Source organism: Helianthus annuus, chromosome 16 (assembly GCF_002127325.2).
Source record: "Helianthus annuus cultivar XRQ/B chromosome 16, HanXRQr2.0-SUNRISE, whole genome shotgun sequence".
In the NCBI taxonomy this organism is placed as follows: domain Eukaryota; kingdom Viridiplantae; phylum Streptophyta; class Magnoliopsida; order Asterales; family Asteraceae; genus Helianthus; species Helianthus annuus.
In genome coordinates, this window is record NC_035448.2 from 91,240,299 (window position 1) to 91,312,387 (window position 72,089).

Genomic DNA, 72,089 nt, shown 5'->3' on the forward strand with positions numbered 1-72,089 from the left:
AAATTCGCTACCATCCTGGTAAAGCGAATGTCGTGGCTGACGCATTAAGTCGTAAGGAATGTACTATGCTTCATTGTATTCATGATCAAACTGCTATCCAAGCTCGATCAGATATTCAAGCCCGCATTTCTCAGGCTCAGCATGTTTGTGTTTCACAAGACTTGATGGGTAAGGAATTACCCTATCACATTAAGCCTGATCTTGTTTTGAAGGAAGATGGGTCGTATTATTTCATGGACCGTTTGTGGGTCCCAAGCCAAGATGATCTTCGTACTTTGCTTATGGATGAGGCCCATAAATCTCGTTATTCTATCCATCCTGGCTCAGACAAAATGTATAAGGATCTTCGTACTCAGTATTGGTGGCCTGGTATGAAGAAAGACATTGCCTTATACGTTTCAAAATGCCTTACTTGTCTTAAGGTTAAGGCCGAACACCAGCATCCTTATGGTCTTTTGGAGCAACCAGAGATTCCAGTTTGGAAATGGGAAAACATCGCTATGGATCTCATTACTAAACTTCCGCGCACTAAGAAAGGTCACGATGCCATCTGGGTAATTGTGGACCGTCTTACTAAATCAGCGCATTTCTTGCCAATCCGTGAGGATTTTTCTGCTGATGATTTGGCTAAAATCTACGTGGATGAAATTGTATCTCGACATGGTGTTCCTTTGAACATTATTTCGGACAGGGATGCTCGTTTCTCTTCTCGATTTTGGAGAACCATGCAATCTGCTATGGGGACCCAACTCAATCTGAGCACAGCCTATCATCCACAAACTGATGGCCAAACTGAAAGAACAATCCAGACTTTGGAGGATATGCTTAGAGCTTGTGTGATCGACTTCGGTGGTAGTTGGGATTCACATCTTCCATTGATTGAATTCTCCTACAACAACAGTTATCACTCCAGCATCAACATGGCTCCTTTCGAGGCTCTCTATGGTCGAAAATGTCATTCACCAGTCTGCTGGAATGAGATAGGTGAGGCTCAGATTACTGGACCTGACCTCATTCTGGAGACAACTGACAAGGAAAAGAAAGTTCGTGATAACTTACAGGCAGCTCGAAGCCGTCAAAAGAGTTACGCGGACCTAAAACGCAAGCCCTTGGATTTTCAAGTCGGTGATCGAGTATTACTTAAGGTCTCACCTTGGAAAGGTGTGATCAGATTTGGAAAGAAAGGAAAACTTGCACCTAGATACGTTGGACCATTCCAGATCGTTGAAAGAATCGGTAAGGTAGCCTATAGACTTCAATTGCCTCCTGAACTTGGAAATGTTCATCCAACCTTTCACGTATCCAACCTCAAAAGGTGTTTAGCTGATGAGAACCTCCACATACCACTTGACGAAATTCGTGTTGATAAAACACTACATTTTGTTGAGAAACCTGTGGAAATTATGGATCGTGAAGTCAAATGGCTTAAACGCAAGCGCATTCCGTTGGTTAAAGTTCGCTGGGAATCTAAACGTGGACCTGAGTTTACTTGGGAACGTGAAGATCAAATGAAGGCGAAGTATCCACATCTATTCCCACGAGTTTCCTCTAAACGAATTTCGGGACGAAATTCCCACAAGTAGGGGAGACTGTGACATTTGTGCTTGTAATCATTGTAAACAGTTCGGTTATCAATGAAATAAAGTTATTTGATCCCAATGTTTGTTTATTCATGTTTGATGTTTTTCATGTTTTGGCTTTATTCGATTTCAAACTCTATATCGCTTTCTGGAGAATTTTACGCAAACTGGTACGAAAACGTAATCAGTTATATGCAACAAATACTCCGGAACATCATTTTATGATTAACATACCTTAAATAACCTTTACATAACTTAGAAATAAGTTTCGAAGGCTTTGGTATGGCAAAATTCAGTTAATTCGCTTACAGGGACTAAAATTGACAAACTGCGAAAGTATGCCGATTTGAACTGTAACGAACATTCCGGAACATGATCATAAGTTAAACACACCTTAAATATCCTTTACATAGCTTAGAAATAGGCTTTGAGGGGTTCGGTGTGCTAAAATAAACTTTATGCTCATTCAGGGACTAAAAGTGTCAAAAAGTGCATAAGTTTGCACTTTCGCGCATATCTTACGTTCTGGTTACTTTCGGACATCCAAAAATTTATGTAAGCATTAAAATATTATGTTTTAATGTTTGGCATGAGAAAAATCCATTCGTCGCGCAATTTGGATAATTTTTCGCGCTTATGCGCATTCCGTCGTAATTAAGCGAACATCGCGATCGTACGACCAAACGAACCGACATCCGAGATATTTTTGAGCATCTTTTGAGTCCCCTATACTTTAACTTCATTTTAGAGCCTTGAAATGAGGTTAACGGGGCTTAAACGTGTCAAAAATGGGCCGAAACGCATGTTTCTAAGCTGCAGGGACCAAAACTGACAAATCTGTCAAACTTTGCCCAGGCGGCCCGCGTGAACATTCATGCAATCCTTAGGCGGGCCGCGTCAGGTCCCCAGAACTGCAAAAACAGTTTTAACAGCTGCTAACAGCTGTTATGCACTCAAAAACCCATTGCAAATGGTATTTTCGAATCAGGGGACTGAAATAATGGGCTCAAATGGTTTTTAAAAACTATGGGTACACATGGATGGCCAAGATCGAAGCACGCTTTGCGAGGAACGATCTTAACGGTTCACCAAATCCTATATATACCCCTCCATGTCTTGCCCATTTCCCTCACACTTGAATTCAGAGGTTGCTCTCTAAGTTGGGGTGCTTTGACACTTCATACCTGAGAGTACTCGGAATTCAATCTTGCGGGGACCCGTTGTAAGTATTCTTTCGTTCTTTTATTGCTTTTCGAGTCCGAAAGTCAAACTTTGTTTGACTTTCTGCATTGACCAGTTTATAGTCAATGCGAAGTTCGTTTGAACTTCATAACGTGAGCGTAATCACGTTGGTTATAGTCCCTAGCGACTATACCTACTGATTACCACGTTATCTAGGCTTAGTGACGAGCCGTAGTTTCGGTCAAAATGCGTTTTCTTGCGCATTTTGTAACCAAACTACTTTAGGGTATTAAAACCGTTTGTTTTAATACCAAAACCTGTTTTCTAAACATGTTCTAGCATGTTTAGCTCGTCGCTTTTAGTTTTGTGCTTGTTTAGGGTCGTAAGGGTAAGCGATCTAATCAATCGCTTATACTTACGAACCCGACCCATTTGGTCGATCATTAGGATCCGACCAAACACATTAGGTGACCATAGTGTATAGGGAATAACCTTTCAAGGTTATACCTTATGGTCACGCCATTTGAGTAGTTGTATGACAAGTGGTTCTTATGCTTTAGGTAAATTACCAAAATGCCCTTTTTACACTAAAATTCATTTTAAACTTATGTAACATAAATTTTGACACCTAAACTGATTTAGCAACAATATTAAGTGTGTTAAGGCATATCTTGCTTGTCATAGGGCTAGTTAGGCGTTTCAAGCGCGTTTTACGCAAACGACGCGTTAAAGTAGCATAAGCTACCTAAGCGGGTCGTAACGGGTCAAAAGCACTTAGGATAAGTTTCGTTTTAGTATGTAGGCTTTGTCAAACCATATTACATAAGTTCCCACACTTATTTGGTTTGCGAACCCTCGTACTACCCGATCCTCCGATAGGTCCGTTTATTAATGTAGGTGCCTTTATAGGTGCTGTTTGATTCCGTGATCTTCTAGCATTGCTTGGTGGTTGTTCTACGACTTCTAAGCAATCTCAAGTGAGTACATAGTCCCCTCTTTTACTGTTTTCCAAACATTTTGGGGTGAAACACATGTGCCTACTTGTTACTTTCATTCTTTTCATGCTTTCATATCATATACTTGCTATGTTCATTAATACATTTGTTTTACATGACATTTTCACGCTATGTATGTTCATTATACTTAGTACATTTGTTTTTACATGACATTTTCACGCTATGTATGTTCATCATACTTAGTGCATTTGTTTTACATGACATTTTCATGCTTACATTTTGGGTATGACATTTGGTTTGTTTAAGTGGGACAATATACATTCATTAACATTGATCACGCCGCTCGTTAGTAGGTAATGGTACCATAGGAATTGACAACTCCCATTCCTGAAATCCTGGGTATGTTTGGATTGGAAGGAATGACCGAATTCGATTAAAACATTTAGACAGATAGACCTTTAATTTGTTTAAAGGTTTATCACCACAGTTGCAAGGCTTGAATGTATGCATTTTCACAATACCGCATAAATGTTTGTATTCATTATAGCGTGCATTTTCCACAAAACATAGCGTTGATTTAAACCATGTTTTACTTCAATACACTGTTTTGTGCATTTTTCCTATGGTTTAGTTGATACATATTTCACTAACCATACATTGACATTTTGATTACACATTACATGATTGATATTTGACATAGACAATGTTGATATTGATATATATACATTTTGACATGGTTTTCACAATAACATTGGGCAAATGGTTTAGACATGGGCAACTTTCATTGGGTGGTTTATTTAAGTCATTCAACTTGGACTTAATCATTTTTCTTACAAATAACACATTTTTCATAAGACATTGTTTTACAACACTGTTCGATAAATATATATACAAACTCATTTTACTTAGTTATTCATTTAACCTTACATTACTTTTTCACATATCATCTACTTTATCATCGCTTTTCAAATGATTTATAAAACAAAACATGTTACAAGGATCATGACTGACTTTGTTAAACAACCCTTTTCTAAAACCTAAGTCATGAATCCTATTTTCACAAAACCTATGTTACTCACTGGCATTTTTATGCTAACGTACTTTATTTTCACATGTGTTTCAGGAGCAAATGCGTAGGATGATCGTGACACGCTAGGGTGGACTTGGGCCTTAGTGACATAAAACAAAACTAGACGTAGTTTAATTTCGTCATGTGCTCTTTATTTCTGTAGTTTTAAGACAATGTGGCTTGTTGGTTCTTGTTTGAACAATGAATTCCACCCTCGGGTGATGAATAAGATAATACTTTAAATGCCATGGTTGTGAAACAATAATTCTGTTACAACACTCCCCGACGTTTCCGCCACGATTTGATGTTTTACGTGGTCGGGGTGTGACATCTGCTTACCCAAGTCAATTCCCTGGAACGTTTTGCAAAGAATGTTAGTCAACAAATTTCTGAAAGAGCAGCTGAAACTCTGAAGAAAGACTACATTAAAAGCATCATGTTTTACAAGAAATACAAAGGAGAGCGACACATGTACAAAGAGTGGACTATCCCAGAGCTTGAAGCTGAATCAGCCAGAATTCAAGTTATGATAAAAAGGAAAGTCACTCACACTCCTCTTGATTGGGCAAAGTTCAAAAAGAATGTACCTGAAAAGCAGTTGGAACTGAAAAGAATGAAAGAAGAATTGGTTGTTGCTGAATTTGGCACCAAAAGACAAGTAGCTAGATGGAAGGAAGATTTGGTCAGGTCAACCTACAGAAGGTTGGAGGAATTAAGGAAGAAAGATCCTAAAATTCCTCAAAAACCTGACTACCCTGAAGCAGCGGTTTCAAAAGGACCATCAAAGCTGCAAATCAGGAGATCCACTGCTCCAGCTGGTACTGCCTTTTACAAAAGAAGGAGTCAAAGCCAGCTAGGTGCTGAAACAGTTCAAGATATTCTTACTGGCAATGCTGTTGTAAAAGAAGGCCTGTTAAGAACGTTGAAAGAAGAACTTGAACAAGAAAATTCTGCTCCCACTGCTCAGCCAGTGATGAACCGGCCAGCCTCTCCAAATACTTCTACAAATAAGCATCTCCCAAGAAACCCACCAGGCTCAAAAATACAAAAGTGGGCAACTGACAAACAGACCCGCGTATTGACTTTGCTCAGGTCTGGTGGAGAAGTGAAGATAATATCAAGGGAACAAGCTCTTGGCCTGAGTCTTGAAGATTTGCAGGATCTCCTTGATCTTCCACTTAGCAGGGATGATGAAGATACAGATGCCCTTAGCTTTGAATTGCAATTTAAAGGCTAGATAAGGGAGCTGTTGATGAGGCAATAAAATATCCACAATAATGAAGAGTTTTAGCATTATCTATTCCAGGGGGAGATTGTTGGGATTGAACCCTATCAGAGGAACAGATAATGTAAAGCCAAAACTGGGTCAGCTCAGTGGATTCAAAATAAGCAGATGCTGATATGCATATCTCTCCCCTTGAAAGTGATTACAACAACTGATGACCTCCTATCTGCTGATCTTACTAACTGCTGACCAATAACTGCTGCTCAATTAAAGATCTGATGAAGACTCAAGTCCTACTGATTCAATCTGCTGCCTTGAGTCAAGCACTGCTGATCCGGACAAATGCTGCTGGGTTCACAGCAGTAGAAGGTTGCAGCAGTTGTTCTACAGTCTGTTATTGTAATAGAATGTAATAGCAGTAGTTAACACAAGCAGTATCTGTTTAGATCAGAGGTTAGAGTTTGTTAGGAGGTTAGATGTCACTTTCATGGTGACGCCAGCTAAAGATGCTCAGTAGTTTGCAAGTGCTTATAAATAGTACTGTACTATGTACTGTTCTATTAGCTCTTCACATCATTCGTCTTCTTTGCACGAACAAACTACTGAGCTCGGGCTGAGGGGGAGTTTGCATTCATACATCATCATTGTAATCGTGTTTGAAATAAATTCAATCATTCGGTTCTTTGTGTAAAGATGTTTGATTAAAAGTATTACTCTCATTTGATTGTATACAAAGTTTGTGTTCATCTTAATTTCCGCTGCACACTCATTCATTTCCATCTTATTTTACAAACAAAAGTACAATCAAAAGGAAACTCAGATCCAACAATCTTCGACCGACATGTATGATGGTGAATCATAATGTAACACTCGAGGTGCAGATGGAGCTCACGCCTGAGGTGCAGATCTACGTGTCTGTGGTGCCATTTGAGCAGTTTGTGCATAAATTTGTGCATAACCAGCATTCAACGCACCCTGGGACTTAACATACCAAGAGACCGGGGTTTCCCCAGGAGGTAAAATTGAACTGACCGGAATTTCAGGTTGAACTCCTAGAGTGACAGGATCGTTCACATGATTCACGTCATTCTGAACATCGTTATCGTCAGACGCTTCTTCTATGATTCCTTCAACACGGGAAGCATGAGCAAATTTGCCCCTGTTCTCTAGTCGAGGACCTGGTGGGTAATTTGACGGACCTTCTGCCATTGAAAAGAGAGAAATGAATCGATCAAGAAGATGAAAATGAAAATATAAAATCGGTGGGCGCCAATGAAGAAACAACATATCAGAATTGGCCAGAATCAATTAGATTTGGGGGTGGAGTCTTTGCATAAAATGGTTAATCCTCTCGTCGATTGCTGGGTGGAGCTACTTCGCTAAAGAACACTGCAAAACAGAAAGCCGTTAGACTCACCACGGGGAGAATGGGGGTTCTCTCCCTGACCACCCTCCGGCGTGAGAATAAGTACAGTGATCTCAAAGGAAAAGATGAAGTAGTCGGAGTGAAAGTAGGTGAAAGTAGCTTGTGAGATCATACCTGAATTCCCATATTTATAACCAGAGTTTTGGCGCCAAAAAAGGTGACAGAGGTAATGACGGAAATTGCTTTTCGTTAACGGTTATTTCTTTTTCCGTTGATAGTAAATTCCACAACCATGCACACGGATCGTGGCTCTGATCAACGGCTGGGGAGATGCCACGTGGAAAGTGGGTTGTTGTAGATCTACCTCTAAGTTGTTGCCATCGTCGTGATTTAGATGAACGACTAGGATGCTGCCACGTCACATTCGGTTACAACCGAATGAGGCTATGCACGATGAGCATTTAGAGCCTTCTAGAAGATCTACAGTTGTAAACAATTGCACCTTTGCCACGTGTCCATTCTGTTATAACAGAAAAGATCCTTTTGTTCTTGTCCTGATTTCATGCACGCGGAAATGTTTAGGACTTCATCTTCAAGCTTAACTGTTCCCTTGCGCAAGCCCGCACAAGGGTGTTAGTTGAATATTTGTCTTTCCTTTCTCCGGCGCATGGTCATCGACGACTGGTCTTTCCAAATCTTGTTCAAAACCGCTACGCGGCCGCGCAGGGTCTTATTCAAGATGTCTTCTGAAATGAAGTTATGGTATGGTCCTATGCGCTTGTGCGAGGTTTTTGGGACCATACCCCTTCACCAACTCTCTTTTTAACCACACATTCAACCCGTGAATCACCTAACCTGATCCTAAAGTGATTGAAACATAAAAAATGGTCCTCATAAAAAATGGTCCTTATTCATTCGCCATCTCCAACTTTCACTTCATCTTCTCCAACTTTCTCTCAAGAACCCTAACCTTCATCTTCTCATAACTTCTTCCATCCTTGATCAAATCAATCAATTCTTGAGCCTATTGTGTTTAAATTTTCGAGAGCTACAAAAGCCCCAACTTTGTTTTCATCAGTCTTGCTCATTTGTGAGATTTGAGGGTTGCAAATTTCGGGTTTTCTTAGGATGTTCATCAAAGTTGTTTGCTTTACATCTCTTGCTAGTTTTCTCAGCTTTGCAACACTAAAGGTAGAAACTTTACTTATTTTAAAGCATAATTATTACATGGTTTGTTTATTTCTTCTGATATTTTAAACTTAGATGTTTGATAGTAGGTTGTTTAAGATAAACCGTTGATGTAGAAGCTTGAATTTGAGTTGAAACTTGCTTTTGGTTGGGATTGGGCATTAAACAAGTGTAGGGATGTGATTACACCCACTTGTTAGTATGATTAGGCATAGAGATGATGTTGAAAATTGTTGAAATTTTATAAACATAATGATTCAACATGAAACTTTGTTTTGGATGAGAAAATCTACTACTTGAAAGAGTTTAAAATGATTGTTATGAGTCCAAATATCAATTAAAGCTCAATATCATAGTTCGTGTCTAAGTTTTGAGTTGATTTGAAGGTTTATCGTTGTTTTGATTGTTTCGTTTGTTGTTTTGTAGTAATGGCAAGTCGAAAGAGGATCAAATCTTTGAATGAAGGAGCTTCTTCTTCATCCGGTCTTAGAGCAGTAAAATGGTAGCAACATTGTGCTATACCAGATATAGATGATCGGTTAATCAGGCAAGATTGGTAATGGACAAAGCATAAGAATGATCGGAATGGGGATGCATGGTTGGCAGATAAGAAAAAGTGATTGTCCCAATTTAGGAATAGACAGGTTGAAGTGAAGCTATGGAAGTTTAAAATGGCACAGGTGCAAAACGAGGTAACTGACATTTGTGTGTGTGTGAGACTGGTAAATGCAGAGGAATTTCGACAAATCGGAATTACTCAGAATTTTGAGAGATTGGATTGGGAGCGAGCGTTAGATTGGTGCACTGATGCAACTCAACGCGTCTATTTGAAGGCAGTAATGGAGTTGTTAGCTTCGTTACGTTTTGAGAACCAGGATGAACATGCCAACATGTGGCGTTTGGTCGGAGATACGAGAAGGGGGATGATGGTTATGAATTTTGAGACCATCAATCGGATTGCAAATTTTGATTCTCTGGGCATAAACAACTACTAGTACTATTGCACAAACTTGTTTTGGCAACAAAACATTGTCGGAGCAGACCTAGATAACCTCCTCAATTTGACTCTCCCTAACTACATGGGGGTCAATATGATAGAAAGCACTTATCCCTTGAAGGTAAAATCCTTCAAAACATCCCATTGGAAAATGTGATGGTCCGATTCAGAGACCGCATAAAGGTTCGTACATGGGATCTTCGTGTCATCCATGCGTTGCTCTACGGGGAGCCAAAAGTATCGTGGAGGCACATTGTTATGATGAACATATGGGATACAATGGAGACATTTTTAAGAAAAAATGATCCCATATGTGCGGTTGATCAGTGCTATGATCGTGCAACAAAACTGCCTTTCAGAAAATTCACTTTGGATCATCAAACCCGTTGATGATTTTGACTTGGCAAAGATGAGTAGGGGTCACATATATATGTTAAATCAACCGAGCATCATCATAATATCTCCGATAGGGATACGAGGTAAACCTTAGAGTACACTGAACAAGTAGAAGGTAGAGACAAGGGGATGGAGGAAGGTGGTGAGGAGGATGAGTCTGAGGATGAGGGACAAACGTTCGCACGACGACACCACAAAGTTTCGAATAATGTAGCTCAGTTTGTGATTGGCCGACGTCGCCCAACCTTTAGTTCATATAACCGTGGACAACATAATGTGTATAACAATGTGTCCGCGGTAATGTCCGAGGTGAGAGAGCGGGAAAAGCAAAGACTCAAGGCTGAGGAAGAATGGGGAGCCTAGCAAACCAAGTATTGGTCGGCTCAGCAGAGTTTTTGGATTGAGCGGGAGGCTCATCGAGTTGCAGAGTTGGCCCATAGGAGGGCGTGGGAGGACGAGCAAGACACCTCCGAATCGAGCAAAACACCTTGGAAGATAGGCGTTGGAGAATGGTGGGCACACAACAACAACTGGCAATTAATAATGTCCACCTTTTACATGACCAAGAATGGCATAAACGTGACCTTGAGGCGGGGCGTGATTATCAACAGTTCGTCCCTTGGACTAACTACGACCCCATTCAGCAGCAACCCCAGTCCGTCCAAAGGGATGTTCATTGGCCTTAAGGTGTGGCATCTAGTTTTATCCCGTTCACGATGCCGTCGCCGGCCGAAGGGGGCCCGCTCGAAAAATTTAGTGAAATGATGTCGGCCCTCACCGGTTACCCGTATCAACTATACCCGTCGGTAGACCCTAACGAGTGTTATCAGCGATAGGGTGAGGTGTGTTCTATGTTGTTGTATATTATTTCTAGTTTTTTTATTTTTCTTTTATTTTTAATTTTAGTTTTCCTTTTGTATTTTCTTTTCTTTTGCATCTTAATTTATTAGTTAAATGAACGTTGTGGGTGTGTTCCCTATATAACCCTCACGAGACCTACTCGTCCTCCTAAGCTATTGGGGGGTTTAAAGGGCTTGTGTGCATGTGCTAAATGCCGTCATGATTACTACGAAAGTGAGTTGGGATTGTTATTGTTGTAAATTATTTTCCACAAATCAAAGTTGAATAACGAATGGCTTGGTAAATTTATTTTCATAAAAATGGTAAAAATAGAGTATCTAATGGCTTTTGATTTCTGTGAGAAGTTCACCTGTACACGAGTATTGAGAATTGTAGGTACAGTTATGTTCGTTTTGGTATGACCATTCGCATGGAAAGATCGAAGAGCACACGAAGAATGAGTAAAACCAGGTGCATACGTTTCCTTTTAACTTTGATTATTTAGTTAGTAGAATAAGTGGAATGGGTCTTTTACATTCTTGTTTGGGGTGAAATTTTGGGAGAAGAGTATTGTCATATCCCTTGTGTTTTGAAAAGCCCCCATCCAAAAAACTACACATTGAGGACAATGTTGAGCTCAAGTGTGGGGATAGGGAGAAAAAGTTAGGATTTTAACCCTTCATTTAAACACCACATTGAGAACAATATTTACCTCAAGTGTTGGGATGGGGAAAATTTCAAAAAAAATATCCTCTTTTGAGCAATCTAAAAAGCATAAGTAACCAAGTCAACAAGTGATTGCATGACCCATTTGGTCTTTTGTCATGGTCAAGTTCCAAATATTAGCAAGATGGGCATTCAATATGCATTTGAATAGAAAATTGCAGGTGGTTATTCGGGAATAGTCCGCCTAAAGAATTAATCATATTATGCACATCACATATCATACCCTTTACCTGTGAGATATTGAGCCACTTTTACACATTACATATATATATATATATATATGTATATATATATATGTATATATATATATGTATATATATATATATGTATATATATATATATATATATATACTAGTCACTTTCCCGCACGATGCGGCGGGAGTGGCAATTTACAATAGTATAATTGTTTACCGTTAGTTTATCCGTCGTCTCATGAAATATTGTATAGTACTTAAGTTAGTTTTCTTATTCGTGATACAATGGCACTGGTTTTTCTGTTTGTTTATCGATTATTTGGTGATCTTCTACAAGAATAGTACAAAACAAAGAAGTAGATGTAATTAAAAACAAGAAGAGTTCAAAACAGTCAAGTAGCTGGACAAAACAATAAAAACACCATGCGGGGAGTCTCTTGTATCTCTTCCTGTTTTACCAATACATCCGTTCGCTTATGACTTTCTTGTACCTTCTCCTCTACTGTACCAGATTTCGACACATAAAAAAATGTTAGACGCCTATAGGTGGTTTAAAATAGTAATTAAAAGGTAATTTCTGGAAGCAAATAAGGCACAAAATCTACTAACTTACCTTCTTTTTTATTCGGATGCGATTAATTAATCACGCAACACTTCCTGGTAGACAACATTTGATGTGTAAACTCCGCTTTGTTTGAATTCTTTGGCGAGATGTACCAACACCTTCGTACTTTGTCTTGAAATCCCTCTTGATAACGCGACATAAAGTTGTCCATGTGAAAATACAGAATCCGGAAGATAAATACCAACGTTCGGAATTGTTTGACCTTGAGCTTTATTAATCGTCATGGAAAAGCTAAGTCGAATTGGAAATTGTTTTCTTTTCAGCTTGAATGGGAACATGTCATCTTCAGAAAGGGTTAGAGGGATTCTTGGCAAAAAAACTCTTTTGCCGGCATGTTGACCGACTGCAATTTCCGCATCAATAACATTTCGCATGAAACCCTTACATATCAATCGCGTGCCATTACACAGGCCATGTGATGGATCGATATTACGTAACAATATTATTGGGCATCCAATTTTTAAACGAAGCTTATGAGGCGGCAAACCACTAACATTTAGCGAGTTTAAGAACTCGACTGGATAGAAGTTGCGCTGATCGTCTTCAGCTTCATCAAAACTGTAATAAACTTTTTCCTCCCCTTGAAAAATTTCAATCATTTGATTATTAATCTCGTCAACACTATCATTTTTAGTGGACAATATTGCTCTAGAGATTATATAATCTAAAGAATATACATTATCTTCAATTGATGGAAAGATGGATGGATCAATTCTTTTATAGCATTTTCTCTGTTGTTGCACTGAATTGTCATGTCATCGGGTATGCGGATATAGTTTCCTTCGATTGGTTCTTTAGTTCCATCGCCGACCCTTAAAAGAAATTTAGAAAACCATGGATCTTTTAGCGCTCTCATATTTATGGTCAACCGCATCTTCTTAGTCAAAGACCAAAGAGGTGACATTCGTACGCTGGAGTCTACAATCTGTGCTCGAGTGCCACGTTTAATAACAGGCAACACTTGTCTGAAGTCACCTCCCATAACCATTATCTTTCCACCAAATGGGAGACTAACACCTATAATGTCTTGGAATGTACGATCGACTGCCTCTATCGCCTGTCGTTTAGCCATCGACGCTTCATCCCATATGATTATTTTGGTAGCCCGAATCAGTTTAGCGGCCCCACTCTGTTTTTTGATATTGCACATTGATTTATTTTCAAGATTAAGAGGAATCTTGAATCTCGAGTGAGCCGTTCTACCTCCTGGCATATTATTAGCCGCTGCACCTGATGAAGCTGTTGCGAGAGCAATAAGACCACGTGACCGAATTTCAGTAAGCAAGGCAATGTACAAAAATGTTTTTCCAGTTCCACCTGGACCATCAATAAAGAACACGCCTGGAAGATCATTATCAACATGCATCATGATCTCATCAAACACGTTTTTTGGTCCGGATTAAGTGAATCTTTGGCACTCAAGTGTTCAGGTTCCAAAACAATCCCATACTCTTCTTGTAACTCACGATAACCTGCATCTTGTAAGTTAACATCATCTGTTATCTTAGGAAGGTCGAACTCATTGAAATTTTTACCCATGGATTGTACCAAGACACTAATTTCGGTAAGAACCATATTTTGAACTCGTTCTATACTGTGACAGTGTAACCGATGATCTTCAGACAGTGAATCAAAGTGGTCATTCCATAACTTTCGAATATCTCCAGGTTGGCAAAAAATCATTATGGTCGCAAATAACCTTCTAAGAGCATTGGGAAACTGAAACGTAGAGGCTTTTTCGAGACATTGTGATAGATATTCATCGTCTTCTATTAAGCCTAACTCAAGAGCTGCTTTCCGAAATGTCGCACACCGTTGACCATTAACTGTGCAAAGATGTTCAAAAGAAGTAGGCCCTCTGACATTTGACAAAAGTAGGCGTAAGTAGTACCTTTCTCCTTCGGCTGGATTAGCGGAAACGATACGTCCTCTTTGTTTTTTACCGAAACGACGACTCCAACGGCGTGTGCTTCCATTCCACGTAAAGTGTTTTGGAAAATCTTTATACAAATGTACCCTTGCTGTTTCATCGTTTCTATTTATCTCAAAAAATGTTGTTAGCATGGTTCTCTTATCCCTTTCCCTATCAACAATATTAGGCATCAAGTCATCATCTCTAAATCTAACCATCTGATTATTTGGGAGATGAAGTTGTAAGGCTAGAACAGCAGGAAAGATTTGAGAAAGAGAGAAGGAAAAAATGCGCCACATAGCCTCTGGGGGCGATATGTAGCGTGCATCTTGAAATCTTTTTATCTCATTAATAACAACCCCTGGCTCACTTTGATCGACTTGAATAACCTGTTTGTCATGTCCTTTATAAACATATTTGAAAAGATATTTCACAGATTTTATACTTGAGCAAACTTCAACATCCATGTAGCAGTTAAACATCATCAAAAGCCTTGGGTTATATGGGACCACCCATCTATTATCAAGTGTTTGTCCTCGTAGGTCCACTTCTATCCCGGTGTCTCTCCTTCGATACAACGGATACGAATCTTCTCCTTGTGTCGTCGGTTCGTTAAATTGTCTAGGATAGCGAAAACGACAAATTTTAGGATCACCCTGCATACAAGGACTGCTTGATCGTAAATTGCCACAAGGACCGTGAATCATGTGCTTGATAACCATCTCATGCAATCTGGGATGTGTTAGTTTGTTAGGAATTTCAGCACACACAACCTTATCATAATGGTCCGCGTTATTGATCTTGTGTTGCGGGTACATGATTAGGAGAAAATGTGTGTGCGGAAAACCCCGCTTTTGAAATTCAATGACATAGACGTATGCCTTAACTTCCCCGAGGATATGTTTCTTGAAGAGTTGATCCTTAAGATCTTCTAATTTAGCCCGGAACACTCTTGAAACAAGGTCTGGACGATTTGTAGCAGTTTGACCAACATGTAAGTTATCACATATCTCATGCCACTTTGGATTACATGTCATTGTAAGGAATACATCAGGCTTGCCGTCATCTTGAACTAACGTCATCGCTTCTAGAAACCGACGTCGCATGTCGCGAGGCCCCCCGATGAAAGATGCAGGCAACACAATTCTTTTCCCGACTCTGTTTGCATGAACCACACCAGTATTGACGCAATCCACAATACCTTGGTACAATTCGGCCCGAATCTTAGCCTGGTTTCTCTCACAAAATTCTAAGCGTGATGTCTTAGTTTTGATGTAAACATCAACCACAAACTGCTGTAGCAGCCTACCACCGAACAAAAGCACATTATCGGTAGATCGAATCTGGAACTTGTAACAGTAGTACTCTCGCATAGCCACGGTTGTTCTACCACTTTGTGTGTTTGCCTCTGAACGATGAAGATGTATTAAAAACAAACAGTTAATAAAAATAAAACGCATTACGCTATTTTTATGATCTTCACTTAAAAAAGGATAACAAATTGTTGGTACCTTCCATTTCTCCTTCGATGTTGTCATTGTTGCGAACCTCATTGATTGATACTCCATGACGTGGTATGTTACCATGCCAACCCGACTCACCATTAGGAAAAAATAGAGGATACGACGATGGATCGTAACAACTGAAGTACGGCTGAATAGTTTGACTATATTCAGACCTACCGTACACAACAATACTTCGTTTATACGAAGTGATATTGTCATTACCTTCAACCCAAATACCAGCAACCTATATAATTGTGAACTATAAGTAAGTAAAATAAGCAATACAATTAAATAATTGCAATTAATATAATATTATATATACCTCCGATGTCGTTGGTCGGTTGTACACCCTTTGGTCAAGTTCAACCGAAGTATTCAAAGTGACTCTATAGTTGTCCAGAGGTCCTAGTTCCGCAAGTCTTCTAAATGTATCGACATATGGGTTTGTAGAAAGAACACGTGTTAAAATCTAAGTAATGTGCCGATCAAGATTTGGCCATCAGAGTCTGTGATCTAACTCAGTATCAGGATCGTAAAAATACAACTGCAAGTACCTAGGGGTCCCATCCCTCGGAACTAATTGGTCGATTCTGTGATATATTCCTTTATGTGCACGAAAAGTATATACGCCGTCTCTCATATTGTTCAATGTATCATCCAATGTCACACCCATTGAGGCAAAAGAAAAATTGGTGTTATAAGCACGGATGTTTTGCCTAAACATATCTCCAATTTCATCTTGAGACGTGAAAAGTCGGTACAATTCCTCTGGAATTTCTAAGTTTGCTAACACAGTTTTCCCACTCATACAACAAAAGGTATCAAATTCATACTGAAATCGTTTTGCTCCACAATTGGGACATGCACCTCGTTCCTTTAAAACACGATGCTCTCCAGGTACACCATTGTAAACAAAATTATAAGGATCATCTTGCACGCTCCCATCTTGGAAGGAAGGTTGATCAATTACTTCAGCAAATTGGGGTAATAAAGTACGCGGATGAATTCGAATACCTAAAAAATTGGTGTATTAAGTAATGAAGGTTGTAAAAGATGTCGAGTTCGAAAAAAAAGAAATCATTGTTAAATAAATAGAAACCTCGTGATGTTCTATGCCTGACTACGTCAATTACAGATGGGAATGTGGTTGTCGGCGTAACATCATCTATCTGGGTTTGGTTGACTTGACTGCCATTTGAAATACGCATTCCATTATCGTTTCGTGTATTAGAACATCCTTTATTGTACTCCTTGCGTTTTATAGTAGAAACACTTGAGGCGTTCTCATTTGTTGTTTGTGTAAATTGAGTAATATTAGTTTGTAAACTTCTTAACGGCGTCCTTTCTGTTGACCTATTACTCATTAAAGATATTGATGAAGCACTTTGGGAGGCATCACCACTCCCAAATTTAGATACTTTGTTATTTCCTTTGCGTGCAGCATAGTATCTTTTGTGATACTCTTTTCGTTTTTCAGCTTTAGTAGATCCGCTCGAGCTAGAAGCATGATTACGATGGTTTGGTTGTCCATTAGTCATTGTAAATTGACAAAGTGACAAATACCTTGCAAATTAAATAAAAGAGAGTTATCATAGATGATGAAATTCTCAAATCATTACAACATTCAAACACATGATTTAGAGAAAAACAAACTGAATGATAACATTGAAATACATAATGATAACATTAAAATACATGACTTAAGCCGAATATCATGACTTAGAGAAAAAAAACACAAATCCTTAAAATATTGACATACATAATGATAATATTAAGTGAAAGCCAAACTAAATACTTGGTGAAACAATGGTCTCCACAAACACCGCACCCTTAAAACCTCGAAACCAAGTAACAGGACAAAAACATTCTAAGGGCTTCATATCCATTTCAATTGTAAACAACTTCCCTAATTTAGTCATCACAAACCAATTACCATTTGTCACATAATGTGTTATATCGCACCACAATGACAATGATATCGGGGGGATCGGAGGACATGATAAGACCTTAATCCAGTAATCCCCTTGTAGCGTCCATAGGTCAATTGTCATCTCAAACATGCCAGTGCTAGCAAACATGTGAAGCTCATTTTTTACATTCACTAAAACACCTTGAACCATTCCTGTAGAAGGAACGGGTGGAAAGCTTATCTCCTTGAACTGCTCCAAATTAACATCAAAACAAATCACCACATTCGTACCTCCAATCCAACATTCGTAAACAATGAAATATAGAGTACCACCACAAAATGTGCCAGCTGACCAATTGAAATGAGGGCTTAGGTACTCTTGTCTTGTTATGAAAGGAATATTTCTCCAGGAGTCTACTTCCCTAGAATAAACATAGATACCAAGTACACCAATCCTACGCTTTATATGCAAGACCTTGTAATCATCATCAGCGTCAACGTACAAACCAACGGCATCAAGGTTATTTATATAGAATCCATGAGAATCAGGGGTTGACAAATGCTTGAAAGCAGTAGTTGTTGGATTCCAAAGAAGCAGCTCGTATGTATGATTCAAGCAAACACACAACAATCCGTTCAAATGTGAAAGTATTGAGACATCATTATTTTGGTGATGGAATGGAAATGTAAGTATGGAGCTTGGCCCATAGTCATTGGATTGAAAGATGATCGGATGAACAGAGCATGTTAGGTCGTCAATTAGTAGAACTCTCTGGTTAGATGAAACTAATGAGCGAGAACAATGTATCCTTACGAAATCTTGTGTTGACAGTAACGCGTACCATTGCTTACATACACTCTTAGAACGGCCTACATCCTTCGCTGGCACCCTCGTTAATATCTCAAACACGATTGTATGAACAGGAAGGTCAGCCATGGTTATACCTTCGTTTAACACAGATAATGAATATTTAGTTGTCCAATCTAAGAAGATTATAGTTTGGTGAAAAATAGGTGTAACCATTACTTGTAAAGCAAGTAATATAACATACTTGTAATATCATATTATAAGATTAGACAAAGTAAAATATACTTCTACAATTACTTCAATGTGAGGGGAAAAAAAAAGCAAAACACGAAACATCAAGAGAGACTTTAATATTCAACAACTAAACATATAACAACACTAAATGTTTCTAACTTAAACACAAACTTGGATAACGATCCATAATTTAAATATCCCGTGCCTCGACCATATCTGGTTCGTACGTAATCGTACTCAACTCCATAGACTTCAAAATATTAACTGAAATAACAAATAAAATATAACTTCTATTAAATTACATGAGCCATTAAATCTAACTAATTTTTAGAATGTTCATGTGTAAAGCATAACATACTATCTGGTAGATGAACCAACTTGACACGCGATACATATATGATAGACTTTTGTTGCACGGCTCGAATGGTATGTATAACATCGGAAGGCTTCAGGGCGGACAAAAACATTTGTATTGTGTGACCACTGTATGTTACGATTTTGGATTAAAGTTCTGCTAATAATAATATTTTCTTACATATAATTTAAATATTATGTTTGTAATATGTTAATAATAAATAATAACTTACGTCTTATCTTGAAGAGAAAGTTCAAAACAACATCGATCATGTTTGCCTTCTATTATTCTCCCAACCACATCTATAACAAAATCAGCCAAATCGTATACACTATATTATACATACATATATAAACTTTTATATATTTAATAAAAAAATATAGATAGAGAATTTATATGTACCAACAATTATTTTTTGAGGTCTCCTGTCATGCTTCAATTCTATAATGGAAGGGACCAATGGATATAAAGAAGCACCCCTTGGAATCGTAAGCATAAGTGAAGAAAGCTTTGTATATTCGTTGATGACAATTTTTTTCTCGGACCAAACTAACACGTAATTCTGGTACTTTGGGTACTCATGATATTTGAGATTCTCAATTTGGAAATGATTTAAGGAAAAAAAACCACCCACCAATGCCGCGTCATTATATATGTGTATCAAATGTTGTAGTACGAACGCAACAATTTTTTGTCTCTAAAAAGAAAAGAAATTTAGTGGTGGAAAAACGCTTACTCGTATAACACAAAGTAAATTAAAATAATGTTCTTAAGTGTTGATCAAGAAAAATAACCACTAATCTCTTTTCATCGACGTCATGCCAAATAAACTCCACCTTAACAAAGATTATATTATACCATGCTCTATCATTTGTTAATGATGAAAATTCTTCAACGGAAAAATGATCAGACATATCCTATTAAGTGTTTAATGTTAGTTAACTAAAAAAATAAAAACTCCAGAAACTTAAATTTAAACTAAAACATGATTAAAATTAAACAACAACTAATTTAAATTTAAACTAATACATAATTAAAACTTACATAATTAAGATTCAAACTAATTCGAGAAAAAAAAACTACAGTCATCATCAAAGTTGTTCTAAGGTTCCCAAACCATTTCTTCATCCAATGGTGGTTCGTAAACCGCCCCAGGGTCAGTTTCGTACCCTTCAGCCCAGCTCGGTAGTTCTTGTGTTTGACTGTGGTTTTCCACATAAGGGGGGTTTGAAGGTGGAGGATGCATAGGTAGTATAGGAGTGTTTGCCACCGGACGATGATGCCCATCCTCAATTTGTAGTCCACCAAATTGTAGTTGAGCGAATGTATAGTCATACGCCCAATTCAACTCTTCATCCGTCCAACCAAATGGATCATCGTGTTCAAGGTTTGTCACCGGATGAGGGTTTGCCACCGGAGGTGGGTTTGACACCGGAGGTGGGTTTAACATCGGACGAAAAGGGTTTCTAACTTCAGGGTTTGATGTTAAAGAGTTTGAATCAGGAAGGTTTAAATGGCGACGGGATGATCGTTCATGGTTTGTTGATCCTTGTGGTTCAATGGGAATTGGATAACCACCACCCATACCTCTCAATTGATATTTGTTTGGAGTGATTTATAAACTGAAAAATACAATTTTGATTGTATATAAAGATCAATTTTAAAGGAAATAAAAATAGTTTGATTAAATATAAAAAAAGGATTGTGTAAACTTAAACATACAATTTTTATTGGATATAAAGATCAGTTTTCTTACCATGTTAAAAATTAACATCAAAGTAAACTGAACCACAAGGATTGTGTAAACTTAAAAACAAAATTTTTTATTGTAACATTTTTAACATCAAAGTTAAGTCAAATGTTTATTGGATTTATATTTTTTTTGACCAAAAGAAATGGAAGCAAGTGCTGAACACGGCCTTTTGTGCCTGAGGATAGGCCCGTATGAGGGGAAGCCCATATATTAAATTACATGATTATTCGATAAAACGTGTGCCCTTTTTAACATCTTCTAGTAATAATCATTTTGTTTTTATTGATAATATTAAATTTAAAATTTATAGAATAGATTTTAATGCTAAAGACAAAGATAACCGATAATAATATATTAATTGTTATAATCATATATTAATTATTAAAATCTAAAAACATATATTAGCGTTTTAAATATTTAAAAAGATAAAGATTTTGTAAGTCTATATAGTAAAAGTACATCAATTTAAATGGTTACGATGAATAATATTAACACTAATTTGAGTGAATATTTGCATACTAAATTTAATGTTAACATCGGAATCAAATGTTTGTCCTACATGAAAACATAATATTGAACCCAGGCAGTAAAACAAAGTTGTGTATTTGTAAATATAGCATATAATATAAGTTATTGTAAAAAAATTACGACATAATTTTTTTAGTTTAATAGTCCAAAAATACATTTAATTAAAAATAAAGAAATAAAATTTTAATTTATTGGTATCAAATAGTTGAAAAAGTTCCTGTTATATTAATGAACGGAAATGTTTGTACAATTCTTTTTTTATGTTTTTTATTTCACTTTTAAATATATTTGAGATGATTCGTTCGTCTACCTACCATTAGTTTGTTATCGTATTGGATATTCATTTTTTAATAAAAAAAATTGTACAATTTTAATCAAACGCGATGTTTGACAATAGTTAAATTATAAAATATCAAAATATTAGAATCTAAAAGAAAATACTATAATATTATATTGATGAATAAAAAAATAAGGAAAGAGTTATAAAAAAAAGTAGTATAGATTAATAATGAAATACAGTGTTGGACATTAATAATGAAATTGCTAAAGTACTTTTTTATTGAATTAACGGTCTAGCTCCGCCACTAAAAAATTATTTAACTAAATGGGTACTTTAAAAAATATTTACCAAAATAGGTGTTGGGTGAAGATCATTTCAGAACCCTATATTTTTTTAGAACTTGCAGAACTTATCTGAATCATTAGATCATTTGATCAAGTGCTAATATAGAAGGTGGCATTTTAGTAATAATCTAGATCTTTTAAGGATAATATATTAAATAGAAAAGGGTAATTTATGGATATCAGAGAAAAAAAAATCAAAACACCAAATGTTTCCTATTAATATGGTTATTAGTTATCATTTTCTTTTATCTCTATTATTATATTTCTCTCTAGTCTACTTTTGTTATTTACGGAATTGAAAGATCTAATGTTACGCATGTAAAATTAACTCTAAATGATAGAATATGGAATTGCATATGAAAGCTCTCTTTGGTCTGCTATGTTGAGGTAACTTTGAGATATCTCAATAGCTCTAATCGATAGAACATGTGAAAATATATTTTCTTCTTTGTGGTGGTTATTGCATTTTTACTTAAATAAATGATATTTTGATTGATTATTTTGAATCGATATATGACTAAGTTTTTGGTAAATTACGGTAAATAGATATTTTTGTCAACTCAAGAAGATTCAAGGTTTTAATTTAGTTTCATTGCTCTCAAAAAGTTTTTATTTTTCTTTGTTCTTTTCTATTATGAACATTCTCATGTTACGTATGTAAATAATTTACTTACCTATATGTAAAACAAAGTTACACATACGTGGTTAGTTAACTTACACGTATATTTTTCTTTGTTCTTTTCTATTATGAACATTCTCATATTACGTATGTAAATAATTTACTTACATATATGTAAAACAAAGTTACACATACGTAGTTAGTTAACTTACACGTATGTTAATAATTATGTGGTGTATATATGTATAAAAGGTTCTAGGTGTCACACCCTGGCTTTGCGGAAGCGTGGTTAATTTGTGTGACTTCTTAATACCATAGCTTAATCATAACAAAGCTATATGAATTTAAAAACCATGCAAGACATCCATAAGTTTTTGAAAACATCATACAATACCATTGTTTTTAACATGCAACCATATCCTTGTTTAGTAACATTACAACTTATAACAAAACATAAACGTGATTTAGGGATTGTGTCTTGTCCAGGTAAGAGACACAACCCTAAACCCTGATGACTTCATGACCAGTGCAGCGGAAAACGTTCCATACCGTGCCAGATCCGTTTAATTTCCTGAAATACATGTGAGTTGAAAAATCAACAATAATGTTGAGCGAGTTCACGTGTAGGTGAGTATGTAAAACATTTGTGAGTATAAAAATAGTTGTGGTATGTAGCAGTGTAAGAGGACTTGTGATCACCAATGGTTTGCAAGGCCACTGACATATGTGAAGTGCAAATAGGGAGACTCAAACCTAGCAGATTTCGCCACGGCAAAGTATGTGGACAAAGTCACCCCACGGTCCGTTTCTAGTTTGGCCGGGGGCTGGGCTCGCTACACCCAGATAGATCTACCGCTCCTGTCCCTCGGTCCCTCCATGAGGACTAATGGCCCCATGTTGTTCCTATCCACTCACATGATCGTATAACACCTCCTTACGTTAAACATACCGTTGTAAAGTACTCGTAAATCATAGTAACATGTATTTCACCCCCGCAGTTAAGTAAACTGAAAACAGTTAGAGAAAAGGGGGACATGAACTCACAGTGAATGCGTATCTCTACCAAGTAATCCGAATGTCCGAAGCTGTGCAACGACCTACAGGTGCTAATTCTATTAGACGGATGGCCGTGCCTTAGCTTTATAACTTACATTTTTAGGAGACGGTTAGACAACCGTTTCGTGTACATACTTGGTATTTTACTTTCCTTCCCAAGGATGGGGGATTTAAATACATGTGTATTTATACTATCTCATTAAGTCCCACTTAATATATTTTTATTTCTCATTCCAAAATATAATTATTTTTCTCAAAAATAATATATTTTCTCTTTACATAATACTTTCCAAAATAATACGTTGACAACATACGTGTCGGTGAATATTTCCGCGTAATGCGTAAGTTACGTTTTAATGATTAGGTGGTAATAGAAATTACCGTTGTAACTTTTATGCTTGTCGTATAAGCGTTGGTATTATTTTGGTTTGACAAGTTAGTAAATATTATTTTTTACTCTAAAAATAATATTTATACATTTTCACAAAATAATCATAAACAGTGTTGTGACAAAATATATTTACCGAATATATATTTATCATGTTTAGTTTTGTGAAAATCCCACCTCCGATTATTTATAAATAAAGTTGTGGCGAAATATATTTGAAAACATGTCAAAGTAGTCTAACACTTGTAAATAATTCTAAGTGTTAGATTTTAGGAAAATTTCGCCAGAGTTTCCCCTGTAACTGGAGGTGGCCACGCTTTCAAGCGTATCATTTTCTTTTACAAAATCACTTCTTTTATTTCAATCAATCAATTTCCAACATAATAAACAAGTTTCAACACTTCAAATTTGTAGACTAGTATGTGAAATCGCATCGTTTCATGAACTTGTAGTTCTTCCAAAAACCATGGTGTAGATCTCGTTATAATTTATGGATCTAGGTATAAAATGATCTAGTCTTATAAAAACCCAGTTGTTATAACAGTTCTTTCTTTACAACTTCCTGACAACTTTTGTAAAAATGGTTATTTTGTCGGATCTTTCGTTTCACAAGTGTTTATACACTTGTAGACTATAAAAATCACAATTGTTAACATGTTATACAACTTTTATAAAACATGATTTTCTCAACACCCGGTCCTACGAATATACCACTTGTACATACGTAGATCGGCTCGTTTTAAATACTATTTTTCATGTTAAAACACTTTTACACAAGTTCATGTTTCCCGTGTGGTGGAGTTTCACCTTTTAACCCTCGGACCGCTAGAAACAAGCTTATGTTAAGATACGGGATCTTAACAAAGTCGGGTTAAACGATGATAAGAGCCACCACATCATAGATCGGGCCTTAACAATCAACATATTCAAATACTACGACATTTACACGCGTTATGACCTTTTATCCAACGATTTTCATGTTTTAGTAGACTTTTTAGATTCAAGAAGTGGGTTACCGACTTTTATCCGTCAAAAATCCTTTTAACCACTTTAGATATGATTAAAAACGAGTTTTAAACAATATACCTCTAGCTCAAGGCTAGGGAAGAATCTAGTCGAAAACGGCGTGGATAAAAGCAAATGCACGAGGTCCTTTAGCTTCCGTTTGCTCCAAGCTTCGTTGTACGTGATCCCCGACACTAGTATATGCTTGGAATGGATGAAGCAAAACCGAAAAATGGATGGATAAGTGTGGGTGTGTTCGGCCGAGAGGGGGAGACAAGAGAGAGTGAGAGTTGGTGATTCTTGAGTGTGTGTTCTTGTGAGTGAGAGAGAGAGTTATTTATAGAGATTTCAAGCTCCATCGTCCAACGGTTCTCGAGTCGTTTAGATGTCCGCGTAATCAAATATAAAATATTAAAAGTGTACTTGTCTAGTTCCATTCCAATGGAACCGGCCCAAGGGGTGTGGGGTCGCCCGGTTGGGTCTCGATCGTTCAGTTATAGTTCAGTTAAGTTAAAGTCGGTTACTTTAAGGTCTAACCCCGTTAGTTGTTTAATGTGTTATATTGCGGGTGTTAGGGTAATCAGGGACCCTAACTGGCTCAGAAAAATACCAATAATAATCCTGGCAATATTTTTATGTTCCGGGTATTGTCCGGTTGTTCGGTCGGATAGGAATCCGTTAAAGTGCTTAAGATATCCTTTAAGCGTCGTAAGTAATATTTTTAGCGACACAACTTATTCAGCAAAGTGTCAGGAATAATTCCTTGTATTTTGGCACTTTATTAATTAGCTAGAAGCTAGTGTGTAAATAAAAGTGCTGTGTTTCGTGCTTAAAGTACGTTTTAGGCACATCCAATTTCCGTATCTTGTTCCTAGAGACGCAACTATTCAACCCTTGTATCCCTACACACACTATGGGTGTAGTAAAATAATTCTGGCTCATTCAGGCCTTTAGAGGCAGTGTCTGCCTGATGCTGGTTATATCAGCATGTTCACTGTGTATCCGTTTAGTGCTACTGTGCTTCTTGTGCATCAAGTTTGTCACTAAAGTTCAGTAAATAAATAATGTAGTGACGGAAATCAAAGTATGATGCAGATATGTACAAGTACCAACAATCAAGTAGCAGTTTATCAGAAATCTCAGTTAAGCACAGTAATTAGGCAACAGTTAATAGCTAATTAAGTCGTACGGATACCTGGTTTTGTGAGGGTTGTCACATTCTCCCCCCGTTAAATAAATTTCGTCCCGAAATTTAAGTTCTGCTTGTAGATGCAGAGTTTTTAGGAAATAAGTGGGGGTATTTCTCTTTCATCCGGTCCTCACGCTCCCAGGTGTATTCAGGACCATGTCTGGCATTCCAGCGAACCTTGACGAGTTTGACACTGCTCCGGCGGGTCCTGTTAACTTTCCAATCTGTGACCTCGACAGGTGCTTCTACGAAGTGGAGCGTGTCGTCAACATGAATCTCGTCGATAGGAATGGCAACGTCAACTTGAGTTGGACTCTTCTTTAAATTGGATACATGAAATGTATCGTGAACACCATTTAGTTCAGCAGGTAGGTCCAACTTGTATGCTACGGTTCCAATTCTTTCTAGAATTCTGAAAGGACCAATGTAGCGTGGATTTAACTTCCCACGCTTCCCAAAGCGTGCCACCCCTTTCCAGGGTGATACCTTCAATAACACCATCTCTCCAACTTGAAAATCCATATGTTTTCGGTTTGGATCCGCATAGGCCTTTTGTCTGTGGCGAGCGGCTTCGATGCGTTTAAGAATCTGCGCAATCTTGTCTGTCGTCTCTTGGACGATTTCGGGACCGGCAAGCTGCCTATCACCTGCGTCAGCCCAACATAGTGGTGATCGACACTTGCGTCCGTATAGGGCTTCAAAAGGCGCGACACCAATACTGGTGTGGTAGCTGTTGTTGTATGAGAATTCGACCAAAGGTAAGTGTTTATCCCAGCTACCGCCCAAATCCATAGCACATGCTCTCAGCATGTCTTCCAAAGTCTGTATCGTTCGCTCGCTCTGGCCGTCAGTTTGCGGATGGAACGCAGTGCTCAGATTCAATTGTGAGCCAAAAGCTTCTTGGAAGGATTGCCATATCCTCGACACAAACCTTCCGTCTCTATCAGAGATGATCGAGAGGGGTACTCCATGTCGTGCTACGATCTCTCTCAAGTAAATTTCCGCAAGTTTACTAGTACTGTCTTTCTCCTTGATTGGCAGAAAGTGTGCGGACTTTGTTAGGCGGTCAACAATCACCCAAATCATATCATGGCCTCTTGGCGTTCTTGGCAGTTTTGTAACAAAATCCATTGAGATTTGTTCCCATTTCCACTTGGGAATCTCAGGTTGTTGCAGAAGTCCCGAGGGCTTCTGGTATTCTGCCTTGACCTTAGCGCACGTTAAACATTTGCTCACGTAAATAGCAACGTCGCCTTTCATCCTAGGCCACCAATAGTAATTTTTGAGATCTTGGTACATCTTATCCGATCTCGGGTGGATAGAGTACCGTGACTTGTGCGCTTCATCGAAAATAACTTCCCTTAATTCACCAAATAGAGGAACCCAAATCCTTTTCCCAAAACATAACGTTCCTTCCTCGTTTGGCACCAATATCTTCTCCATCCCACGGAGATACTCTTTCTCAAGGTTCTCCTTCTTGAGAGCTTCTTTCTGTGCTGCACGAACGCGCGAGGAGAGATCGGTTTGGATTATCATTTCCATAGCCCTAACCCTTAGGGGCTTGATCCTTTCCTTACGACTTAGGGCATCGGCGACTACATTCGCCTTCCCTGGGTGATACTTTATCTCGCAGTCGTAATCATTCAATAATTCAACCCATCGTCTTTGCCTCATATTCAACTCCTTCTGGTTGAATATATGCTGTAGGCTTTTGTGATCTGTGAAGATTGTGCACTTCGTACCATACAGGTAGTGTCTCCAGATCTTTAGTGCAAAAACCACTGCGCCTAGCTCCAAATCATGAGTGGTATAGTTCCTTTCGTGCACCTTCAGTTGGCGTGATGCGTAAGCGATGACCTTTTGACGTTGCATCAACACACAACCCAATCCCTGACGCGATGCGTCGCAATATACCACAACATCGTCGGTACCTTCCGGTAGAGCTAAGATTGGCGCGTTACAAAGCTTATCCTTCAATATCTGAAATGCTTCATCCTGTTTGATTCCCCAATCAAACGTCTTGTCCTTCTGCGTGAGGAGCGTCAAAGGTTGAGCGATTTTCGAGAAGTCCTCGATGAACCTCCGATAGTAGCCAGCCAAACCCAAGAATTGTCGAATCTCGGTTGGCGTTGTGGGCGTTTCCCAATTCTTGATTGCCTCGATCTTGGTGGGATCAACATGAATTCCATCCCCATTAACCACATGTCCAAGAAACTGGACTTCGCGTAGCCAAAACTCGCACTTAGAGAACTTGGCGTACAACTGTTCCTTCTTTAGCAGCTCCAGAATGGCTCTAAGATGCTGCTCGTGTTCAGCCTTTGACTTGGAATAAATTAGGATGTCATCAATGAATACAATCACGAATTTATCCAGGTATGGCTTACAAACTCGGTTCATCAAATCCATGAACACTGCAGGTGCGTTTGTTAAACCAAACGGCATAACTAGAAACTCATAGTGCCCATATCGAGTTCTGAAAGCTGTTTTCGGGATGCTTTCCTCCTGTATCCTTAGTTGATGGTATCCAGATCGAAGATCGATCTTTGAATAGAAGCTTGAACCTTGAAGCTGGTCAAACAGATCATCGATTCTTGGCAGGGGATACCTATTCTTGATTGTTAGCTTGTTCAATTCTCTGTAGTCGATGCACATACGGAAACTACCATCCTTCTTCTTGACAAACAAAACTGGAGCTCCCCAAGGTGAGAAGCTTGGTCGGATAAAACCCTTATCTAACAACTCTTGAAGTTGCGTCGACAATTCCTGCATCTCAGACGGAGCAAGTCTGTATGGTGCCTTAGCCACAGGCGCATCACCTGGAACTAAGTCGATGCGAAACTCCACTTGCCTTTGAGGTGGCAAGCCAGGCAAGTCTTCTGGAAAGACTTCTGGGTATTCCCTCACGACAGGGATGTCTTCGATCTTCGGCTCAGCAGCCTTCTTATCCACAATGTGTGCTAGAAAAGCAACACATCCTTTCCTCAAACACTTCCTTGCTTTCAGGCAGCTAATCATCTTTAACGGCGTCTCACGCTTCTCCCCATGAACCACAATGGTCTCACCATCATCGGTCGGGATACGAATAATCTTCTCGTGACAAACTATCTCCGCCTTGTTGCTTGATAACCAATCCATCCCTACTACCACGTCGAAGCCTCCGAACTGGACTGGTAGTAGATCGAGAGCAAACTCACGCTCTCCTAATTCGATTACGCAACCTCTAATCACTTCATTGGCTTCCACTAACTTCCCATTTGCTAATTCGATCGAGTAAGGAATATCTAACTTACTAGCGGCTAAACCAAGCATGTTTCTAAATTCTAGCGATATGAAGCTATAATCGGCACCAGTATCAAACAAAACGGATGCATAGCGATGATTTACAGGGAACGTACCAGTGACAACGTTGGGATCCTGGCGTGCTTCCCGTGCACCGATCTGGAACACCCTTCCATGGGCTTGGTTCAATCCCGGGCAATCCTTCTTGAAGTGCCCAATGTCACCGCAATGAAAACATCCTAATCTTTTTCCACTCCCCGCACCGTCCCCAACTGGCGGGTTGTTTTGATTGGCAGTTCCGGCTTGATTTGCATTGTAGCCTCGGTTATTCCTTTGTGGGCGATTTCCCAAACCACCACGATTATCGTTTCTATTCATATATCCTCCCTGGCCTCCCCGGCCTGCACTAGCCCAACATGATTCCTTTGAGTGGCCCGGTTTTCCACAAGATTCACAAACTTTCACGTTACAATTGCCAGTATGGTGGCGTTGGCAGTTGTTGCATTTGGGCTGGGTGCCCTGGTACCCTTTCCCTTTCTTGGTACTACCAGCTGATTTTCCTTTCTTTACTGCCATACTGACGCCTTGTTTGAAGTTTGAAAACTTCCTTTTGTTATCTCCTGAGGACTCAACGTGAGTCTCTGTCTTCTTCGCCTTGACTTCATTAAACTTGTTTAAACGAATTGCCTCCTCAGTGAGAGCCACGCTCAAATCAATGGCTTCCGTAATAGTTGCCGGTTTGGAGGAGGTCACCATGCTAATGATTTGGGGAGCTAATCCCCAAATGAAGCGCTCAATTCGCTTGTATTCAGGCGTGACCATATAAGGAACCACTTGAGATAGGTCATGAAACCTCTGGACGTATTCTGCAACCTTTGGTCCATCCATCTTTAGGTGCCAAAATTCAGTCTCCAACCTTTGAATTTCTGCGCGGGAACAGTACTTCTTGCGCATAAGCTCTTTCAATTCGGCCCAAGTCAGGGCGTAGGCGGCAGCTTCGCCTAGTGTTTGCACTTGTAAGTTCCACCAAGATAGGGCTCTGTCTAGAAACAGCCCTGAGATGTAAGTGACCTGCTGGTCGAGCGCACATTTGCTCATGCGGATGGTGGAATCAGTCTTCTCTGCCCAGCAAACGAAAGCAACAGCACCACCTGTGCCGTCGAAGTTGATGGGCTTACAGTCCAAGAACTGTTTGTAGGTGCACCCATGAGGAGGATTTTGGTTGCCGTTAATGTTCGAGCTACTTCCGCTTGGTCCTCCTTGCGAGGCAGCATACTGAGCAATGGCGGCAACAATAACTTGCTGTAGTTCTTCAGGAGTAGTGGGCATCGGCTGCGGTTGACGTCTTGGTGCCATCTTCTAAAGATGCGTACGTCGATTAGGCCAAAGTAAACATACGTATATAGTAATAGTAATAGCATATAACATCTCATGTTATCAATATATCACACACAACATCCCATGTCCCAGCATCCCATGTCACAAATATCATACACACAACATCCCATGTCCCAACATCCCATGTTGCAAATATCATACTTACAACATCCCATGTCCCAACATCCCATGTTGCAAATATCATACATACAACATCCCATGTCCCAACATCCCATGTTGCAAATATCATACTTACAACATCCCATGTCCCAACATCCCATGTTGCAAATATCATACATACAACATCCCATGTCACAAAACATAAATAAGCAATCAAGTGAATCAGATATGGTGAGAATACGGCGATTGTTATATATATCGAGACCATAATGTGGTAAGGGTATCAGTACGTCACTGTATCATACAATCACAAATCAAATAGGGGCTACATCACCCCTGTCAAAACAATATCACATCAGTGTCACATACATCCAGTGCATCAACAAATATCAACAAAAATCAGTATCGTCAGATGGTCTCCAAAAGGCTGTGCAGTCACAATCGCGGTCGTCTCACCATCGCCTACCACTACGGTACCAATGAGCCCTATGCGGATGGGGGTGGAGGAGGGGGAAAGTGAGTGTAGAGTAAGCGGCGTAAATGAAGCCAATCCTCCTCCATCGCCTGCTGAGTGCGAATAACAGATGCAATCTGCTGCTCCATAGTCGTAAGTCGGGCAGCAAAGTCAGGAGGTAATGATCGAACAGGCTGAAAAGATGAAGATTTCTGACCAAGATATGGACCAAAAGATAACTGAGCTCTCTCGAGCTCCTGGAGTCGCTGTGTATGGGAATCATGCTGATGGACAAAGGACATCAAGACGTCCTCAATGGTATGTCCCATATGGAATGGATGATATGGATCAGTGGGTGGCATCGGTGAGGAAGATGACCAAAGTAATGGCGTGCTGGTAAGATCGATAGGTGCAACAGAAGATGGGATAGATGCTATCTGAGGCATGAATGGCATGGTCATCGGTACATGACCGAAAGGGTGGGCTGAAGAGCCCTCTCCAGGCCCCGCTGGAGGAATAAATGATGGGATCTGAAATGAGAAATCAGTATGATGTGTGCCAGTGTGATGTGGGGGAAACGGTGGAACATCCTCGTCCGCCGGTATCCACCCGTGCTGTGCCTCCTCATCTGGAGGATCCATGTGCTCAGCAAAAAGAGCGTGCTCGGGCTCGATGGGTAAAGGATCGATAGGAGCAATAACGGGGTCAACAGGTGCAATATCAGGATCGACAGGATCAATAACAGGATCAGCAGGTATGTCACCAACGGGTAAAGGAACAATGGGATCAGCAGCAACATGATCGCCCTCGATCACAGGAACATCTACAGGGGGATCAGCATCAACAGGCTCAAGAGGAAAATCAGCATGAACAGGGTCATGCTCAGGTAAAGGGTCAAAAGCAGCTGCCTGCTCTGGGGCTATGGCAGGCTCAGGGTCGTCGAACGCCATGTCAAAGTCAAAATCTGGATCAATGGGACCGATAGGGTCAGCAGGATCAACAGGGTCCTCTACAAGCTGGTCCATATGAACATACTCAATATCACGGTCAGGATCAAATCCTGGAGGGAAAACAGGATCCGAATCCTCAATATCATCGTGCTCGAAAGCGAAACTCGGAATAGGGGCGGCAGAAGATGCCTGGTCAGGGTCCGAGTCATGAACAAAGTGCTGAGTGCTCACCTCGTGAGACGGAGCAGAAGCCACAGACTCAAAAGAGTCTGGTACTGGTGAGTGGACGGGCGAGTCTCCAGCTGGGGCATCAGCAATCATCAAGAGACCGCCTGCAGGTAGAGGAGCTACGTCAGGAGCCTCGTCCTCAAATGGCTCGTCCTCGTACAGATCGATGTCGCCGTCGGCATCGGCGTCTGGCAAAAGCTCATACGCAGGGTAAGAAGCAAGAGGAATCGGAGCTGGAATCACAACAAGGGGAAGATACTCAGCAGGATCGCCATCAATAGGCTCATAGGCACCCTCGGGTAAAGCGAAGGGCAAGGAGTCATCAGTATGCTCATCAATGCCGTCGGGTAGAGCGAACGGCTGGAAGTCGTCATCATCTGTGCTCGTATAATCTGAGGTATGCACCTCATGCTCCGATGACACAATGTCATCCGACACCATGGGTAGAGGTCCAGTAGTATCCGAGTCTCCGGTATCTGATGTATCCATGTGTCTGTAACACAATCATAGAATAAGCACGAAAATCAGTAAATCAAATAGTCACATAAGTTACCAGATAATAATCACATAATCCACCTAGTCCCACTAGCCTCCCAGCCTCCCAGACTGTCCTTCCTAGTCTCACTAGCCAACACTCCTAGTCCCACTAGCCTCCCAGCCTCCCAGACTGTCCTTCCTAGTCTCACTAGCCAACACTCCTAGTCCCACTAGCCTCCCAGCCTCCCAGACTGCCCTTCCTAGTCCCACTAGGCAACACTCCTAGTCCCACTAGCCTCCCAGCCTCCCAGACTGTCCTTCCTAGTCCCACTAGGCAACACTCCTAGTCCCACTAGCCTCCCAGCCTCCCAGACTGTCCTTCCTAGTCCCACTAGTCAACACTCCTAGTCCCACTAGCCAACACTCCTAGTCCCACTAGTCCGAACCTCAGCCTCCCAGACTGAGCCTAGAATAATGAATAAAATGTGCTCAACATTTGTTTATAAAAACGTTTTGGATCTGGACTTAAGTGGTATGCAGTAAAAATGTTTTCGTGAGAGCCCTAGTGATCATAGTCTAGACTCGAGAAGGAATCCTAGTTCGCTATGATCAGAGCTCTGATACCAAGCTGTCACACCCTGGCTTTGCGGAAGCGTGGTTAATTTGTGTGACTTCTTAATACCATAGCTTAATCATAACAAAGCTATATGAATTTAAAAACCATGCAAGTCATCCATAAGTTTTTGAAAACATCATACAATACCATTGTTTTTAACATGCAACCATATCCTTGTTTAGTAACATTACAACTTATAACAAAACATAAACGTGATTTAGGGATTGTGTCTTGTCCAGGTAAGAGACACAACCCTAAACCCTGATGACTTCATGACCAGTGCAGCGGAAAACGTTCCATATCGTGCCAGATCCGTTTAATTTCCTGAAATACATGTGAGTTGAAAAATCAACAATAATGTTGAGCGAGTTCACGTGTAGGTGAGTATGTAAAACATTTGTGAGTATAAAAATAGTTGTGGTATGTAGCAGTGTAAGAGGACTTGTGATCACCAATGGTTTGCAAGGCCACTGACATATGTGAAGTGCAAATAGGGAGACTCAAACCTAGCAGATTTCGCCACGGCAAAGTATGTGGACAAAGTCACCCCACGGTCCGTTTCTAGTTTGGCCGGGGGCTGGGCTCGCTACACCCAGATAGATCTACCGCTCCTGTCCCTCGGTCCCTCCATGAGGACTAATGGCCCCATGTTGTTCCTATCCACTCACATGATCGTATAACACCTCCTTACGTTAAACATACCGTTGTAAAGTACTCGTAAATCATAGTAACATGTATTTCACCCCCGCAGTTAAGTAAACTGAAAACAGTTAGAGAAAAGGGGGACATGAACTCACAGTGAATGCGTATCTCTACCAAGTAATCCGAATGTCCGAAGCTGTGCAACGACCTACAGGTGCTAATTCTATTAGACGGATGGCCGTGCCTTAGCTTTATAACTTACATTTTTAGGAGACTGTTAGACAACCGTTTCGTGTACATACTTGGTATTTTACTTTCCTTCCCAAGGATGGGGGATTTAAATACATGTGTATTTATACTATCTCATTAAGTCCCAGTTAATATATTTTTATTTCTCATTCCAAAATATAATTATTTTTCTCAAAAATAATATATTTTCTCTTTACATAATACTTTCCAAAATAATACGTTGACAACATACGTGTCGGTGAATATTTCCGCGTAATGCGTAAGTTACGTTTTAATGATTAGGTGGTAATAGAAATTACCGTTGTAACTTTTATGCTTGTCGTATAAGCGTTGGTATTATTTTGGTTTGACAAGTTAGTAAATATTATTTTTTACTCTAAAAATAATATTTATACATTTTCACAAAATAATCATAAACAGTGTTGTGACAAAATATATTTACCGAATATATATTTATCACGTTTAGTTTTGTGAAAATCCCACCTCCGATTATTTATAAATAAAGTTGTGGCGAAATATATTTGAAAACATGTCAAAGTAGTCTAACACTTGTAAATAATTCTAAGTGTTAGATTTTAGGAAAATTTCGCCAGAGTTTCCCCTGTAACTGGAGGTGGCCACGCTTTCAAGCGTATCATTTTCTTTTACAAAATCACTTCTTTTATTTCAATCAATCAATTTCCAACATAATAAACAAGTTTCAACACTTCAAATTTGTAGACTAGTATGTGAAATCGCATCGTTTCATGAACTTGTAGTTCTTCCGAAAACCATGGTGTAGATCTCGTTATAATTTATGGATCTAGGTATAAAATGATCTAGTCTTATAAAAACCCAGTTGTTATAACAGTTCTTTCTTTACAACTTCCTGACAACTTTTGTAAAAATGGTTATTTTGTCGGATCTTTCGTTTCACAAGTGTTTATACACTTGTAGACTATAAAAATCACAATTGTTAACATGTTATACAACTTTTATAAAACATGATTTTCTCAACACCCGGTCCTACGAATATACCACTTGTACATACGTAGATCGGCTCGTTTTAAATACTATTTTTCATGTTAAAACACTTTTACACAAGTTCATGTTTCCCGTGTGGTGGAGTTTCACCTTTTAACCCTCGGACCGCTAGAAACAAGCTTATGTTAAGATACGGGATCTTAACAAAGTCGGGTTAAACGATGATAAGAGCCACCACATCATAGATCGGGCCTTAACAATCAACATATTCAAATACTACGACATTTACACGCGTTATGACCTTTTATCCAACGATTTTCATGTTTTAGTAGACTTTTTAGATTCAAGAAGTGGGTTACCGACTTTTATCCGTCAAAAATCCTTTTAACCACTTTAGATATGATTAAAAACGAGTTTTAAACAATATACCTCTAGCTCAAGGCTAGGGAAGAATCTAGTCGAAAACGGCGTGGATAAAAGCAAATGCACGAGGTCCTTTAGCTTCCGTTTGCTCCAAGCTTCGTTGTACGTGATCCCCGACACTAGTATATGCTTGGAATGGATGAAGCAAAACCGAAAAATGGATGGATAAGTGTGGGTGTGTTCGGCCGAGAGGGGGAGACAAGAGAGAGTGAGAGTTGGTGATTCTTGAGTGTGTGTTCTTGTGAGTGAGAGAGAGAGTTATTTATAGAGATTTCAAGCTCCATCGTCCAACGGTTCTCGAGTCGTTTAGATGTCCGCGTAATCAAATATAAAATATTAAAAGTGTACTTGTCTAGTTCCATTCCAATGGAACCGGCCCAAGGGGTGTGGGGTCGCCCGGTTGGGTCTCGATCGTTCAGTTATAGTTCAGTTAAGTTAAAGTCGGTTACTTTAAGGTCTAACCCCGTTAGTTGTTTAATGTGTTATATTGCGGGTGTTAGGGTAATCAGGGACCCTAACTGGCTCAGAAAAATACCAATAATAATCCTGGCAATATTTTTATGTTCCGGGTATTGTCCGGTTGTTCGGTCGGATAGGAATCCGTTAAAGTGCTTAAGATATCCTTTAAGCGTCGTAAGTAATATTTTTAGCGACACAACTTATTCAGCAAAGTGTCAGGAATAATTCCTTGTATTTTGGCACTTTATTAATTAGCTAGAAGCTCGTGTGTAAATAAAAGTGCTGTGTTTCATGCTTAAAGTACGTTTTAGGCACATCCAATTTTCGTATCTTGTTCCTAGAGACGCAACTATTCAACCCTTGTATCCCTACACACACTATGGGTGTAGTAAAATAATTCTGGCTCATTCAGGCCTTTAGAGGCAGTGTCTGCCTGATGCTGGTTATATCAGCATGTTCACTGTGTATCCGTTTAGTGCTACTGTGCTTCTTGTGCATCAAGTTTGTCACTAAAGTTCAGTAAATAAATAATGTAGTGACGGAAATCAAAGTATGATGCAGATATGTACAAGTACCAACAATCAAGTAGCAGTTTATCAGAAATCTCAGTTAAGCACAGTAATTAGGCAACAGTTAATAGCTAATTAAGTCGTACGGATACCTGGTTTTATGAGGGTTGTCACACTAGGACTAAGAAACTGAATATTTACATTGAAGTGATTGATTATGACTTTGAAGAATTACATATGTAAATAGTTTATATATTGAGAACTTAAAGGCATATAAATAAACAATATTAAATCAACTTACATGTATGTTAAACATTTGCATATACGTAAATAGACGCCAAGTTGAAGAAATTGATGACCAGTGTACATATGTAAATATTATCTTTACACGTAGGTTAAACATTAACATATATAATAGAGTGTCAGTTTGAAAAATGTATTATTAGTGTCAGATTAGCATAAAAGTAATAAATAATGGATTTTAAATAGTCAGTTTGAAGATATATATATTTGTGTGTGTAAAGAGAGACGATACTGAATGAGGTCAACAAAAAAAATGAAAGAAATCTATAAAAGTTGAAGGGATGCAAGAGAGAATAAATTAAATTTAAATTGAATCTAAAAAAAAGAGATAATTAATTAATTAGTTAATAGGAGAGAGAAACTATTTGGTATATTATTATTATATCCTTTGTAATTTATTTTTTATATTAAAGTTAGAATAAAAACATGTGGTTCATATTAGTTCTGTAAGTTCTGAATAAAAATGAGGTTCTGAAAAGAACCCAACCCAATAGGTGTTTTTTACGAACCTGTTTTTTGTTGAACTAAAATTGTTTTCCTTTTAACTCATGTTAAATAACATACTTTTGAAAAGAAAATTATTTTACACAATAAGATTAGGAAACAGGTATATCAAACAATGAACCTTTAACCGATAAAATTTTGACAGGATTTTAACCCTTTCAATTAAATAAAAAACAAAGAGATAGTTAAACAATACATCTGGATTCAACAACAAAAACTAATTAATAAAAAAAAACAAAGAGGCAGTTAAACAATACATATTCAAAAACCACAGTTATTTCAACATTTACAACCTTCTAAAGTTAAAAGCCACAATTAAAAGTTACAAAAAAAACCAAGAAATTTGGAAGAACTTACAACAATGCAAGAGGCAGATGTAAAAAGCCGACAAAAAATGTGAAACCTTGATGTGAGAGCCGAGAAACAACGCAAGATCCAGATGCAAAGAGTCAATATATTCTGAAATCGAAGTAAAATAGAAGTTGTTAGGTTGATGTTTTGAAGGTTTAATTGATGCAAGATTTAAAAGTAGGATTTAGTTCAACTAAGATAAACTTACAATTTGAAAGTTTAATTCGTCTCAGTTGAGTGTTTGTAGAGTGTTGAGCTTGATGAAGTATTTGTAGAGACTGAAGGAAGCATGCTCTCTTTTAGACAACAGTAAAATCTTGCTTTACAGCTGTAGATGTAAAAGCAGTACGTCAGTTGAGTGTAGTTGAGGGTTTGTAGAGTGTTGAGCTTGATGAAGTACTTATAGAGACTGAAGCAAGCATGAGACAACAGTAAAATATTGCTTTACACCTGTAGATGTAAAGCAGTACATAGTAAGTAGTAAAAAAAACAAAAAAGGACAAAAGTCAAACAAAAGATCCTGACATGACTTGCTTTTTGAAAAGGTTGAGATATGTTAAAAGATATTATTCTAACTAAAGACTTATTAAGAATATCAAAAAAGTCTTTGGATTATAACTTGAAGTTGGATTCTAACTAAACCATTTTGTATTTGAAAGGGGTAATACTTCCAGCTATAAATTGCTTCTCTATTTAGCTGGTCAATCTGAAAGGGGTAATACTTGACTGGTTTTTAATTGTTTTCATAAAAAAAAACTTCTCTATTTGTAAATAGTGCACCCAAAAAGCATGAGTCGGGTTGGTTTTTGGGTATCTTTGGGTATCTTTAGTTATATTTGCATAACAAAACTTTGTAATCATTTTATTCGGTTCAACTGTATATATAAACCATGTAACTTTAAGTCGCAGATTTAAGTCGCACATTTTATTCGGTTCAACTGGATATAAACCACGTAAATTTAAGTCGCACGGTTAAAATTCTTTTGAGTAACTAAACGATCAACCCACGAACCCAGCAAATCAACCCAAACACCCATTTCATGGGTTCGACCCAAAACTGACCCGAACCCATTTAGACTAACCCATAAAACAAACCATGAATTATCATCAATGTTATTATTGTAAATGATAAATGCACGAACTGCTAACAAAAAATTTAATAGTACAAACAAAGTAGTGTTTGTAGGTCAGCTCAACCTAACCAATCAAGTGCCGATCTTTACAGCTCTAGAAAAAGCATATAAATGTAAAACAATACTTACAGGGTAATCATCATGCACACGCCAGATGCTCTCGCCAAGTAGGTTTGCTACCAATAAGACAGTCAGCGGTGGTAAATAGTTCTTTTCAGACACCGAAATGGGATTCGTGGTAATCACCTCTTGAAATAGACCACTTGACAACCGATCAATTGCTAGTGGACTGCCGTAAAACATATCCACTTAACTTAAACCATTCATTTTCATATGGAAGAGACAAAGTATGAGGTAAAAGGTGTGAGAGTTACCTGAAAACAGCATGCGTGTTGTATGCATAAACTTTCATGCCCCTTCCCCTTCACGATGCAACAGGAAGAATGGGGAGCCTAGCAAACCAAGTATTGGTCGGCTCAGCAGAGTTTTTGGAATGAGCGGGAGGCTCATCGGGTTGCGGAGTTGGCCCATAGGAGGGCGTGGAAGGACGAGCAAGACACCTCCGAATCGAGCAAAACACCTTGGAAGATAGGCGTTGGAGAATGGTGGGCACACAACAACAACTGGCAATTAATAATGTCCACCTTTTACGTGACCAAGAACGGCATAAACGTGACCTTGAGGCGGGGCGTGATTATCAACAGTTCGTCCCTTAGACTAACTACGACCCCATTCAGCAGCAGCCCCAGTCCGTCCAAAGGGATGTTCATTGGCCTTAAGGTGTGGCATCTAGTTTTATCCCGTTCATGATGCCGCCGCCGGCTGAAGGGGGCCCGCTCGAAAAATTTAGTGAAATGATGTCGGCCCTCACCGGTTACCCGTATCAACTATACCCGTCGGTAGACCCTAACGAGTGTTATCAGCGATAGGGTGAGGTATGTTCTATGATGTTTTATATTATTTTTAGTTTTTTTTATTTTTCTTTTATTTTTAATTTTAGTTTTCCTTTTGTATTTTCTTTTCTTTTGCATCTTAATTTATTAGTTAAATGAACGTTGTGGGTGTGTTCCCTATATAACCCTCACGAGACCTACTCGTCCTCCTAAGCTATTGGGGGGTTTAAAGGGCTTGCGTGCATGTGCTAAATGCCGTCATGATTACTACGAAAGTGAGTTGGGATTGTTATTGTTGTAAATTATTTTCCACAAATCAAAGTTGAATGACGAATGGCTTGGTAAATTTATTTTCATAAAAATGGTAAAAATAGAGTATCTAATGGCTTTTGATTTCTGTGAGAAGTTCACCTCTACACGAGTATTGAGAATTGTAGGTACAGTTATGTTCGTTTTGGTATGACCATTCGCATGGAAAGATCGAAGAGCACACGAAGAATGAGTAAAACCAGGTGCATACGTTTCCTTTTAACTTTGATTATTTAGTTAGTAGAATAAGTGGAATGGGTCTTTTACATTCTTGTTTGGGGTGAAATTTTGGGAGAAGAGTCGTGTCATATCCCTTGCGTTTTGAAAAGCCCCCATCCAAAAAACTACACATTGAGGACAATGTTGAGCTCAAGTGTGGGGATGGGGAGAAAAAGTTAAGATTTTAACCCTTCATTTAAACACCACATTGAGAACAATATTTACCTCAAGTGTTGGGATGGGGAAAATTTCAAAAAAAAAATATCCTCTTTTGAGCAATCTAAAAAGCATAAGTAACAATATTTACCTCAAGTTAAGATTTTAACCCTTCACCAACTTTGAACCTACACCTTTCGTTTGATCAACCCATTTAGCCTTTGACATGTTCAACCTTTTTGTTTTTAACCCGAGTGATGAAAATTCGATTTTAGGATGGTTTGTTTATATTGAAAAAAAAATCCGAAAATGCAATGAAAAATAGTAGAAAATGGCTATGAAAAAGTCCAAAAGAGTTAGTAGTGCGTTTTCAATAAAAGGCGAAATTTATACCTTGCAGTTTGATTCTATTAGTTTAGTTTGTTTGTTAATATAAATCAAATTTTTATCACCTTAGCCACCTATAATTTCCCAGTCCAAACCCTTAGCCTAGCCCCGTTACTACCTGTATAAGACCTTTTGACTTGTGCCTCATTTTTGTGTAAATTGGTGGAGAATGATTGAGTTGCAAGCATATGTGGATGTGTGTTCTAATCAGTTTGAGTGATTTTTATCAGATAATAGTGCATTATTGCTAGTTATACATAACCAAGTGGAGAGAACATTGTGAGGGATATGCACGGTGTCCTGGTTTAAAGGGTGAGTTAATCTTGGGTAACATTTCACGTGTTAAAATTTAAAAATCCATTAATTACTCTTGAAATGTGAAAATTATGAACCGGGTATGACATTATACCTTAACTTGAATCGTTGAGAATGGGAAGTGTGTCTATTTGTTTGATTGACCAATGTGAAAGCGTATAACAGAATTGTTTGAGGGCAAGCAAAAGATAAGTGTGGAGATGGGATACGTGGTTGGAAACCCATTGCTTTATCATATTAAGTTCGTGTGTTTACATGAATTTTAGTTTCGAATAGCCTACTTTGATTTGTAGTGTGTTTTGCAGATCTAACGGAGTTTAAGGAGCTAATCGGAAGCATTAAGGAGCATCGGGAAGCGATCGGGGTCAACCGGGTACACGAAACGAACAAAACAAGAAAGTGGAGGTGGACATCGCGTCGCCGGCGCCCTCCTTGGCCGTCGGCGACGCCCCGCGTCATTTGAAAACACCCTAGACAGTAGCATAGAGCGTCGACAGGAGAGTGAACAAGCACGACCCGTCGCCGACGTCAGGCTTGGCCGTCGGCGACGCCCCCTCTTGCTCATCGCCGATTTTTGTTTATTTGTTTATTTGAACGATTTTAAACCCAAGTGGGGAGATATTAAAAGGGGTTTACAAACTTTTGAAGGATTCCATTATTCTTGGAGACATGATACACCTCTCAATCCATCTCTGCCTATATTTGTCATCCTTCGTCATCAATTACTACAATCCTAACCCTAATCCATCATCACCATCTCTCCATCAAATCCACAATCACCATCAACCCTAGACCCTAACCATAATTATTCCAAATTCCAACCGATTTGTCATCCATCACGAGATCGTGTAGGTCTCTGTTGGATGGAACTCATATATGTTCCATGTAATAGTGGGTGTCGTCACCCTTGGGTTCGAGTTGCTTTCCCATGCCCCGCATGGACTTAGCTGTCACACCCCGACCGCGTGTAACATGCAACCACGGCGGAAAACGTCGGGGAGTGTTGTGGACAGAATTAATTGTTATACAACCATGGAAATTAAAGTTACATTTTATTTATTAAACAAGGGTGTTACATTGTCTTAAAACGAAGTACAGAATTCAAAACACAGTTATTCTAGTTCTATCTTCAGTTTTTTTTTTTGTCTCTAAGGCACAGGTCCGCCCTAGTGTCGTGTTCATCGTCCTATGGAACAGCTCCTGAAAACACATGTGAAAGTAGGTACGTCAGCATAAAAATGCCTGTGAGATACATAGTTTTTGTGAAAATGGGATTCATGACTTATGTTTGAGAAAATGTTAGTCATGAACCTCGTATTTTGCTTTGTCTTGTGAATTATTTGAAAAAAACGATAATATCAGATGATATGCAAGGTTAAACGAGTAACCAAGTAAAATGAGTTGAATAAGATAAATTGTTTGTAAATCAATGTCTTGTGAAAAGCGTGTTATCTGTATAAAATGTTCTATGTCTCAAAATGAAATGATTCAAATAACGCTACGATATGTAATACCATACAAACACTTATATATAGGAAGTACCAGCGGCGTATCCACCATGCTTGTATCATATTACACACGCTTCGTTACTTAATCACTTACTCAAACCAAACCATCAATGTCAATATGTTAATGTATAAGCCAAATGTCAAGTGTTATTGTGTAAACCATATCAAATGTTTATGTTCAATGTAAACCATGTAATGTGTATCCCAAAATATATCATGTATGGTAAGCGAAATGTATCAACTTAAACCATATGTAAAATGCACAAAACAAGTCGTTGAAGTAACACGTGGTTTAAATCAACGTTATGTTCTATGGAAAAAATGCATGCTCTATTGATATTAACATTTATGCGGTATTGTAAACAATGCATACATCCAAGCCTTGAGACTACGGCGATAAACCCTTAAACAAATTAAAGGTTCATCTAAGTTATGTATATCGAATTCGGTCACTCCTTCCAGTCCTATCAAACCCAGAACTTCAGGAATGGGAGTTGTCAATTCCTATGGTACCACTACCTACTAACGAACGGCGTAGCTAATGTTAATGAATGTATTGTCCCATGTTAAACAAACCAAATGTCATAACAAAATAAAGGCATGTGATGTAAACAATCGTACTAAGTATGCTAAGTAAACATACGAAGCAGAAATGTTCATGTAAATCAATGTGTCCATATGCTGAGTAAACATATGCAACAGAAATGTTCATGTAAATCAATGTGTCCATATGCTGAGTAAACATATGCAACAGAAATGTTCATGTAAATCAATGTGTCCATATGCTGAGTAAACATATTGATGCGTGTCAGTGTGTTATATTTTTAGATATATATTTAAGCCCTTTTTACACTTTTTGCCAAGTTTTAAATTTATAAAACACGATATTCACTAACACTAAACACACATATGGGCAAGTGCACCCATCGTGGACGTAGTATGGTGTTGGTAAGATACCGAGGTCGTCCAAGGACACAAGAGCTTTTAATACCGGTTTATCATCAACGTCTAATCAAATCAAAAAGTTAGAAAAATGTTTTAAACTAAGAAAAATAAAAACTAACTAAATGCTGAAAATAAAAATAAAATAAAAACAGATAGACAAGATGAATCACTTGGATCCGACACGTGTATTAGTATAACCTTTGATTATTTTCGCACTTTTGCACTTGTTTAAGAGATTATCTTAGTTATTGTAGTAGGCCCCTCTTTTGAAGACGACGTTACCCTCAACCCAGTAGTTTGAGTCAGCAAGGATACAATCCTAAAGGGTCGGATTATTGAACGATAATGAATTAAGTTATTAATGCAAATTGTGGTAGGCCCCGCTTCTGGCGGTGACGTTACCCTCGGCTAAGTAGTCTGAGTCAGCAGGGATACAGTCCTAAATAGCCGGGTTATAGTATTAATAGTAGTTAACTTATGAGGGGGTCAAAGAGTTTGGATCCCCGCCATCCAATACCTATGGGCATTGAAGGAGATCCTACTAAATTTGACCCAGGTCCCAAGCAGGACCTCTAAACGCTGAACAAGGGCCAGACCCTTACCAAACCGTTCCCTTAACCCCCGACCAGGTAGCCAACATATCTCCATATAGACCGTGGAGATATGAATGGTGAAAATCTTTTATTTTATATAGACAGTAAAATAATGCCAAGACACCACGGACAAACGATAAGGAAAGATCACCTTCAACATAAGTAACTAGTTATTAAAGTCATTAATACAAAACCAAATAAAAAGTGCAAAAGATTAAAAATAAAAAGTATTATACTAAACACTTGTCTTCACCAAGTGATGTAAGAGACTTAGGCAAACATGGCCTTGATTGTCAAGAACTCTTACGATCAATCTTGGATCCCGAGACGACTCACACACTCTACGATGGACAATGGATGATGGTGGTGGATGATGGTGTTATGGTGGTGGTGGGTGGTGGATGAGTGTGAGAGAGGTGGTGTGCCAAGGGATGAGAGAGAATGAAGCCAAGCTCCTCTATTTATAGGCTGAACAGAATGCTGGACACGGCCCCGTGTCCGCTGGACACGGCCCCGTGCCCGCCTGACACTCTCTCTCCTCATTAATTGTAATTGCGAATTACAATTAATGCGCCTGCTGTACTTTCACCACGCCCCCGTGCTCGCTGGACACGGCCCCGTGGTGGGCAATGGAAGCTTCTACTGGTTTGTCTTTTCTGCTGCTTCCTGGGCACGCCCTCGTGTTCGCTGGACACGGGGCGTGTTCAGACTCTGTTTCTTCTCCTTTGCCTTGGGAGGTGCTGTTGAGGGTCCGGGCAGTCCACTTTTGTTCCTTTTCTTGTATTTATGGTAGAATTAGCTGTCTTTTTGCTTCTTTTGTGATTTTGAGCTCATTTCATCCTGAAAATACAAAAGGAAGACAAAAACACTCTTTTTCCAACATTAGTACTTAAAAAGGGTTAGTTTTATGCCTTAATTGATGTGATTTATATGTTGCATTTTACACACATCAAATACCCCCACACTTGAACTTTTGCTTGTCCTCAAGCAAAACTCTTTAAATGTGGCTTACACTCCCAAATGGAATAGGTAGAAGAGAAGTTTTTTTTTTTTTTTTTAGCTTGTCCTAGAGTGTCGGGAATCCAAGGTTTTTATAGGTTTTATTTTTATTTATTTACAATCCTATTCGTTATGATTTATTTTGAACTTTTCATAAGATGAATTACTTATTTGGGCATAACATGCCTTATTAAAATTCCATTTATATACAAGTTCACATACCTCACGGGAGATCACTCAACACTCGGCCGAAGGTGTATATTTTAGTGAATCACTCGAGAGCGGCACGGAACTTACGTCTTCCATAGGCTTGCCAAGCAATCAATCCTCCTCCTTTTTAACTTTTTACCTTTGTAAATATCAAGAGGACTTTTGGGTGAAGGCTTGGGTTTAAAGGTGGGTGGTTGGTTAGTGGTTAGTAAAAAGGGCGAAAATCGTAACAAGCGTCGGTTTTCGTGAAGTACCTTATTTTTAGTGACTTTTTATTTTGAAGTATTTCTCCAAACAAGCTTTTATAGCTTTTGTTTGTTTTTGACTTCATCATCAAATATTTTTTTTTTTTAGTCGTCACATAAAAAGGTGAGTTTACGAAAAAGCGAACTTGTTACTAAAATAAAAATAAATAAAAAGGTTTTTTGGTGGGTAAAAAGGGTTTTGGGGTAATGAAATGAAAGGTTTAGGCTCAAAGGGGCTATCTAGGGGGATTTTGGGTAGGTAAAAAAAATGAAAAATAATGGTTTTGAAAGAAAAAATGGTTAGTCCTAATGCCTCCATCATTTACTTACTTGGGTTTAAGTTGGTAAGGACCGGGAATGTATCGTCGTGGCAAGTTCTAGTTTTGTAAGGACCGAGCGGCTATTCACACAAGAAACGAAAAATGAGCATTTAATCTAAATATGTGTATTTTTATGCTCAATAAATGCTCAAAACTCACTTTTGTGGGAATGGGTTTTTAATGTGACCAAGCATATATAATCGAATTTTTAACTAGACTTGTTATACCGTTTCATAATTTTCTTATGTTGGTTCCTTTTTTATCACGACGCTATCGGTTGTAAACTTGTAAAAATATAACCTTTTTAGAACTTGTTATTCCCAACTTAAACTAAGACAAGTAAAAAAAATGAAAAAGTTTTTGAAAAAAAATTTGGGGTGTTTAGCGGTTCCAATAGAGTTTTGTGTAAGGCTTGTGTTTAGGATTTTGCAAAATTTCAAGGTTTTAGCATCTCCCCCACACTTAAATTACACATTGTCCTCAATGTGTCCAAAAATAATGTTTTTGGTTGATTAGAATGTATAAAAGTGGGTTAAAAAGCAAAGATTTATGTTACTGGCATCCTGGACACGGCCCCGTGTTCACCGGGCACGGCCCCGTGGTCAAGTGCCAGTAACAAAAATTTCAGAATTGAAACAGAAGCCTGGACACGGGGGCGTGTCCGCTGAACACGGCCCGTGTCCAGTTACCTGAACTGGGTGATTTTCTGCAGGGGCTCAGCACGGGGCCGTGTTGGTTTGGCACGGCCCGTGTTGAGCCTTCTGTGATGGAGATTTTTGTCGGGTTGCTCTGTTCTTCGTGCATGGTTCCATTTTCCTCGTTCCCTTTTTCATCCATTACCACCATGAGTGTGTTTTATTCTGCAAAAACTAAAAGATTAAACTAAACTAAACTAAGGATAGATCCGCGGAATGCCTCCGTGGTGCGCCACGTTTATAAGGGTCCTTGGCTAGACCCGATTCCCGGTTATATATCTTCTGAGTGGAGTGCCTTGCTTCCCAAGTTACACCGTCGGAGAGCGGCATCCAAGCTTGAATCAATAACCTTCATGTAATTGACCGGGTCGTCGTCCTCTATTTTCTTCCCAACTCCGAACTTCACCTCATTGTCCCCATATCTCAAAGTCAGTGTCCCGTCATTCATGTCTACCACTGCTTGTGCTGTGGCAAGGAAGGGTCTTCCTAGGATAAGGGGGACCTCGGTGTCTTCCTCCATGTCGAGTATGACAAAGTCAACTGGATAAACGAATCTGCTTACCCTTACCAAGACATTCTCGATGACACCTTGTGGGAACTTGACTGATCGATCAGCGAGTTGTATGCTTATTTTTGTAGGGCTCGTGGTTCCCAAGCCAAGCCTTTTGAACATCGATGAGGGCATGAGGTTAATGCTAGCCCCTAAGTCGGCCAAGGCATTGCGAACTGGTGATTCCCCTATTGAGCATGGAATCGTGAAACTTCCGGGATCGATTTTCTTTTGGGGTAGTTTATTGAGTACGAGGGCAGAGCATTCTTCGCCTAAATTAACTAATTGCAAATTTTCAATTTTCTTTTTATGTGTAAGGAAGTCCCTCATAAATTTAGAGTATTTGGGCATTTGGGTTAGGACTTCGATAAAAGGAATATTGACATGCAATTGTTTTAACAGACTTTCAAATTTTGCGAACTGCTCATTGGTCTTTTGACGAATTAACCTACCGGGGTACGGAACTCGAGGAGCCTTGGTAGGCTCTGGTGATGGGGGAGAGTTCTTTTCCTGCAGATGTGTTGGCGTTGTTTCTTCCGTTGGTGGAGGTACTTCTGCAGGCCCTACGGTGCGGTTTCGTAGTGTGATGAGGTGAACTTGCGCCTTTGGGTTTGTTTCGGTATTGCTAGGTAATGCGCCTTGCGGTCTCTCGGAAAAATTTTGTGCTAGTTGATTTATTTGTTTTTCTATGTTTTGAATGCTAGCTTGTTCATTCCTAAAATTAGATTCTAATTGTAGAAATCTTTCCGAGTTTTTCTTATCAGTGTCAGAGACGAGGCGAGATAGAGTATCTTCGAGCCTTTCTCGTCCACCTTGTTGTTGAGTGAAATTTTGTGACTCATTTCTTGATTGCTGAAAGTTTGTTCGTTGGGTTTGTTGGTTACTACTATTGTCGGTTTCCCTCCAACCAAGGTTTGGGTGATTTTGCCATCCTTGGTTGTAAGTTCCCGTTGGAGGACCCGACGGCCTAGGTCTATTATCAATGTAGTTTACCATTTCTTGTTGATCGTCCGTTTCTTTCATGCAACTCCAATTTTCATGTGACCCACCACACCCTTCACAAGCCATAACCGAGACTGTTTTTATCATTTCTAATTTTTTTATTTTTGAAGAAAGGGCCTCGATTTGGGCTTGTAAAGAGGTGCTTTCGTCGACCTTATGGGCGCCCGGGGCGATAGACTTATTTCCCCGGGGAGTGTGCCATTGAAAATTGGTTTGAGCAATTTCCTCAATCTGATTATATATTTCGTGTGGGCGTCGATTACCTAAAAGTCCCCCGGAGCTAGAATCAAGTGTCTGCCTAGTGTGTGGCAACAATCCATTGTAGAAAGTGGATACTTGTTGCCATATTGCGAGGTCGTGATGGGGACACTTGCGTAATAGCTCCTTGAACCTTTCCCATGTTTCATATAAGGATTCCCCGTCCTCTTGTGAGTATGTATTAATTTCAGCCATTAATTTAGCAGTTTTAGAAGGAGGGAAATACTTATATAGAAACTTTTGGGCTAGTTCATCCCAGGTGTTTACCGATCCAGCTGGGAGGGTGTTGAGCCAAGCTTTCGCTCGGTCTTTTAGTGAGAATGGAAACATACGGAGGCGGATGGCGTCGTTTGATGCTCCATTGATCCGAAAGGTATCACATATTTCTAAGAAATTAGTTATATGTAGATGAGGATCCTCGTCCGCAAGCCCGTGGAAAGTTGCGGAGTTTTGGAGCATTTGTATCAAATGCGGTCGAAGTTCGAAGTTATTGGCTTCGACATTCGGAGCATTGATAGCGGCGCCTAGATTACCTACGGTGGGCCGTAGATAATCCATAAGGGTACGTTGGTCCGCCATTGGGGGTGGATCACCCGAAACCTTCTCTTGGTTTTTGGCTTTTAACCTTTTTCTGAGAAAGCGTTCGGGTTCTTCTAGCGGTTCCTTTATGTCTTTATTGGAACCGGAGCTCATACACTACGTGAGGATGGCGTCGGGTTCCAAGTCCTGCAATAAAAACAGAAAAAGAATGTTGGTCAGAAGGTTCACCACGGCCCCGTGTTGAGCGAACACGGCCCCGTGGTCGGAATTACAGTGATTGTTTTTCAGATCCCAGTTACTGGAAGTTGGACACGGCCCCGTGTTGCACCGGCACGGCCCCGTGGTCAGCTTTCTGTAACTTGAAAAACAAAAAACTGCCAGTAACGTTGCTGAGCACGGCCCGTGTTCGACCAGGCACGGCCCCGTGCTGAGCTCTGCAGAAGCTGAAAATTTAAGAAAAATCCAAAAAAAAAAATTAAAGAAAAATAAAAAATATGATTAGGCTGTTGATTCCTAACTTTCTTAAAATCCTTGTGTCCCCGGCAGCGGCGCCAAAAACTTGATGCGTGTCAGTGTGTTATATTTTTAGATATATATTTAAGCCCTTTTTACACTTTTTGCCAAGTTTTAAATTTATAAAACACGATATTCACTAACACTAAACACACATATGGGCAAGTGCACCCATCGTGGACGTAGTATAGTGTTGGTAAGATACCGAGGTCGTCCAAGGACACAAGAGCTTTTAATACCGGTTTATCCTCAACGTCTAATCAAATCAAAAAGTTAGAAAAATGTTTTAAACTAAGAAAATAAAAACTAACTAAATGCTGAAAATAAAAATAAAATAAAAACAGATAGACAAGATGAATCACTTGGATCCGACACGTGTATTAGTATAACCTTTGATTATTTTCGCACTTTTGCACTTGTTTAAGAGATTATCTTAGTTATTGTAGTAGGCCCCTCTTTTGAAGGCGACGTTACCCTCAACCCAGTAGTTTGAGTCAGCAAGGATACAATCCTAAAGGGTCGGATTATTGAAAGATAATGAATTAAGTTATTAATGCAAATTGTGGTAGGCCCCGCTTCTGGCGGTGACGTTACCCTCGGCTAAGTAGTCTGAGTCAGTAGGGATACAGTCCTAAATAGCCGGGTTATAGTATTAATAGTAGTTAACTTATGAGGGGGTCAAAGAGTTTGGATCCCCGCCATCCAATACCTATGGGCATTGAAGGAGATCCTACTAAATTTGACCCAGGTCCCAAGCAGGACCTCTAAACGCTGAACAAGGGCAAGACCCTTACCAAACCGTTCCCTTAACCCCCGACCAGGTAGCCAACATATCTCCATATAGACCGTGGAGATATGAATGGTGAAAATCTTTTATTTTATATAGACAGTAAAATAATGCCAAGACACCACGGACAAACGATAAGGAAAGATCACCTTCAACATAAGTAACTAGTTATTAAAGTCATTAATACAAAACCAAATAAAAAGTGCAAAAGATTAAAAATAAAAAGTATTATACTAAACACTTGTCTTCACCAAGTGATGTAAGAGACTTAGGCAAACATGGCCTTGATTGTCAAGAACTCTTACGATCAATCTTGGATCCCGAGACGACTCACACACTCTACGATGGACAATGGATGATGGTGGTGGATGATGGTGTTATGGTGGTGGTGGGTGGTGGATGAGGTGTGAGAGAGGTGGTGTGCCAAGGGATGAGAGAGAATGAAGCCAAGCTCCTCTATTTATAGGCTGAACAGAAGGCTGGACACGGCCCCGTGTCCGCTGGACACGGCCCCGTGCCCGCCTGACACTCTCTCTCCTCATTAATTGTAATTGCGAATTACAATTAATGCGCCTGCTGTACTTTCACCACGCCCCCGTGCTCGCTGGACACGGCCCCGTGGTGGGCAATGGAAGCTTCTACTGGTTTGTCTTTTCTGCTGCTTCCTGGGCACGCCCCCGTGTTCGCTGGATACGGGGCGTGTTCAGACTCTGTTTCTTCTCCTTTGCCTTGGGAGGTGTTGTTGAGGGTCCGGGCAGTCCACTTTTGTTCCTTTTCTTGTATTTATGGTAGAATTAGCTGTCTTTTTGCTTCTTTTGTGATTTTGAGCTCATTTCATCCTGAAAATACAAAAGGAAGACAAAAACACTCTTTTTCCAACATTAGTACTTAAAAAGGGTTAGTTTTATGCCTTAATTGATGTGATTTATATGTTGCATTTTACACACATCACATATGCAACAGAAATGTTCATGTAAATCAATGTGTCCATATGCTGAGTAAACATATGCAACAGAAATGTAATATAAATCAATGTACTAAGTACGCACACAATGGGCATACATAGCATAAAATGTAATGAAATCGTGTACTATAATGTACTAACAACATAGCAGGCATATGTTGTGAAAACATGTAAAGCATGAAAGTAACAGATAGGCACATGTGTTTCACCCCAAAACAGTTTAGAAAACAGTAAAAGAGGGGTTCAATGTACTCACCTGAGATTGCTTTGTAGTTCTTGTATAATAACCAAATAATGCTAGAGATCACGGAATATCAAACGGCACCTAATAGGTAGCTATGTCAAGATACCGGACCAAATCGGAAGGATCGGATAGTATGCGGGTTCGTAAACCAAACGAGTATAGAGACTCGTGTAATATGGTTTAACAAAGCCTACATACTAAAATGAAACTTAACCTAAGTGCTTGCGACCCATCACGACCCGTTTAGGTAGCTTATGCTACCTTACGCGTCGTTCGCGTAGAACGCGTCTGGAACGCCTAACATCGTGACCACAAGGTATAACCTCGGAAGGTTATAGCTATGGTCACCTAATGTGTTTGGTCGGATCCTAAGGATCGACCAAATGGGTCAGGTTCGAAAGTATAAGCGATTGTTTAGATCGCTTACCTTACGACCCTATATAAGCACTAAACTAAAAGTGACGAGCTAAGCATGTTAGAACATGCTTAACTAAGTTTAGAAAACAGGTTTGGCATCAAAACAAACGGCTTTGATGCTCACGAGTAGTTTGGTTACAAAATACGCAAGAATGCGCATTTTGGCCGAAACTACGACTCGTCACTGAGCCTAGATAACGTGGTGACCAGTAGGTATAGTCACTACGGACTATAACCATCGTGATCACGCTCACGTTATGAAGTTCCATGAACTTCGCATCGACCATAAGCTGGTCAATGCAGAAAGTCAACAAAACGTCGACTTTCGGACTCGAAAAGCGAATAAAAGAATGAAAGAACACTTACGGAGGGTCCCCGAATGCTAATCTAGATCAAAATAGCTCAGGTATGAAACAATGGTTCCAACTTAGAGCCTTAAGATCAGATTGTGTGGGTTTTGAGCAAAATGGGGGGGGGGGGTATTTATAGGAAAAGTGAAATCGTTAGGATCGTTTCTCAAATAACGTGCCACGATCTTGTGCGTACATGTGTCAAATTGTTAGGTTCACTGAATATGGCCCTTGGCCTTTGATTGGGTGAAAAGGCAATTGGACCTTTCGCCATTTGAAGAGCCAATCAGCATTAAATGTGGGTTCTGCTGTACTGGGGACCCCTTACGGACCGTATGGGCTTTGGCTTACGGTCCGTAAGCCCCTAGTTTGGCAGATTTACCATTTTGGTCCCTGCAGCACCAAAACTTGGTTTTTGGTGCGTTTTTGGCACGTTTAAGCCCCGTTAACCTCATTTCAAAGTTCTAAAATGAAGTTAAAGTATAGGGAACTTAAAATGTGTTCAAAAATATGTCGGATGTTGGTTCGTTTGGCCGTACGGTCGCGATGTTCGGTTAATTACGACGGAATGCGCATAAGCGCGAAAGACGATCCAAATTGCGCGACGAATGGATTTTTCTCATGCCAAACACTAAGGCATAATACTAGGATGCTTACATAAATCTTTGGATGTCCGGATGTATTCAGAACGTAAGTTATGCGCGAAAGTGCAAACTTGTGCACTTTTTGACACTTTTAGCCCCTGAATGTTCCAAAAGTTTGTTTTAGCATACCAAACCCCTCAAAGCCTATTTCTAAGCTATGTAAAGGATATTTATGGTATGTTTAACTTATGGACATGTTCCGGAATGTTCGTTACAGTTTAAATTGGCATACTTTCGCAGTTTGTCAAGTTTAGTCCCTGTAAGCGAATTAACTTGTTTTTGCTATACCAAAGCCTTCAAAACTTATTTCTAAGTTATGTAAAGGTTATTTAAGGTATGTTGAGTATATGTTGATGTTCCGGAGTATTTGTCGCGTTAAACTGGGTACGTTTAAGCACCAGTTAGTGTATAATCCTTCAGAAAACGATGTAGAGTTTGAAATTAAACAAAAGTCAAAATGCGAAAAGTGTAAAACACAACCAAACAAACATTGGGATCAAACAACATTGTTTTATTGATAATTGAACTGTTCACAATGATTACAGGAACAAATGTTACATTAGCAAGGAGATTTTCCTTCTTTATGGCCTCGACTTGTGTGTTTCGGATTTGTTCAGGAAGGCTAGAATGAATGGTAGGTTGTAACGCGTGGATACGCTTAGGTTTAGCTTCCTTTCGGCCAAGGGCATCGGCTACAACGCTTGCCTTGCATGGATGGTACTTGATCACACTTTCATAATCGTTTGAGAATTCGAACCACCGACATTGTCGCGTGTTTAATTCCTTCTGATCGGGGACGTGTCGGAGACTCTTGTGATCGGTATAAATCGTACACTTAGTACCATACAAGTAATGCCTCCATATCTTGTGTGTGAAAACTACAGCTCCCAGCTGTAGGTCGTGAATAGTGTAGTTCTTTTCGTGGATTTTGAGTTGTTGGGACGCCTAAGCAATGACTTTCTTGCGTCACATCAACACACAACCGAGTACCTGAATGGGCGTATCGCAGTAGACAATAAGGCCATCAGTGCCTTCGGGTAGGGTAGAATAGGTGTACTCCATAGCTTATCCTTAAATTGCTGGAATCGCGGATTCTTAGGCATCTCTCTACTGGTAGGTGATACTCTTTCGAGCTAAGCAGTGAGGGGTTGAGCACGTGATCGAGAAAAGTGGGCTTCACGAAGCCAAAAGTCGCATGTTGGAAACCTAGCGTAGAGTTGTCAGTTTCGTAGAAGTTCCAAGGTAAAGTGTATAGGTTGCTCGGGTTCCTACTGGCTCTCACAGTAGATTTAGAGGTCATTAAGGAAAACAAGTGACAAACTTGTCAAGGTAGAGTTTGCACACATGGCTCATGAGTTTCATGAAATCTGAAGGTGTGTTGGTTAATTCAAACGACATGGCCAGAAACTCATATTGGTCATATCAAGTTCTAAAGGCAGTGCTTGAGATATCTTCATCTCTAAGGTATCCATGGCTCGTTGCTCCTTGAGTAATTTACGCAGGGGGAAATTCATTCAAGCGAAATTTCGCACAAAGATAGTGTCAGAAAAAATGATAGTGTTTATGAAGCATAACAAGATAAGACATGGGAAACATCCTAAGATGTAGTCAAATTCGACGCATTCAACTTGATGTAGTTTGTAAAAATTTTAGGATTAGTAGTAAGGGTTTATCTGATATCGCAGATGTAGTCGGTCGTATGCAAGTAGTGTAAATACAAATAAAGAACGCTATTTGTCAATAAATGTGTTACGTCGATGGTGTCGATACAAGAAAAATTAGCCAAAGAAGGATGGTTATAGCACTAGTTTGTAATGTTAAGGTTCGCTAAAATGTCTGTCAAAGTTTTCGAGCTAGGCCGTGTGTGAGAGAGGAGTAATTCACCTTGATCTATGTTCTTAAATGAGTTTGCGGTTTATCAAGTTGGTAAGCAATCAAATTATAAGGGTTTGTTGTAAGTCGTGTGAATGAATTTGAAATAATGTTTGGGTCGTTAAAAGGTTCCAATATATCATGAAAAAGAATTCTCTCATGGGATAACGACTCTTGCAACGTAGGGGGTAAGGTAATTTTTTTAGATCATTGCGTTTACTGTGGGCTGGCTAATTCGTATCTTCATCCTCCAATGTCTCTAAAACCACCGAATCATTAGGAGACATCCATTTGCTGAGTTGGGTATGCCAAGGTATAAATCAGGTTGATCCAAAAGTTAAACACATGGCAGGGTAATGAGAGTAGCCGTACCACCATGAGAAAGTATATACCACGTATACTTTTCATACCTGTTACAAGTAAACAAGAAATAGAATAGTTCAGGCATGGTTAAAACAGTTCTAGTCATGTAGTAGAACTCAATCAGACAAGGGAACAAATCTCTTCTTCTAGGTTAGAGGAAGAAGTATATGAACAAAAGAGAGTAAATGATGTTGTCGGTACTTCTCAGCTTCGCTAGACACTTCGTGTTTCGCTTACCATTCTTGATTTTGAGTGCGAGTGTGTCGTAACTGCTTTGCGTTCCGAGCACCGATGCCTACAGTTGTTCCGTGTACGTGACCAAGTTGTGGTGTTGTGTGCCACAACAGCTTGTTTTTCTAATAACGCGTGATTTATGGATGACTCTCCTTTGATATTTCACTCTTGTGGCCTCCCTCTAGGACCCGCCCTTAGTGTGTTACGGTTTCGAAATAGAGTTAGGAGAATTCACTCCTACTTAATGCATATCATGGTTGCATAGTTTTGTTCGTGTATGAATCACAGTATTGAATACCAAATATACACATACATATATATCCACATATATTATGTACAAGTAAGTGCCGATAATTACAATTACCATGTAAGCATCTAAGTCTGACGAACCTTACAATCCGGCGTGCGGTGTCGTTGTGGTTTTCAATAAGAATGATTATAGTCTGGTTTTCCTCTAAAGACTTTCTTTTTAAAACCGAGTTCACTATAACCAATGGCTCTGATTCCAATCTGTCACACCCTCAAAATCCACATGCAGAGTACTACTGTGAGGCGTGTGACTGACCAGGATCTAGTCACTAATCATGTTAAACCATTTACGTAAGTTATAAATTATCCTGATCAACACGATTGGTAATCAATGTTTAAAAGTCAAAAAACACAGTTTAATTTAGCAGCGGAAATATAAAGAAAACCCATTATAACTTAAAACCACAAGTTCCTTAATTATAAGTTAACATGAAGCTTACAAACCACCCACTCCAGCCGATTGCAACATCCCTCATAGCTGTACCAAGCAACCTGCAAAGCATGTAGTAGGGTGTCAACATATGTCAACATAAAGTTGGCGAGTTGATGGGTTTCCAGTTTTATTTCCAAAAACTTATGTTGTTAAATTACTTATTTACAATCATGTTATGGGGAGCTATCCCATCTCTAAGCTACTAAACTCCGTAATACCGAACACTTGCGACTGTTGTACTGTTGTTGCCCCATTTGTAAATGTCTATCATCATTGACGGTTGCCAAGGCATAGTAGTTCACACCCGTCCTCAAAAGGCACGGTGTAAGGTTAGTGAAACCTAATAGCGCTATCAACTAATATCCTGTTCGCCAGGCCTCGGAGATTATTCGATATAGTAAGTGGGGACTTCGTGATAGAGTTTTGTTTAGTATACTAAGTCATGAAATATAAATAGCATTCCAAACCAGGAAAACTAGGCAATCCTAAACCAGGGAAAGTGTTGCCCGTTTTGTTCCAACCACCGGGAATACATGCTTTTAGTAGAGTGTCTGAACTCACCTTTGCTTTGCTCGGCAGATAAATTACTTGTGTTACGTTGGTCAACCACACCCTATTATGGTTACCAATATTTATTAGGTTCGTATGCAAGTAATGCACGTATTGTTCTACACGTATCTTAGCAAGTAGCACATCAATTAAAGATATCACGTATCCCATCAAAACATGTGGATATATAACGAAAGCCCAAGAGTATACAGTAACGATGCGACACAATATATCATATATAAGTGTGCGGTCCAAACGATGTATAGCCCAAGTGTAAGTGTGTGGCACACATGAGGATATGCGGCACTGATGCATGTGTAGTGTAATATATTTTTAATGTATAATTAAGCCCTTTTTTACACCTTTAGCCAAGTTTTAAATTTATAAAACACGATATTTACTAACACTAAACACACATATGGGCAAGTGCACCCATCGTGGACGTAGTATAGTGTTGGTAAGATACCGAGGTCGTCCAAGGACACAAGAGCTTTTAATACCGGTTTATCCTCAACGTCTAATCAAATCAAAAAGTTAGAAAAGGTTTTTAAACTAAGAAAATAAAAACTAACTAAATGCTGAAAAATAAAAATAAAATAAAAACAGATAGACAAGATGAATCACTTGGATCCGACTCGTGTATTAGTATAACCTTTGATTATTTTCGCACTTTTGCACTTGTTTAAGAGATTATCTTAGTTATTGTAGTAGGCCCCTCTTTTGAAGGCAACGTTACCCTCAACCCAGTAGTTTGAGCCAGCAAGGATACAATCCTAAAGGGTTGGATTATTGGAAGATAATGAATTAAGTTATTAATGCAAATTATGGTAGGCCCCGCTTTTGGCGGTGACGTTACCCTCGGCTAAGTAGTCTGAGTCAGCAGGGATACAGTCCTAAATAGCCGGGTTATAGTATTAATAGTAGTTAACTTATGAGGGGGTCAAAGAGTTTGGATCCCCGCCATCCAATACCTATGGGCATTGAAGGAGATCCTACTAAATTTGACCCAGGTCCCTTGCAGGACCTCTAAACGCTGAACAAGGGCAAGACCCTTACAGAACCGTTCCCTTAACCCCCGACCAGGTAGCCAACATACCTCCATATAGACCGTGGAGATATGAATGGTGAAAATCTTTTATTTTATATAGACAGTAAAATAATGCCAAGACACCACGGACAAACGATAAGGAAAGATCACCTTCAACATAAGTAACTAGTTATTAAAGTCATTAATACAAAACCAAATAAAAAGTGCAAAAGATTAAAAATAAAAGGTATTATACTAAACACTTGTCTTCACCAAGTGATGTAAGAGACTTAGGCAAACATGGCCTTGATTGTCAAGAACTCTTACGATCAATCTTGGATCCCAAGACGACTCACACACTCTACGATGGACAATGGATGATGGTGGTGGATGATGGTGTTATGGTGGTGGTGGGTGGTGGATGAAGTGTGAGAGAGGTGGTGTGCCAAGGGATGAGTTGGAATGAAACCAAGCACTCCTATTTATAGGCTGAACAGAAGGCTGGGCACGGCCCCGTGTCCGCTGGACACGCCCCCGTGCCCGTCTGACACTCTCTCTCTTCATTAATTGTAATTCGCAATTACAATTAATGCGCCTGCTGTACTTTCGCCACGCCCTCGTGCTCACTGGACACGGCCCCGTGGTGGGCAATAGAAGCTTCTACAGGTTTGTCTTTTCTGCTGCTTCTTGGGCACGGCTCCGTGCTGGCTGAGCACGGGGCGTGTTCAGGCTTCTGTTTTCTTTTCTTTGCTTGGGAGGATGCCGTTGAGGGTTCGGGCAATCTACTTTTGTTCCTTTTCTTGTATTTATGTTAGAATTAGCTGTCTTTTTGCTTCTTTTGTGAATTTGAGCTCATTTCATCCTGAAAATACAAAAGGAAGACAAAAACACTCTTTTTCCAACATTAGTACTTAAAAAGGGTTAGTTTTATGCCTTATTTGATGTAATTTATATGTTGCATTTTACACACATCAAATACCCCCACACTTGAACTTTTGCTTGTCCTCAAGCAAAACTCTTTAATATGTGGCTTACACTCCCAAATGGAATGGGTAGAAGAGAAGGTTTTTGGGCTTGTCTTTGAGTGTCGGGAATCCAAGATTTTATTGGGTTTTATTTTTATTTATTTACAATCCTATTCGTTATGATTTATTTAGAACGTTTCATAAGATAAATTACTTATTTGGGCATAACATGCCTTTTTAAAATTTCATTTATATACAAGTTCACATACCTCACGGGAGAAATCACTCAACACTCGGCCGAAGGTGTATTTTTAGTGAATCACTCGAGAGCGGCATGGAACTTACGCCTACCATAGGCTTGCCAAGCAATCAATCCTCCTCCTTTTTAACTTTATACCTTTGTAAATATCAAGAGGACTTTTTCGGGTGAAGGGTTAGGCTTGGGCTAAAGGTGGGTGGTTGGGTTAGTGGTTAGTAAAACGGGCGAAAAGCGTAAAGAGCGTCGGTTTTTCGTAAAACACTTTGTTTTTAGTGACTTTTTATTTTGAAGTATTTCTCCAAACAAGCTTTTGTTTGCATAGCTTTGTTTGTTTTTAACTTCATCATATATATATATATATATATATTCTTTAGTCTCATAAAAGAACGAGCTTGCGAAAAACCGAGCTTGTTACTAAAATAATGGGTGAAAAATAAAAAGGGTTTTTGGTGGGTAAAAAGGGTTTAGGGTAAAGAAACGAAAGGTTTGGGCTCAAAGGGGTTAACTAGGGGGATTTTGGGTAGGTAAGAAAAATTGAAAAATAATGGTGTAGAAAGAAAAATGGTTAGTCCTAATGCCTCCATCATTTACTTACTTGGGTTTAAGTTGGTAAGGACCGGGAATGAATCGTCATGGCAAGTTCTAGAGTTGTAAGAACCAAGCGGCTATTCACACAAGAAACGAAAAATGAGCATTTAGTCTAAGGATGTAAATTTGTATGCTCAATAAAGGCTCAAAACTCACTTTTGTGGGAATGGGTTTTTAATGTGATCATGTATATATAATCAAATTTTAACTAGATTTGTTATGCCGTTTCATAATTTTCTTATGTTAGTTCTTGTTATCACGACGCTCTCGGTTATAAAATTTATAAAAATATAACCTTATTAATCTTGGGATTCCTAACTTAAACTTTAGACAAGTAAAAAAAATGAAAATTTTTTGAAAAAATTTGGGGTGTTTAGCGGTTCCAATAGAGTTTTGTGTAAGGCTTGTTGTTAGGACTTGCAAAATTTCAAGGTGTTAGCTTACCCCCACACTTAAATTACACATTGTCCTCAATGTGTCCCAAAAATAAATTTTTAGGTTGATTGGATGTGTAATGTGGTGTTAAAAAGCAAAGATTTATTGTTACTGGCAATCTGGACACGGCCCCGTGGGGACCGGACACGGCCCCGTGTTCAGGTGCCAGTAACAGAAATTAAAGAAATGAGACAGAAGCTTGGACACGGGGGCGTGTCTGGTGAACACGGCCCGTGTCCAGTTACCTGAACTGGGCGTTTTTTCTGCAGGTGGCTCAACACGGGGCCGTGTTGGTTGAGCACGGCCCGTGTTGAGCTTTCTGTAATGGAGATTTGTGTCGGGTTGTCTCGTTCTTGTGCATGGGGCCATTTTTCTCGTTCCTTTTTTCATCCATTACCACCACGAGTGTGTTTTAGTTATTATAAACCATCAAACTTTAGAAACCATCATTTCATTGCAAACATAAAGAGATACATATAGTTTCTCAACAAAATAAACTAAAGACTTAACTAAATAACTATGGAGATACACGAGGTTATCATAAAGGGTTCTACTTCTTTAAGAAAATTTCGGGAATAGTTTCCCGATGTAGTAAGACCTTTAGCCGATTATTCCTCGGATATTGTTCAAAGCCACTCTTCTATCTCTCTTGGAAGGAAGAAAGCGGCTTCATTTTCCTCAGTGGCTTGAGGAGGAACATTCACCGGGACTCCTTGAACCACCCTTTGCGGAGGCTCTTGGTTCATGGCATACCATTCGGCCGGAATGATGACCTCGGGCACTACATTCCACGCTCTTTGGGTTATTATGGGAACCAAAGGCGGGGAAGCGAGAAGGTTTAACCTCTGGTGCAAGAGGTTCACGTCTCGAAGACAGCCCTCCAACCCCACCGTCAGATGGTTAATACGGTCCACTAACGCTTCCTCTACTCCCGTCATTTCGTCTATGGCCTCCCTTAAGGCGTACACGTAGTTCACTAGGGAGTCTTCTGCTGTGGACGACCTTCTTCCATTTCGGTTACCTCTTGAAGATGATCCGCTTGTTCTGCTGGCCATTTTCTGTGAAAGAAACCGAAGATAGCTAAATTTTTGCAAAACAGTACCTCGAACACGGCCCCGTGCTCGCTGAGCACGGCCCCGTGTTCAGTTATCTGCAGGATTTTTGGCTAAGGATTCTTGGAGTTATAAATTATTTTAATGATTTTTAACTGTGGTTTAAGCTTAGATAATTTAAAACAAAGTTATACAACTAACTTTAAACAAGAATCCATAGCAAATAATCTTACAAACTTCATATAGAAGGTTGGAATCATGGAGTTTCCAAGCTTCCATGGAGGAGATGTTGAAAAAAAGTTTGAAAGAAGGGGAAATGAACAAAAGTGGAAGGGACAAGATGGTCCTTGGGAACCTTCTTTTAGCACTTACCTAGGATGGTATAGGTGAAGATCCCAGGTATCTCTGTCTAGTGAAGTGGTCAAAAGTGAGCAGGAATCAGGCTGCATTTAAAGAAAACGACAGCGCGCTGGACACGGCCCCGTGTCCGCTGGACACGGCCCCGTGTGCAGAGAAAATCCTGACACATTTTGTCCGTATTCTGACATAATCAGCAGAGAATCTTTTTAGATGAGCACGGGGGCGTGTTGACCGGACACGGCCCCGTGTTTGGAGGCTGTCTTATGGAGTTTTGTTGTCCCTAAGGATCTTATTGATATCGGGTGGTTCCTTACTGGATGGAACAACCCCAAAGTGCCTAAGATACCTTAATTGTCCTATACTAAGGCGAGAACGCAAGAGGTTGTCGGTGAGGGTAATTCCTATTTTCATTCTAGGTGGACAAGTCCAACCCTTTCCCGGGCTCTCGTTAAAGAAGGTGTATGCCGAATCGCTCAGGTCTATGTATGCATCGAATGAAGTCGATGGAGAGTCCTTCACGGCACAATCGGCACAGGGACGACTATCGTCCAAGTCTTTTCTAGGTATGAAGATATTTTCGGGAGCAACGAGGTTGTCGGAATGCGGTTCCAACATTTCTTCATGGTCATCGTCTTGGGGCGGATCAATAAAATCCTTCCTAAGTTCTTTTGACCAATTTAGAATTAGTTCTTCTAGTTGAAATAACTCGTCAAGGAGCATTTCTCCTAGAATATCTGGCTGGGCGCATTCGAGGGAGAGATAATGCTTATTTTTACTTTCGCCCCTCTTAAGGTTATAAGGGATTGGTGGGTCTATATAGTGGGGCCTATAATTTAGAAAATAACATTTTAATTCTTCATGTTCGCCTCCACATAATTGACACCACATACCATAAGAGTGTCGAAAGTAAAAAGAATTACTATCACTCATGTTTATGTCAGAAATTACCAACCGCCGGGATCTAACGGTTCTGTTTTCAGTAAGAGAATCTTGGGCACGGGGGCGTGTTGAGTGAGCACGGCCCCGTGTTCAGCTTACTGTCTGACTTAAAACAGGATTGCCAGTTCCAATGATTGAGCACGGGGGCGTGTTCAGCGGGCACGGCCCGTGCTGAGCTCTGCAGAAGCTGAAAAACTAAGAAAATCCTAAAAAATTAAAAAGAAAAATAAAAATATGATTAGGCCGTTGATTCCTAACATTCTTAAAATCCTTGTGTCCCCGGCAACGGCGGCAAAAACTTGATGCGTGTGTAGTGTAATATATTTTTAATGTATAATTAAGCCCTTTTTTTACACCTTTAGCCAAGTTTTAAATTTATAAAACACGATATTTACTAACACTAAACACACATATGGGCAAGTGCACACATCGTGGACGTAGTATAGTGTTGGTAAGATACCGAGGTCGTCCAAGGACACAAGAGCTTTTAATACCGGTTTATCCTCAACGTCTAATCAAATCAAAAAGTTAGAAAAGGTTTTTAAACTAAGAAAATAAAAACTAACTAAATGCTGAAAAATAAAAATAAAATAAAAACAGATAGACAAGATGAATCACTTGGATCCGACTCGTGTATTAGTATAACCTTTGATTATTTTCGCACTTTTGCACTTGTTTAAGAGATTATCTTAGTTATTGTAGTAGGCCCCTCTTTTGAAGGCGACGTTACCCTCAACCCAGTAGTTTGAGTCAGCAAGGATACAATTCTAAAGGGTTTGATTATTGGAAGATAATGAATTAAGTTATTAATGCAAATTATGGTAGGCCCCGCTTTTGGCGGTGACGTTACCCTCGGCTAAGTAGTCTGAGTCAGCAGGGATACAGTCCTAAATAGCCGGGTTATAGTATTAATAGTAGTTAACTTATGAGGGGGTCAAAGAGTTTGGATCCCCGCCATCCAATACCTATGGGCATTGAAGGAGATCCTACTAAATTTGACCCAGGTCCCTTGCAGGACCTCTAAACGCTGAACAAGGGCAAGATCCTTACAGAACCGTTCCCTTAACCCCCGACCAGGTAGCCAACATACCTCCATATAGACCGTGGAGATATGAATGGTGAAAATCTTTTATTTTATATAGACAGTAAAATAATGCCAAGACACCACGGACAAACGATAAGGAAAGATCACCTTCAACATAAGTAACTAGTTATTAAAGTCATTAATACAAAACCAAATAAAAAGTGCAAAAGATTAAAAATAAAAAGTATTATACTAAACACTTGTCTTCACCAAGTGATGTAAGAGACTTAGGCAAACATGGCCTTGATTGTCAAGAACTCTTACGATCAATCTTGGATCCCGAGATGACTCACACACTCTACGATGGACAATGGATGATGGTGTTATGGTGTTGGTGGGTGGTGGATGAAGTGTGAGAGAGGTGGTGTGCCAAGGGATGAGTTGGAATGAAACCAAGCACTCCTATTTATAGGCTGAACAGAAGGCTGGGCACGGCCCCGTGTCCGCTGGACACGCCCCCATGCCCGTCTGACACTCTCTCTCTTCATTAATTGTAATTCGCAATTACAATTAATGCACCTGCTGTACTTTCGCCACGCCCCCGTGCTCACTGGACACGGCCCCATGGTGGGCAATAGAAGCTTCTACAGGTTTGTCTTTTCTGCTGCTTCTTGGGCACGGCTCCGTGCTGGCTGAGCACGGGGCGTGTTCAGGCTTCTGTTTTCTTTTCTTTGCTTGGGAGGATGCCGTTGAGGGTTCGGGAATCTACTTTTGTTCCTTTTCTTGTATTTATGTTAGAATTAGCTGTCTTTTTGCTTCTTTTGTGAATTTGAGCTCATTTCATCCTGAAAATACAAAAGGAAGACAAAAACACTCTTTTTCCAACATTAGTACTTAAAAGGGTTAGTTTTATCCTTATTTGATGTAATTTATATGTTGCATTTTACACACATCAGGCACACACAAGAGTGTGCGGCTTCCTTATAGTGTACGGTCATGTAGTTGATAGTTGTACGAGGTGCTTTAAACGTGTGTACCATATAAAAGTGTGCGGTCATGTTATTTATGGTTGTACTTTATGCAACAGGTGATTGTACTACATGTGTGTGGTCGAGCAGTGTGAGGGGTGTGTGTGTTGTCCAGTTAAACCCATCCGTAAGCTAAGGTTGCTCAACCGTAGCCTACAGTGCGTGTTATCTCATCATAATAATAATCACCCAAGTCTAGCTGTTTAAAACAGTTATATTTTATGAATTCTCAAGAATCCTATTTTGATCATTTCATCATCATCACGGGCATCAACATCAGGCAGTTCTGTGAACTCTATAGCACATGAAATCATCATCATATAATTCTACAATGTCTTATCATGTCCTCTAATCATCAAAAATCAGATCTAGACTTCCATATCATCAAAACCATTCCAGATTTATGAATGTCATTTTGCATAAAATCACCAACACGTAATCATTATGCAGCCCTTTTTTATCCAATACATCAACCATACAACCAGATATACTAATTTAGTTAAAACGATACTGAATCATGATTCTAGTATAAACCCTAGATCTCCAACTAACACTAAGTGCCTCATTAGTTCTAAGTTCACAGTTTATCACCCACAAGAATTTCATCAAAACCCTATCATCACTCTAAACATCAAACACATACTTTCATTCAAATACTCATCAATATGCATCAGAAAGCATAAACACAGCCGGGAACAACAAAGGAAATCGAATCAAATAATGATAAATTCACTAACAGGATATGGAATGCAAGAGAGGATGAGAAGAAGAGAATCCCGAGAGAGTGTGCTCGCGTAGGAGGGAGGAGGGTGTTGCCGTCCATTTCCAAAAAGGGGGAAAAATGCTAGGTTTTTGGCAAGAATAATGTTGCAGAAGAAAAGGAGAGAGAGGGAGCTGATGGTGGAGAATGTGGGCAAGCTAGGGTTTAGATTGGTATTTATACGCAGAGAATATGATGTTTCGGGCTTGCATAATAGGCCCACTAGTGTCCGGGTTTACTAAATGGGTCCGGGTTTACTATTTGTGCTATATGTTTCGGGTTTGGGGAGGGTTCCAGGTTTACATTGTGTGTCCGAGTTTAGATAGGTGTGCGGCCATGGTGTGAGTCTGAGTTTAGCTAGGTGTCGGCCATGGTGAGAGTCCGAGTTTATTAAGGGTGTTCGGATTTATTATAACTGGTCCAAGTTTACCAATCCACCCTAGGGTTCCGAGTTTACAATGTTAATCCGATTTTAGATATGGCCAGGTGAGTCCGAGTTTACGAGTGTGCGGTTAGGTGTGGGAGTGTGCGACCCGAGATGGTGTGCGGGTCCAAGTTTACCAATCCACCCTAAATTCATATAATATAATCATTTAACACTCAGTATTCAACAACTACATAAACGTTCAAATATAATAAATCACACATAATCAAATATACTTGAATGCGAAGAGTGATGATGCGAAGTTAAAGTTCATAAGATTAGTCAACGCCAATCTCGGAGGCACGAATTGTCACATAACCTGCTAATCCCTAGCCCTCCGGACTCCTTAGGTATAGGAACTCTTTCCCAAGCAACCCAGTGCGTCTTCTTATTCATTCCATCTCCACCCCATAAGAAATTATTGATTTTAGCTTCGAGGTCCTTTATAACAGGCACTAGGGCTCTATAAAGGGAGAAATAATAAATGGGCAAGCTTTCAAGCACCGCTTTAATTAACATGATCCTACCCCCAATGGAAACCAGACTTGCTTTCCATTTAACAAACCTCACATCAAATAAATCGTAAACTGACTTTCAGTTCACTACCCGATTCACATTAGCACCAACCAACAGATGAAGATATTTAAACGGAAAATTCCCTGCTTTACATCCCAGCTTAGAAACCATATTGTTCAAACCCTCTGAATCCACTCTAATAGCAAAAGTATTAGTTTTTTATAAAATTGATCTTTAACCCCGAACATAAGTAAAACACCCGAAAAATTCGAAGAGCATTACCAATATTGAGCATATTCCATTCACCAATAATCATGGCGTCATCTGCGTATAAAAGATGAGAGATCACCGGGCCATCGTTAGGGATTTTGAATCCCGTGAACTCACCCAGCCTTTTAGCTTTATCCATCATACACGAAAGAGCCTCCATAATCAAAATGAATAAAAAGGGGAAATCGGGTCTCCTTGTCGAATACCTTTGGTGCGTGATTTTAAATACTCATTTCGTGATTACGTGATTCATTATAGTATTTATGTGAAACCCTATTGAGTGATTAAGTAAAAACAAAACACGTAATACATAATATTTCATATGGAATAACTAATATTTCAAGTAGAATCACGTATTAAGGATAACTTATAGGAAAAATTACAAGTTTTGTCCTTTATCTTAATACCACTTATCTGGTGTGATAACTCGAGTTTTCAAGATCCTTACTTGGCACGTTACTCGTTTCACAAAGTGTTTTCGTAATCCGTTTGCGTTGTAACTTGTTCACGTTTGATATATGTTGGTGTATTGTATTGTAGTTTAGTATGTAATAAACTTATGAAGTTATGAACAGTTTGAGTTATAAACTATGCCCACGAAACATAGAAGTTTCGCCACAACCCTCACTCGATGAAACCTAGGGGTTTCGTCATGCACATTACGACGAAACTAGGGTGTTTCGCCATAGGCCTGTGGCCCAGATGAGGCCCTGATGCGAACCAGTTATAATGACCTCATAACATCACGTAGGATCCAAACGGCGAAACCCTAACACTCTTTTCCTCTCCCTTGCACTCGACGGCAATCACCATGCCTCTTGAAGCCCTTGCTAGTTTCATCTCGTAACCGGTTAGTATACGAACATCTGATTAAGGCCTGCTTGTTTCATTATTCGATTGTTTTGTGTGATGTTTGAGAAACATTGTGGATTTAGGGTCTTGAAGAGACTGTGCTCTCATAGTTTGTCAATTAGGGTTTTGATGTTCTATTGCAAATCAATTAGTCTAGAAACTGCAGGATGATAACTCAATGAACTGTATTCATTCATGTCCACTAATCAGAGTCCATGCTTCTGTTTGATGTTTGTATTGTGTGTTATTAGTTGTTTATGAATGATAAGTGAATATGTGATTTGGATTTGTACATGACGATGATTTGGTATTATAGAGTTCACAATTAATTGAGGATTTGGAATGATTAACCGATGATTGCAACTGATCGTTTTGGCATGAATGAAACGACGGCAGTTAGGGTTTCTGTGTGAACATGGTTATCTGGCAGCATGACGAAACTACCCTGCAGACGAAACGCTGGATGTTTCGTCACTCGCATTATCGACGAAACTCCTTAGAGTTTCGCCACCTAACATATCGACGAAACTCACCTATCATATCAACGAAACACCTCGGTGTTTCGTCATTGGAAGTTTCGCCGCCCAGGAGTAGTGCACAACAGACTGTAGTTTTGAGCATGTAACATAATGGATAACTATGTCACTGTCTGTTGATGATGCTAGTAAAGACTGAGAAACATGGAATTAACTTTGATGGATGGCACAAGTAACTGTTATGTGTTGTTATGATCATATATGTGATGTATGGTTTTGCTTAGGCTTGAATAACTGTTGTGTGTTATTTAGTGATTGTGATTCTAAATGCACACTGTGACTATAAACTTATACGTGTACCATGCGAACATAAACTGATTTTTGTACACATGAATACAATAGGCTTGATTGATAAATTGTGAACAAGTAACTAATCAAACCGAGCAAACCAAGGTGAGTTACTGCTCTTTTTCCAAGCATGCGTCCCGGGGAGGGACATCTGGTAAATGTTCCGGGGAGGAATGCTGGGTTATTGGGATGTTTGTTAATACTCGTATATCTATCACCTATATCCATCTACCGATTGTTTCCGGGGAGGTAACGGGGTATTAGTTAATAGCGCTATTTAGGTTTGGCAACCTCACACCGTACCGGGGAGGTCGGAAGTGAACTAATGATCCCAATCTTGACCATTGCTTTGATAGAGGCAATAGGGTTTGGGCAAAACAACTTTAAGCCATCAGCGGTAAACGAGTTATTACAACATCAAATCATTGAATCGCCTTATATTCATATCTGGTAACTAAAACGTGTTAACAAACTTTGAACTCACCAGCGTCGTCTGACACACTTGTCTGCATGCTTGCAGGTCGTTAGATTCTTGATTATGGACTTGCTATCTAGGAGCGCTGGAGTGGTCATGGATCGAGACTCTTGGATACGTGTTACATTGGTTCTTGAACACTTGTTTTGAAACAATTGATTAACTATTACAATATGCTTCCGCTGAACATTTACTTTGGTTTAAACATATGACTTGGATTTATATTTTGAAATGAATGGAATGTTTTATTTTAATATTATGCGTAGTTCAATGTGATTTGTGGCTTGGATCCTGGTACGTCACACGTCCCGCGGTGATTCCGCATATGGTATTTTGGGGGTGTGACATCTGGTGGTGTCCTCTTTAACGAAGTTTGACAAGTTTTGCCCTTTACAAGGAATTTTGTTGCACGTTTTGTCATTTAGGCTTAACCCAATTAGATTTTTTTGTTAAATCTTGTCACCCAAGGGTATTTTAGTCTTTTTACCCGTTTATTTCAAGAGTCAACCCTAAAATATTTTGTTTTATTCTTTTAAATAATATTAAATAAATGGGTAAAAAGACTAAAATACCCTTAGGTAACAAGATTTAACAAGAAAATCTAATTGAGTTAAGTCTAAAGGACAAAACGTGTAACAAAATTACTTGTAAAGGGTAAAACTTGTCAAAAATTCGTTAAAAAAGGACACCGCCTGATAAGTGGTATTAAGATAAATGACAAAACTTGTAATTTTTCCTAAATTATATACAAAACATTAGTCAAACCAACCTATAATAACAACATAATGTCGTATATTAGAGATTTAACCACGTAATAAAGCATAAACAATCAAGTTCTTATTATTGAATGTGTAATCACGTAATAAGCATAATTGTATTAACATTAATTATAACAAATCATATTGAATGTGTAATCACGTAATGAAATTACATTAAATCCGTAATGACTTATGTTGAATGTGTAATCACGTAAAGGGTATTCAAAAATCACGTAGTCATGTACTGGGTATTCAAAATCACGTAATGGGTACTAAGTATTCAAAATCACGTAATGAGTACTTGGTATTCAAAATCATGTAATCACGTAATGGGTATTTAAAGTCCTGTAAATTATTTTTAAGAACACTATAGCAATAGACTGCTCGAATTAAAGAGAATGAAATGCTTGTTAATACGATGTCATTTAGAAAAAAAATATTAACGTATGAAAAAGTTATAGCTGTTTGAAAATCAAGGAGAAAACTAGTTGAAAAGATAAAAGACGATCATATCCTTCCTTCTTTAAATTTAGTAAAACAAATGTGTGGTCATAATCAACTTTTATATTGTATTTATTGGTATAACTCTACTTTTGACTTTTTTTCCTTCTATTTTGGTTTTCGTCGTCTTATAATATTATAACTACCGAAAATTCGTCGGGAAAATATGAATGCATTACAAAATAAAAAAAGGTTTTTACAATAGTATTAAATTTAATTATACTAGAGTTGAATAATATTCGACACTTGTTATATATTGATCGTAAATCATAAAAATAAATACCTATTCCGGTATAAATGCAAGAGAAAGATAAATTCAATGATAAATGAAATTATCAAAAGCGAAAACCATAAAAATGAATACGAGTACAGGTATCACCGATATTGTTCGATGGGTATCGGTTTGGTTCCATATGTCAGTGGTACAATTCGTTTTATTGAAACCAAAATCTATAAAAATAAACACTGGTACCGATTTTGATATTCGGTAGGTATTGACACAGCTTGTTAGATAGTGGCATGGATGAAAAGCACACATCTTTCATCACCAAAATATATCTTGCATTAATGTGCACTTCCATGCTTGCAAGACTGAGCTGCTCTTGTGACAACTTTCCTTTTCACCTATTTCAAAAACAATTTGACTTAGTAACATCTACTTTTAGTTGGACTACACGTGAAAACAAACCCATCTCTCCAACTTTTTCTCTAGGTCACAAGCCCACAAGTCACAACAATTTAGTATTATGATTTTCTTATTTTCATGAATTATACATTATACATTATACATTATACAAGTATAATCAAATGAGAACTTATATGCTTCCTGAGAACTCAAGAACGCTTTCAAAAACCGATCAATGTAAAAAAAATACATCTTAATTATTGTTAAAATACAAGACCAAAATTTCTTTGAGATGTTTACATTTATATATATTCATAAATATACTTTTTTTATAACTTGTGTAAGTTTATCATTTACCCGTGTAAAAAAATTATTAAGAGTAATTTAGAGAGAATGAAAGAATTAATCAGAGAGTAAATTATTTTCTAATACATTATAATAATAATGATGGTAGTATAAAAAATGAATTTACTTGGGTTTTCTTTTCTTTCTTTTTTTTTTTTTTTTTTTTTGAGTTCTCTTCTTATACACACTAACCCACATACACACAGTTATATCCTCAAAGCGATTACTTATTCTCACGCCGAAGGGTAGTTACAAGGAGAACCCCCCAACCTCGCCTCCTTGTAGTGAGTTCACCGGTGTTGTTCTTTTTGCAGGATTGATAAGAAATTAAGAAGGGATCAGATTTATTGGCGAGAGAAGAATAGATATTGATCGATAATCAGGAGACAAACAGGCTGAGTTAACCATAGGGTTACTTAGTGTTTCTTCACAGATGGAGACAATGAGTCTAAATTATTTTATGTTTTTTAGTACGGATATTAATATAGACAAAAGATCAAATACAAATACCCTCATCATACAAACGTACGAATCGGGTGAGAATGTAAAAAAAATGCGGTGTTATTTTCGTAATTATTTACTCGTAGAGTAATTATCAAAATTACTCTACAAATGATCTTGTAGGGTAATTTTGATCTTGTAGAGTAATTTTGTAAAATGTTCTTGTAGGGTAATTTTTATCTTGTAAAGTAATTTTATAGAGTATCATAATTACTCTACAAATAATCTTGTATGGTAATTTTGATCTTGTAAGGTAATTTTGTAGAGTATCATAATTACTCTACAAATGATTTTGTTAACTAATTTTGAATTGTATGTTGTTTGATAAGTTTGCAGAGTAATATTTGATACATTTATAGAATAATTTTGATAATTACCCTACAAGATCAAAATTACTTTACAAGATCATTTTTAGAGTAATTTTGATAATTATCCTACGAGCAAATAATTACGAAAATGTCACCGCGTTTGT

General features: G+C 39.0%; 4 protein-coding genes, 1 long non-coding RNA gene and 1 other non-coding gene across 6 annotated transcripts; 1 reads left to right on the plus strand and 5 right to left on the minus strand.

Annotated features, from left to right (window-relative positions):
* Positions 1-12,358: 12,358 nt before the first annotated feature.
* Positions 12,359-12,943, minus strand: LOC110944756 (ATP-dependent DNA helicase PIF1-like). The gene has a single exon (XM_022186404.1). The coding sequence runs from the start codon at positions 12,941-12,943 to the stop codon at positions 12,359-12,361; it is 585 nt and encodes a 194-aa protein (XP_022042096.1).
* Positions 12,944-13,008: 65 nt separating this feature from the next.
* On the minus strand, positions 13,009-13,713 carry LOC110944757 (ATP-dependent DNA helicase pif1-like). Its single transcript, XM_022186405.1, has one exon. It carries the CDS (start codon positions 13,711-13,713, stop codon positions 13,009-13,011), a length of 705 nt encoding a protein of 234 aa, XP_022042097.1.
* Positions 13,710-17,299, minus strand: LOC110944758. The gene is made up of 5 exons (XM_022186406.1): positions 16,861-17,299; positions 16,316-16,775; positions 16,084-16,183; positions 15,768-16,005; positions 13,710-15,664 (listed from the first exon to the last, which is right to left on the minus strand). Exons 1-5 carry the CDS (start codon positions 17,297-17,299, stop codon positions 13,710-13,712), a joined length of 3,192 nt encoding a protein of 1,063 aa, XP_022042098.1.
* A 249-nt stretch (positions 17,300-17,548) lies between these two features.
* On the minus strand, positions 17,549-18,607 carry LOC110944759 (putative F-box only protein 15). Its single transcript, XM_022186408.1, has one exon. The coding sequence runs from the start codon at positions 18,605-18,607 to the stop codon at positions 17,549-17,551; it is 1,059 nt and encodes a 352-aa protein (XP_022042100.1).
* A 19,501-nt stretch (positions 18,608-38,108) lies between these two features.
* On the minus strand, positions 38,109-39,484 carry LOC110926796. Its single transcript, XR_002585399.1, has 3 exons — positions 39,396-39,484; positions 38,342-38,583; positions 38,109-38,241 (listed from the first exon to the last, which is right to left on the minus strand). It is a non-coding gene; the product is annotated as an uncharacterized LOC110926796 (long non-coding RNA).
* Positions 39,485-48,964: 9,480 nt separating this feature from the next.
* LOC118488510 lies at positions 48,965-49,071 on the plus strand. Its single transcript, XR_004885051.1, has one exon. It is a non-coding gene; the product is annotated as a small nucleolar RNA R71 (small nucleolar RNA).
* Positions 49,072-72,089: the final 23,018 nt, after the last annotated feature.

Bases quoted from the DNA above. Each gene is read 5' to 3' on its own strand.
- LOC110944759 (XM_022186408.1), bottom strand. From the start codon at position 18,607: ATGGCTGACCTTCCTGTTCATACAATCGTGTTTGAGATATTAACGAGG.
- LOC110944758 (XM_022186406.1), bottom strand. From the start codon at position 17,299: ATGACTAATGGACAACCAAACCATCGTAATCATGCTTCTAGCTCGAGC. The intron at 16,184-16,315 runs GTACTTGCAGTT...CGATACATTTAG, and splicing joins CCGAGGGATGGGACCCCTAG to AAGACTTGCGGAACTAGGAC. The intron at 15,665-15,767 runs GTACCAACAATT...TTCATCGTTCAG, and splicing joins CATCGAAGGAGAAATGGAAG to AGGCAAACACACAAAGTGGT.
- LOC110944756 (XM_022186404.1), bottom strand. From the start codon at position 12,943: ATGATTGAAATTTTTCAAGGGGAGGAAAAAGTTTATTACAGTTTTGAT.
- LOC110944757 (XM_022186405.1), bottom strand. From the start codon at position 13,713: ATGATGCATGTTGATAATGATCTTCCAGGCGTGTTCTTTATTGATGGT.